Source organism: Amia ocellicauda, chromosome 15, assembly GCF_036373705.1.
Source record: "Amia ocellicauda isolate fAmiCal2 chromosome 15, fAmiCal2.hap1, whole genome shotgun sequence".
Classification (NCBI taxonomy): domain Eukaryota; kingdom Metazoa; phylum Chordata; class Actinopteri; order Amiiformes; family Amiidae; genus Amia; species Amia ocellicauda.
This window is the reverse complement of record NC_089864.1, coordinates 25518680-25581899: the sequence shown is the minus strand read 5'-3', so window position 1 is coordinate 25581899 and position 63220 is coordinate 25518680. Positions and strand designations below refer to the sequence as shown.

Here is a 63220-nt window from a genome sequence, read left to right as displayed (position 1 = left end):
CACAAATGGCAGGAGCTTCAGTCACAAAGACTGCTCAACTAGCTAGTGTTTCAATAAGATCAGTGACAAAAGTTACATCTGCATTTAGATCTATGGGAAAGACATCAGTAAATAGGGTTGGAAATTGTGGTAGAAAGTGCACATTCGATGACTGTGATGCTCGTGCATTACTGCGATATGTAAAGAAAATGAAAAACAGAGGCGCAACTCTTTCTCAGGTGACTGAGAAGTTCAATGCAGGATGTGATCAGACTGATGTGTCAATAAGAACAGTCCGTCGAGAACCACACAGAGAGGGATATTATATAGGAGGTGATTCGGGCATCTGGTAAGGATTCCCCCTGGGAGGCTGCCTGTGCAGCTCTACTGGGCACGCCCCACTGGGCGGAGACCCCGAGGGTGACCCAGGGCACGCTGGAGGGATTGTATCTACTGGCTGGCCTGGGAACACCTGGGAATCCCCCATGAAGAGCCATGGAATCTGTTGCTGGGGAAAGGGAGGTCTGGTCTGCCCAGCTTAGTATGCTGCCACCGCGACCCTCACCAGGACAAGCGGTGTAGAAAATAGATGGATGGATGGATGGATGGATGTAAAAGGAAGGTGCATAAAGAAGCCATGTAGCTGATGGCAGGGGGTGGCCAAAGCAATTCTAGGAAGGTAGATTTTATTGTCCTATACAGCTATGGCTAGTATATGTGTAACAATACTTGTACACCACCTGAAACCTCAGCTGTCTCCCTGTCTCCTTACACAGTGTGAAAACAATCACACAGCTGAAACCATGTTTGTCATTGGTTGTCATTGGTTGTCCACGGTCTGTCGAGGACCTGTAAACTGATACTAAGCCCCAGAAATGAGATGATGCAAGTAGGCTACACAGAATCTGTTCAATCTTAATAATGAACAGTATAACTTCCTTTAGTCCATTTTAAATGTTTTTTTAGGATTCAGTTCCCAGTAAGTTTAGGCAAGAGGATTGCTTGTCAATTTTCAAAAGCTTTCAAAAGTTTTATTTTAGCTGCATTGTCATCCTACATCCCATTGTCATATCCTGTACAAATAGCCTACATGCAAAATAAATAAACGTTATTTGTTTATTTTTTTGTAATAAATAAATATCTGTATTATACTAAAAAGGTATACGATATCTTAATTCCAGGGAAAGGACAGAGAAAAAAGTCCTATCTCTATGTCTGATACATACAATGCTTTCCCTATTATTGTCATGTTAGCAGCCCTTGAGTTATGTGTGTCACTTAAGATTCTTAAAGCTGCCAACTATGCCAAACTAAGAATATAAGAACTAAGAACAGCTCAAGCTGGGCTAAGGAGCATTATTATGAATGACTGATTAATAGTTGGGCTTTACTCCACTCTACCTCACACACAACCACACATGCAAACCTTATCAAGTAATGTAAACAGGAGGTATCCCTGCTTACATAGAAACATGCTTGATCTGCGTGTTTTTCTATAAACTTGGGTGTACCATGAAATGCCTTAATTCAGTCAAATATATTTTGATATTTTGAATACTACAGACACTATAGGACACATATCATGACATTTTACTAATCTGATTAGAAATTCATTTCATTTTTGTTTATCTGCATCTTAATTTGCTTATGAAAATCACTGGTTCACTATTGTGTAACAGAAGTATTTAACAAACTGAAAATGGTACAGTGTTACTAGAGTAGGGTAAGCCTTCTCAACCTGACATAAGTTTCCAAAACAGATATTGACCTTCAAATGAAGATGTGCACTGGTTTCAACTGGTTTTTCCACTCCAAAATAAACTTTGATATATATGTGCAACGTAAAACCACAGCCAGGTTCAAAAGTAACAGGGTCCAGAAAGCTAGCTAGTGAAAATCTTACACCCAGCGTCCCCTTAATCAGGCTTTGTGACATCCACAAACTATAAAAACTTTTGTTTATAAATTCACATTAATTAGGAAGATACATGAATGGATAGATTAATAGATTATACACTGACTAGATATAAAAGTAACAAAGAACCAAATATTTATCCTGATGCATTGCTGAAGGAGCCTACTGATTTTTTTTATGTTAATGTAACTGTTATATCCATAATGATGATACTTATGAGGGCAGGACAATAGTGCTATGTCTGCTTACGTGCACCTGCATCCGGTGATGTAACTCAGTTATTAAATATGTACATCACTTCAGCCTTCAACATTGATACAAGAGCTAAAGAAAGAGACTGACTCAGAAGAATCTGATTGAAAAAGCTGTTATGCAACAGCCGAGCGTTACAGCAATCAGCCACGGCTGCAAGATTATGTCCTCCCATCAGTGTGCTTGTTCAACACAATGAGTGGCTTTATATTGGTTTGTTCGGTCCAATCAACCCAAGGCCGTAATGCGCTTTCCACAGTGCTCAAGTCTTCCTTGATTATGTGCTTACAAGACAGCTGATCAAGACTTCAGCTGATTAGAAAGGTGGGTCTCCAGGCCCCAGGTTACTGTCTAGCTGTTTCTCCATTCCATCCATGGTGGAGAATTTGTTAAATCAACCTTTAAGGCTTTAAATAGATTGGAGGTAATGTGCAATAAACAAACAGGTGACTCTCCGCTTGTGACATTTTTATGGTAAGATCACACTGTGACTATCTTGTTCCTCTTGATTTTGTAGCCTGACTTTGCTAAGTTCTCCTCTGTCTTTCCACGTGATACTAAGCTACACTGAGATTTACCAAAGAACATTTGAAAACCTAATAATGGTTGCATGACACTAACCTCATACATATGCTTGCTCTCAGAGTGGTTGCAGGTCTGTACATGTATATGTACATTTTGCAGACCAGCCATCAAAAATCAACAGATATGATCCCTGTGCTCTACCTTAATACATATTTATATATTATACTGGCAGGGCAGGCTTATTCTGTTTTGTTCTTTCCAAAACCAACCCTGTGAAATCATGGTACTAGCATACATCACTGCACACAAAAACAGTTTGCTTAAGCCCACAGGAGTGCATTGCAAAACAGACTTAAATCCATATACAATGTAAATGAAAGCATGATACAGGTATAAACTTCTGCAACAACTGAACCTTCACAGACTTCATTAAGGATTTACAGTAACATTATATAGGCTAACTCGTCATTTATAAATATAATACAAAATTAGGCTTCCATGCCAGTTCTTGTAATTCCAACTCTGCAAAGTGGCACAATGATTTCTTCCATACCCTGGACCCTTCCCTGACTCGTACTGTCCTAACTCACTTAGCTCTCTCTCTACATTTACTGAACTACAATGGAAAAATCAACTAGATTAATCATTTATTACTAGGATTTACTAATGAGTAAGAGCAGTAAGTATATTTGTTAGACTTAGGGTAACATACTTGCAGCTTATCTTCTCAAAATGGTTTAAAAAAGCCCCCATATATGGTGTAAATGTAATACACTGAATTCAAACTGCTGGTCTTTCTTTAGACAAATCAGGCCCACAGAGTGGTTGTTTTAGATTGACAGGACATGTACAGGTAAGATACAGTATGACAAAATGCAGCACATGAAGCTACATCATGGATAAGACAAGTCAAGAGATGGGTTCTAACATGACTTCCCATCCCAGCTGTAGTTCAGCCTCACTATTTGCCTACTTGAAAATTATTCGTGCTATCCTTATAAAGTCAGGTTCATGGACAGTGTTTTCTAGAGACAGAAACATATACCATAGTGCCATCACGGGTCCTGTATGCAGTCTTCCCTCAGTACTACACTGCTGCCTGACTGAAAAACACTAGAGGCTGCTAATCAAGCACAGATCACAACCGACTTGCCGCCTTCAAGTATCCCCTCCGCTGAGAGCCCCTGCCTGTTGACTACAGACACAGTAATCTCCCTAATGGCATAACTGATTGTGTGAGTCACCAAACTATAGAGAGTAAATAAAATGAAACAGGCAATTACCTGTGAGTTATTGATGCGATCGTTCCCTTTAGGGCTAATATACATATTCAGATTAGATTTTTTTGTTTATGTTTTTTTAAGAGCTCATAGAAATTAAGGCTTGTGTGAGCACTCAGAACATTCCGGCATGTGTACTAACATTCTCAGCATTCATTTCACACTTTATTTGTGAAGAGCCTTAACTATAGCACTTTGAACCTGATCCTTTAGTGTGTTGGGATACAAGTTCTACATCAGGAAAAACACAGTTAATGCATCCCTTTGTTGAAAATCTACTATGGTAATGGTGCACGATCATTTTGCACTTCTACTGTGTTTTTCTTCTTTATTTTACACTCATTTATCTTGTTTTTCCTTGGTTGGTCTATTGTCTTACACTATGGCATGTGATCATTTACCACTACACCTAAACCTTTCTTAGTTAACATTATTACACATTTATTATGTATCATCTTTATTGGCTGGCATGGCCACAAGTTGAGAATGCAGGAGTCAGGGCTCTACCCAGTACAGGTCCATGAGTGCACATCACTCCAGTACTGTGCTCCCTGCACTGGCTACCAGTTACTTTTCAAACTGATTTAAAAACAGTGCCAGAAACAAAGTATTCTGCATTACAAAATAATAATAAGGATTTCAAGACATAAATAGTTAATTATTCTTTCAAAACTCACTTCTATCTATCTAGCAGATGATTTAAAAACCTACATACGTTACAGAGACAAGAACATTAACTATACATCAAGAACTGCTTCTACAAATTCAGACAGGATACTAGTCCATCAAATAGAAAGAACACAAAAACGGATAATTCTACAGGATAATGTACAGTGAGTCAATGGTAGAACTGGATCCTGATGGTATCAAGTCCTTGGACCACCTGGTCACCTGCCTAACACCACACAGGCAAAGTTAATAACAGGGCATGCAACCGGCACAATCATGAAACAAACGTGAAAATCATGATTTAAACACGACACGACACACGAAACTCTGAAAACCTTTGTGAGAAATATTGCATCTCATAAGAGTCATGCTCATCAACCTCCAGCCATTCTAAAGCAGTCACATTTTGGTTAATAATTAAGCTCCCACTAAACAGACCTGCATTTGGTTTTCAAAAGCAGGGGGATTAATCTAGGGTCAGGCTGAGGTTGCAGGTGTCATTGTGTATTGTATGTCATGTTACTGCACTAATGGAGAAGTGAGATGCTGCTGAGTTTTATTGGTTACGGCACAAACATTGATTTCCTGACACTGGTGAAAAAGTAACAAACTTAATAAAATTTAAATGTATTACACTGGTCAGTATTTATTACAAGACACCAGTATTTATTGTTATTTTCTTCAGTGGTGTAGAAATACACATCTGCATATTCTACAGTTAAGTTAAAAATCACTTTATTAGTGTACTTTAAAGGGGTAGGGATGCTGAAAGAAATTAAAAAGACATACCTATCACCACCAGTTTGCTGTCTACTGCCTGTGAGAAAAGTGTTTCAAAATAACATTGAATTGGACTTTTCATTTTGGTTAGTACTGTGTCTTTAATTCTTGATGCTCTTAAAGTTGATACGCTTTATCGAATTTCAACAAAACATATTTGTGCCTGGAAAATTAGATGCATAACTGAGCATCATCTATTCAGAGCAGCACTGGAAACAATGCTTTTTGGTTGCAGTATCAAAGTATTAGGCAAAACATGCAAGCACTCTATTAATAAACCCTTTTTGTTTCCTGCATCTTTCGGTACATTTTGAATAGGTGGCCACGGAAACACAGTGAAATGCACTGGGAGTCATTAAAACAGGTAAAGCTGTCAAAACACCACAAGACGAAACAGACACAATTCTAGAGCCCGAAGGGTGTCTTTGTAGCAAGTCAAAAGGCTTGGGGGCACTTTCTAACACTGTGCCTTGCTCTGATAAGGGTCCCTTCTCTCAGGCTCACACTCTCCTGATTTTCTCTGCGCTGCTTCAGAACTCGCCTGAAGGAGTGGCGCAGTCGCAGGTTTCTAATTACCTCAGGCTGCACTCTCCTGTTTCTTCGCGTGTGCCTCCACCAGCAGCTGTAGAGGAAGCTAAATCCGCAGCAGCCTGATGTGGTCCCGTCTCCCCCCATCACAAGGTTGCTCCATGCTTCTCTCCTGGCCCAGCTGTAAATCCTCACATCTCAGCCCTGCACAGTAAACTTCCAGGACTTTTTTGCACCAGGCGACGAAATGAACCCTCCCTTGCGTGTGTGTGTTTGTGCATCTGTGTGTAGTTCCTCTCTTCCTTCTCTCTTCACCAGTACAAACGGAGAGAGTTCTGGCAGCTCCTAATAGATGCTTTCCCAGCTTTCAAATGATACTGCTCCTTCCCCGACGACTTGGAAAATTCTTGCACGGTTGGGAAACCATGTAGGGGGTGCTGGTAGGCTCCTGAGGCACACGAGGCAGTCTAGTGACGTGTGGTGGCAGTTCAGCAAGGGACCCATTTAAATGGGATGGAGCCCCAGTCAATTGGGCCTAAAGAGACCTGTTCACACTGTGGGAAATGAGATATGAGCTGTTGCTTCCTTTGAGGCGTACTTTGTAAACTTCACAGGTGTGCAGCCAGGGACCCAGAGCAGCAAAGGGCATGTTTAGAAGTTCTCCAGCAACAACACGGAATCACATTGCTGCTGCCACTGCCTCCGAAAGACAGAGATTGCTGCAATGCAATGCCTCTTCACCAATGGCTGCTCCATTTCAATCCCCAAGGGAAGCATTTCAAACTACACTGACAAACAGACACAATTAAAGAAGTGATTTCTGCCATGATTACCGAGTCCTCCTTATCCTGGTGGAACAGAACGGCTGCAGGCAGGCAGACTCAGAGGGATGGAGCCACCAGGGCTATTTACGTCCACACAGCAGGTGGATCTATACTCCTTTTAATGTCTCTTGATGTTGCCACCACACATACACGCGCACACACAAATAGACATAAAAGGCTACCTAATCCACATCTAAATCTGATATATGCATATATTTAATATGATCCTAACTCCAGCCCACCCCCTTCCCTGGTTCCCTCACTTCAGTAGAAAGACTGTCTAAGTAATGTCAATTTTAAACTGCGTGCCACAACAAACAAGACTGAGGTGCTTTAATGTTTGTTTGTTTTTCTGATACACCAGAGACTAGGGACTGTTACAGAGAAAGTGAGTGCCTGGGCCTTCACATAACAGATTTTGGATTGAAGGATATTATTATTTTCACCACGAAATGCTCTGAAAGACTTGTGACCTAATTATATAATTGACTGGCTTTATTATACCTTTCAAAAGATAATATTTAATAGCATTGCTTAGATGGCAAGATCCCCAATTGATTGCATATTATTTAATTGTTTTCTAAAACTTTGCATTCTGGAGGTTTATTTGAAATAATTTGTAACGGTAAACTTGCACATGTCATTTAAAGAGTTATTAAAGCTAGCTCTTCCTTATATTAAGGGGGTATCATTATAATAATGCAATCTTTGAGTCCTTAATGAAAATATACTTTCTCATTAGTATCTCATTAGCCATGCCCCTCTGCTCAGGAAGCCAGAGCCATGACCACTACCCCACACTCCTGTCTGTATACTTTACTTAGTCATTTCACAACATTATCACAATGTAGAGTAGAGTAGAGTAGAGGCCATGAATGCTGACAGAAGCATAGTGGTTATTGTGCATCAACATTCTAATGTCATTCTTACAACACTGAAAAACAATGTTGTACAGTATACATCTCTGGGAGACTACAAATTGATGTTGTCCAAATGCAGTGTGTTGCAACAATCTAGTCACCACATTAACTAGACAAATGTTTCATTGTGACAAAACAAGTGTCTGCAGGATCAGGGCATTACAGGGCTTCCCTAGTCAGACTTGTCACCAGATGACAAGTTTAACAGCTATGAGGCACATATGAATATTAACTACAACATCTACTATTGACCCTTCTTGTCTACTAACAGAACAGGAAGCTCAGTTATTCATGCACATGGGGTGCATTGACAACAAGTGTCTTGTGTGGACTGTGATTTTTGTCCCCGGTGTTTTGAGCTGAATCAGAGTAACAATAACTCTCTCTTGCATCACAATTGTCATGCCATTCACTGTGCAAGCACATCCCTGGGGCATTCTGTGGGGATGGAGACTAAAATCTACGAAATGTTTTCCATACCATAACTTGAACCATTGTTGTTTCACTCCCAGCTTATTTGACTTGCAGCATTATTGTGTTGCTACTGTATAAAGTCAATACAAAACAATACGCATACAGACTGTATGCTGATGTCCAAAATATCACAAGACAATTTGGCTGCCATCGTACCCTTCACAAAATACAGCCTCTACACAGGCTGCTAGCAAAAGTAAAGATCCATGTTCCTGCCAAGTGGCAAAAAACAGCTACTGTACTTCTAAACAACTGCCTGTCAACAAATTATTATATTAACAGAAATAAAGTGAGCCACTCGCACCTAATGTGTCAGTCTTGTGACATCTGCCAAGGGGGTGTGGGTTATGAGTTACCAAATCCTATTTTTAAGTGTTATTTTGGATTGATGTGACTATCTACAGGTGCCAAGGAAAATGTAGACTGCCAGTGTAGGTTACGTTAAGCTTGCTACTATACAACCTTAAATGCAATCAAGCTTACCTTTAGCTTTAATAAAATCTCAGCAAATATTTTCCTATGTTGTACATTGTACAAGAAAAAAAACATTCCTCAATTTTAACTAGAATAACAGCCAAAAATGTACTCTTCTGGTACACAACAATATTCTTTACTACAAAGTGTTATGAAACATCAAAAGCCACCAATGTATTTCTGCTCTGTATATCCTTTTCCCACTACAATAAAAAAGACTAGCCTATTTCCTTAAGCATGACAATCCCTTCAGTATTATTTTGCTAATGAGCTCCCAATAGTTACAGTTATTCGACAAGTTGAAAATAAACTCTGCAACTCTCCAACTCTACTGGTTCTCAACCACAAAAGTGAGTACAAATAGACTTGGGCAGTAGAGGTAAGCTACAGACACAGAGACTTGTGACATTTGATCTTACATCCAAACACAAGGAACCCCAAACAAGCAATGTAATTAGTAGGGCAAGGTTTCTAGCTGCCAATATATACACCGATCAGCCATAACATTATGACCACCTGCCTAATATTGTGTAGGTCCCCCTTTTGCCACCAAAACAGCCCTGACCCATCGAGGCATGGACTCCACTAGACCTCTGAAGGTGTGCTGTGGTATCTGGCACCAAGACGTTAGCAGCAGATCCTTTAAGTCCCGTAAGTTGCGAGGTGGGGCCTCCATGGATCGGACTTGTTTGTCCAGCACATTCCACAGATGCTCGATTGGATTGAGATCTGGGGAATTTGGAGTCCAAGTCAACACATTGAACTCGTGATTCATCAGACCAGGCCACCTTCTTCCATTGCTCTGTGGTCCAGTTCTGATGTTCACGTGCCCATTGTAGGCACTTTCGGCAGTGTACAGGGGTCAGCATGAGCACCATGACTGGTCTGCGGCTACGCAGCCCCATACGCAACAAACTGCGATGCACTGTGTGCTCTGACACCTTTCTATCAGAACCAGCATTCACTTTTTCAGCAATTTGAGCTACAGTAGCTTGTCTATTAGATCGGACCACACGGGCCAGCCTTCGCTCCCCACGTGCATCAATGTGCCTTGGCCGCCCATGACCCTGTCGCTGGTTCACCGCTTTTCCTTCCTTGGACCACTTTTGATAAGTACTGAACACTGCAGACTGGGAACACCCCACAAGAGCTGCAGGTTTGGAGATGCTCTGACCCAGTCGTCTAGCCATCACAATTTGGCTCTTGTCAAAGTCGCTCAGATCCTTACGCTTGCCCATTTTTCCTTCTTCTAACACATCAACTTTGAGGACAAAATGTTCACTTGCTGCCTAATATATCCCACCCACTGACAGGTGCCATGATAACGAGATTTTCAGTGTTATTCACTTCACCTATCAGCAGTGGTGTGCACAGACATTGTGGGAGGCATGGGCACAAGCCAAAAAATGGGCACCCTGTGTTAAGTGCAGTAGGGGAAGCCGCTGAATTGCGGTCCATTTGGGGGGGGGAAGGTGCTCAGGAAAAAGGGCACTTTGGAAGTCAGTGGTCATAGTGTAATGGCTGATCGGTGTATATAATGTGTGCAAACAGTGGGAATTTTATCACAGGACTCAGTGTATCGCAGGAGAGCCCAAAGTTGAATAAAAAAGGAAACCATTAATATATTAATAAAGAGTTCTTCTGAATAAAAAAATCATGTCAATTTCCTCAGGAAAACACAGAAATTGCTGGAAGTCAGCCTCCTTGGCAGAGACTTTAATTTTGTGTTAACATTTCCAAACTAAAAGCCTTTCAGTACAAGCTTTTGGAGAATTGCGACACAAATCCATTTTAAGTTGTTCTCACCAAAAACAAAAATGTGTATATTGATTGTAACAGATTTGTTTGCTGTGCTTTAAGTATTCAACAAGCCCATCGATCTTATCTTCTCTGCACTTTTTTCATGTATTTTTTGTATTTTAGACAGGCCCCTCTTTGTTTTTCCAGATCATGGGGATAAGTTTTATCCCACAAAAGCCCACAAAATAATTGGTGTGGAACGTCAGTTATCAAGGTCAGTTGTCTAGCCCAGCAGTTCCCAGACCCAGATAATCCCTTGGAAGTGTGTTACAGCAAGCTTAAATCAATAATATTCGTATAAATAGATGTCTGGATGATATCTATTGACAGCTACACTTGAGTCAGGAGATAAAATAAATAAAACATTATTCCGATGTTTGGAATATTGCCAGCAGACAACATGACCCAAAACTAAGGAAACTACCCGTTTGCCTCCTAGTACAGATTCATACAGTCTCTGCTTAGAAATCTGCCATCATGTTCTATAATCTTTTTATTAATTAATTAAAAAAATAAAAAAACTGTGAAGATAGTTTGACGCCAATGCAATTATGTGCCCTTCTAACATTAAAGCCACTATTCTAAAATGCAGACATAAGGCAAATAGAAATCTGTAAGCCTGATGGAAAACTTCTCACTTGAACTGCTGAAAAGACCAGCGTCTCAATCCTGCCAAACACCACATTCTGAAATCCCCAGGTTAACCCAGCTGAAAAATAACAGAAGGCCTAATGACTAAATAGAAATCCAAATAAATCACCTTAAATCAATTAAGGGAGAGAGATGGTGTTGGGTTTTATTTAAAATGTCCAGATTTATATACTCACACAATGGGGTTTGGCATATACCATTGAGGGAGGACAATACAATAGCAGTACAGATTAAGAAATTACCTCCTTGTGCTTCATTAAATCCCATGCACTATACAAAACTGTCCATCAGAAGAATCATTTGCAAAAAGTTATATACCTAAATAATACGCATGGTATTTTCACGGGAGATATCTAGGTTAGACAAAATCAATACTGACCTTTCAACTTTAATCAGGAAATGCCATGCACACATATGCAAAAATAGGGGCATGTTGTTTCTTTTATTTGTTTGTTGGATTGATTAATTACAGAAATTATCCTGAAAATATGCTTTGCTTTCTTTTCATCATTGGTTTCTTTTCTATTATATACAATTGTGGTCAGCTTTGTTTGGTTTAAAACAAAAATAAAATAAATTAAATCACAATGCAATGCCTGAATTAATGAATTTGACATACGGTGCATCCGGAAAGTATTCACAGCGCTTCACTTTTTCCACATTGTTATATTACAGCCTTATTCCAAAATGGATTAAATTCATTATTTTCCTCAAAATTCTACAAACAATACCCCATAAAAGATGTTTTTTTTTTAATCTTTGCAAATTTATAAAAAATTAAAAACAAAAAAAAGCACATGTACATAAGTATTCACAGCCTTTGCTCAATACTTTGTTGAAGCACCTTTGGCACCAATTACAGCCTCAAGTCTTTTTGAGTATGATGCTACAAGCTTGGCACACCTATTTTGGGGCAGTTTCTCCCATTCTTCTTTGCAGGACCTCTCAAGCTCCATCAGGTTGGATGGGGACCGTCGGTGCACAGCCATTTTCAGATCTCTCCAGAGATGTTCAATCGGGTTCAAGTCTGGGCTCTGGCTGGGCCACTCAAGGACATTCACAGAGCTGTCCTGTAGCCACTCCTTGTTATCTTGGCTGTGTGCTTAGGGTCGTTGTCCTGTTGGAAGATGAACCTTCACCCCAGTCTGAGGTCCAGAGTGCTCAGGTTTTCATCAAGGATGTCTCTGCACATTGCTGCATTCATCTTTCCCTCGATCCTGACTAGTCTCCCAGTTCCTGCCACTGAAAAACATCCCCACAGCATGATGCTACCACCACCATGCTATACTGTAGGGATGGTATTGGCCAGGTGCCTGGTTTCCTCCAGACATGAGTTCAATCTTTGTTTCATCAGACCAGAGAATTTTGTTTCTCATGGTCTGAGAGTCCTTCAGGTGCCTTTTGGCAAACTCCAGGCGGACGGTCATGTGCCTTTTACTGAGGAGCGGCTTCCGTCCGGCGACTCTACCATACAGGCCCGACTGGTGGAGTGCTGCAGAGATGGTTGTTCTTCTGGAAGGTTCTCCTCTCTCCACAGAGACACGCTGGAGCTCTGTCAGAGTGACCACCGGGTTCTTGGTCAACTCCCTGACTAAGGCCCTTCTCCCCCGATTGCTCAGTTTGGCCGGGCGGCCAGCTCTAGGAAGAGTCCTGGTGGTTCCAAACTTCTTCCATTTACGGGTGATGGAGGCCACTGTGCTCATTGGGACCTTCAATGCTGCAGACATTTTTCTGTACCCTTCCCCAGATCTGTGGCGATACAATCCTGTCTCGGCGGTCTACAGACAAGTTCTTGGACTTCATTGCTTGGTTTGTGCTCTGACATGCACTGTTAACTGTGGGACCTTCCAACCTTCCATTGCTTAACATCATATGCCACAACAGATATTTACTACCGTATTCATTTGTGTAGCCAGCAGATGGGGCTGGAAAAGACTGAACTTGCACTTTAATAGTTTTTGACCTGCTGACAGAAAGTTGTTGATTTCCTGAAGTGAAGACTAGTGAGAGTGAAATTCAGCCAGGGTGCATCCCACTCACTCAGTGTCCAGTGAGGGTGGGCACAGCCTGATCAAGCTCTACTTTCTCCCCCCGGATTCAGCAGCTACAAAATGTTTGCTGCTCAGTTTTGCCAGTCAAACACAGGGCTTACACTGGAATGTGAGTATGCTAAGTGATTGAGCAATGCTATTGGATGGTGAATTTGGCATCCCTGTCATAAATAAATAAATAAATAAATAATATGAATAGTAAGTAAGTTTCTTATTCCCACCAATAATAAAATGCCTTCAAATGTGAACAAATGGGGAATGGGAAATGTTTACAGATGTTTAACATAATAAATGTTCCCAAACTCCAGATGGGTCACATAAGGTGGCAGAATTTCCATGGTCTAGCATTTTCAGGTCCTGGTGATTGACAACCTGTCTACTCTTCCTGCAACAACAATACTGTCTGCTCTATCCTCAAGCAAGCAAGGCTCCGTGTTGTTTTGTAAGTCGAGAACACTTATTTCAGTCTGATCTCACCTTCACAAGAGCATTGTCACGTTGTGAAAACCGTCCCCTGAAAGCTTATCACATTAATCAGTGTGGCTTGGGTATCTCTCTATTCGCAGGGCAAGTAAATGCTTCCATTGTAATAGAAAACTCAATCCACACCTAAGGGGGATTAACCCCACACTTATAACAGGTGTACTCTTGTAAGAAAACAGACAAACAAACAAACAAACCAATACTTGACTTCAATGTCTGCAACAGCCCATAAACCCAAAGAACTTTCGGGGGGGAAAGCCAGGAAGAAACAGTTTCTACAATGATTGGTTTACCTGTACTCATGTGTTAGTAAGAGTGCTTACATAAAGTGTCTGTGATTTTTCGATTCAATTGTACCATTTAAGCAACTTTTAACACTCAAAAGGGTAACCTTCCCAAAATCATGGCTACTATAAAAACCCCAAAGGGGAGTTCTTCAGTGTTTTGAGGATGTAACGTTACATCACTTAGGATACTTAGGAAAAGATCACCCAATCCTCCCGATTCATGCATCGAAGTGCCCAGTAGAAGAAAATTGTACGCAATCAAGGCGAGGGGGGGCCGCCCCTGTAACTCCCAGAAACAAAGGCATATGCATTGAGCCTTAACGATATAGACCCCCATTGTAGTCTATGGAACAACTACCGCAAATCCCCACTAGTGGCATAAAAACACTGCTTTATCCTATGCTTTTCTGGCCCCCCAGAAGCTGGCATTCACTTGGTTCAGCTTTACATCTCGTAGCTTCCAGGTGCCGCACAAGGCATGCTTTAGCCCAAGGGCTCCATGCTTCCAGAAGCCACTATTCACTTGCTTCAGCCTTATTCTCTCAGTTCTGTACAGCGCTCAAGGAGAGGCAAATGGATAGGCTACATTTTAAACGTGATGTCTTGAAGGAGCCTTTATTTATACATTTGTGAATTTATTTCTGTATGTAGTGTATTTAAGACTATGTAGAATGAGGACAGGTTCACGCGCTCTGTATGGAAGTTATGCACCGCCTCCAGAAGCCGCAATACACCTGCTCCAGCCTTATTTCTCTCAGCTCCCAGGAGCCGAACACTGCATATTTTAACCCTCCGGCTCGGCACCTCCAGACACCCATATTGCTTTAGCCATACTGGTCTCAGTTTAGTTTCTTACAGTCTCCATTTCTCACATTTAATGTGATCCTATCGAGGGGAAAAAATGATAGTCTACATTTTAAACTTGTTGTGTTTTTAAGGTGCCTTTATGTGGCCTATATGTGTATATATTTATTTTAATAACCAAGACTACACAATAACAGGGCCGTGCAGAGACTCAAACAATTGGGGGGGGGGGGGGGGGGGTTGCAATTGATGATGCAAGTTGAATATTCTCACTGATAGATGCATCAGGCACTGTTTCCATGACAACAGCCAGTTCCTCGTCCATGTGCACGAGGACAGCGGGCTGGTTTTTGGGTCAGAACCACAGAACAGCCTCGTGCTTTGATTGGGCCGCATCTGTCAGAGATATGTGACGTCACACCCTGTTTATAGTCAGAGAGCGAGAGATGCAGGCACGGGCAGCTATTCCAATATTGCTAGCTAAATCAATAACATTACATAATACACGCATAATATAATTGGGTGAGGTGAAATAGATTCATACATAGTCATAGAGAAATATAGACATTTATCATTACATCGAGAGAGAGAGCCTCTACTGCGGTGTAAAGGGTTAATTTAACAGTGGGGGAGCACTACTTAGTTAAAGTTAATCACAAATGTAATTGGCTGATTTTAATGTTTTAATTATGCATTTGTGTAATTATTGGTATTTTAAAAATAATGTAATGTTTTATCTTATGTATTTTATTATGTAATTGTGGTGGGGTGGCCAGGAATGGAGGCTCAGAGACAGACCGCAGGTACAAAAACAAGACTTTTATTAATAAAACAAAAGGAAACAGGCATGAGGGCCAACCAAAGGATAAATAAACAATAACAACAAATAAACAAAACAAAAGACACAGCCTGGCCAGTAGACTTCACTGTCCAACACTCACACTCACACTCACTACTCACACTCACTACTCAGGGCCAGGAAAGCGTAGGATAAAGCAGCGTTTTTATGCCACTAGTGGGGATTTGCGGTAGTTGTTCCATAGACTACAATGGGGTCTATACCATGAAGGCTCAATGCATATGCCTTTGTTTCCGGGAGCTACAGGGGCGGCCCCCACTCGCCTTGATTGCATATAAATTTCTTCTACTGGGCACTTCGATCCATGAATCGCGAGGGTGAAAAGATATCTACAACAGCAAAGAATTTGTTTTTCCCTGTGGTAGGTCGAGTAATAATTACATTCAGTTTCACTTGAACGTTGCCTAAATTATAGACTTAAACCTAGAAATGCATTACTAATATATGATGCCACATTCAACAGGAGACTTAAAGGAAGAGAGAAGTGGGCCTACACTGCAGAACAGGGAGGACAAGTGAGAAAGGATTCACCTGATGGTGTCCACCTGACTCCAGTGAGCAAACCGAGCAACCAGGCCAGGTGGAGGAGGCGAGGCCTGAGCAGAGACCAGTTTTCCTAGGTTAAGCAGCTTAGTAACATCTGCTGGTTGGGTTCACTGGGGTTTAAAGCTTGAGCCACAGCTTACAGTCACTCAAACATGTCTGTCACTGTCAGCCTATTAATATTGCCCATGTTATGTGGTTATTCATTTACTTAACCATTACCCTACACTGTACAGGTTAGAGAGAGAAAGTCTGTCATGTCTACAATATACACTACCGGTCAAACATTTTAGAACACCCCAATTTTTCCAGTTTTTATTGAAATTTTATTGAAAGTCCAGTGAATAACATGAAATGGTACAAAAGTAAGCTGTAAACTGACAGAGATTAAAAAAAAGGTTTAGGTTACCATGAACTGAAAAATAATGTAAATTTCAGAGTTATATACTGTGTTGCTACACCCTCTTAAGCATTATTTGTCAGTGTTACGCACAGCTCCTGTGCATAGAAGTGACACTGTATTCCTACAATGCACACATCATTTGAAAGCTTATTCTCTTGGCTACCAGTGAGTTTCATTCTCAAACACATCCAATTTGGCAAACAACACAACAGTACATATGGGATTAAAGAGAATCTGTTGGTTAAAGCTGTTTGGATTGTTTTTTTTACTTATTATTACTTATTATTATTATTATTATTATTATTATTATTATTATTTTTGTATTATTATTATTATTATTATTATTATTATTATTAGCAGACGCCTTTATCCAGCGTGACTTACAATAGTGTACTGTATGCCGACTGCATTTCATGTATTTCTGGTTCACGTTTCAGATTAATATGTATGTGTACCATGTATGGACTTCCTTTAAAAAAAGAATTAATGTCTAAATTAGCAGGGATGATTGTATAGCTATGATGGATTCTTCTAAAATGTATATGGCTTATATCTGATTTCCAAATTGTTTGATTGACAGGATGAGTAAGTAATTATTTTTGAAGTTAATGCCCTACTGCTACTATACCCACTACTTCATCCACTACCCATATTTCAACTACAGTACTTATAATAACCTACATATTAGAATAAGCCAATCACTCTAACCTGGAGGTGAAGATTTTGTGACGATTTGATGCAGATTCTGGAAAAAAACTAAATAATCAGATATCTACAAAGTTCTCAAACAAGCAAGACAGTTTGAATGGCCTCCCCTTGTTTGTTACCTTTATGTTCATATTATAATAATGAATCCAAGAGAATACAAGGTAACTGACACCAAGAAGACTGCTAATTCTACCATGCGTGAAAAGTCTTTCCATGAACCAAAACCCAGTGACACTGATACAACAGTGTAACCCTGCAAAGGTGATGTCTAAATAAATTGCTTCGCTTTAATTTAGAGTCTCAAGTTTCAGTAATAACAAAGCTACATGAGAAACATTACCAGGTAAGAAGTTCATGACAAAGATTGGTTTATTGTCCTTTAATTTCCCCAGGTCAGCAGCAGAAAGGCATTGAACTGTGTTTGGCTTCAATGAACAACTGCAGGGATACCCACATTGCATTTCCATGGAACACGGGATGCTTGGATAATTTCATTTCAATTGTTTTTCCAAGGATTTAACAAAGTCATTTGTGTCACTTTGTAGATTACCATTTACTTTGAATATGTGTAGGAACACAACCCTGCGGCTGTAGGCACTTCCTGCCCAGGCACACACACAGATCATTAATCGTTCCTTTACCACATTTGTCACTGAATTCTTCCACTTTTTGGTGCCCTTAGGATTGCTTCACATTGGGACCATATCCCTCAATCAAACACTTACATCTGCATGTCTACCTATAATACATTTAAGGTGTGTTTTCTGCATCTCCTGATTCTTATTTTCTTGGCTGTGCATGAGTTTTCTCAAAAGCAAAAACTTTTGATAAACTTAAAGCTTCAGGAGATCCATGAGGTGCAAGTTGCTGTGATATCAAGTGCACCCACATACCTTCAATTGTGAGCAAAAAGTAGGGACCATTGTAACTTAATCACAGGGCAGTTTGCCCACAATTTGTGCAATGATATATGTATGTAAATGTCACGCACTATGGGTGCTATACAGCCCTACACTAAGGTCATGGGCGCAGGTGAAGGCGATCAGTGGAGATATGTGGGTGAGTCCAGGTGAAAACGTCTCTCAGGAAGTGCACTCAGCAAAGACAATAATCAAAACACACGTGCAAACAATGATAAGGCAATTAACAATAATCAGTTAAAAGCAATACAACAATCAGTGTAATAATTAATAAAGTAATGACAAAATAAAAAGGCAAACACAAAAACAATAGTATAATTAAGAGCCTAGTCAATACACCATCTGTGACATAAAGATTAATAAATAGATCACTGGTCACTGTAAAGGACTGGAAAAGCATAACAGCCTTTGTGTATGTTAGTAATAAGTTAATTTATAAGGGTTCTGACTCTGAAAAAATAACCACATTCCATGGGGTTTTTCAAGATCAAACTACCTCTCTTCTCCCTCAAAAAAATCCTAATTTTTGAGCAGTAATTCCATCTGAAACCACATACCAGGGACACAGCTTCGAAGGACAAAGGAACATTTGCTCACACTACCTGTATTGACCAGCCCTGGGGTGTCTTTGGATTGTAGTATCAATGAACTGCCACCCACTCAACATAAGAACCAATAGTCATTGTGGACTAGTTATCCCACGATGACCCTGCATTCCTGTATAAATATCACATAAATGCAAGTGTCACTTTTCACTTGCCACCAGATACTGCGTTTGTGCCTGCTCCAATTAATGTTTAGTGTTGAGTCACACATGATCTCTTTCTCAAGATTTTTCATGGCTTATCAAAAGTCTGCAGAGTTGGCAGTATAGACAGATACATTTGATACAGTCAATTCATTTTAATGAAGACTATAATGTGACGCTATTCGTTAGCTTTAACACACAGATATATTTTAAAATGTCCAAAATGATATATAAAAATAAACAAATAATAAATATAATGGAATCTAACTGCATTCAAAAACACATACATAATTCAGTCAAATTCTTCAAAGATTGTAATGCCAAGAGCTTTTAAAGTATACGTTAACATGGAGGTGAAATCGAATAATACAGTCTAATATTACTGCTGTGAGGAAATAACAGACAATGCCCAACCAATCCGTACTCCAGCCAAAGACTCTACCAACATTACTTCCATACACACAAAATAGTGCCACAATCCTCATATGTAAAGAAAGCAAATAAACCGTTAGCAATTAAGGTGTGGAGTGAGGCAATGATTTAAGCAAAGAAGACAGAATGAGCTTGTGTCCACCTCACAAGACAAACAGTCTCGCTGGGTATCATTTCATTGGCTACTGTTCAGTGGGGAGTTCCCAAGGCTCTGCCTGAGAATAGCAACAACACCTCTTGTTACAAGAGTGTGAAAGAAAATCAGCTTGTGCTTTGTGGCTCATAGTTTCCATAACAACTGCTCTTGTTGAATTTAACTGGTCCTCTCAGAAGTGCGAGACACATCACACGTGTTCCTGTTTCCATTTTGCTGCAGCACCTAGTTCTTGGACACAACGGTGCACCCAGTTCCTATGCCAAGTAAAACAATTATCCCAGCATGAGATTCAAATTCCATGGCAGAGCACAAAAGGGTTATGGATGCTGGAGTCAAAAATACTGGAGATATTTTTTGAAAAGTGAGACAATAAACTATTAGGATGCAGAAATGACTGATTGACAGACCTATAGTTTAATCACTCTAACAGTGGTAGGTCTAAATATAACCCCATTTATGGTTCCTGGTTGGGATTTTCCAATATTTCAAAGGTACATATTTTAGTTGTCATATCTTATAATCTCTGTAGCAATTTGTTAACCTCCACATTCACAGAGCTAACTAATATTCAGGGGTACCTGGTGTGATTGATACAGAAACCAGACAGCAAGACTCTACAAAGCACAATAAATGTCCAATAGCTTAGCATTTCAGAACATTGTATTTCAGTCATCAGTATAGGGACACTATTGTAACAAAGTCACAGTGTTCGGCAGTCATGCCTGCTTGCTTCTGTCAGCAGTTCAAAAACATTATTCGACAGGGAAGCGATTTTAATGTCATACATATTTTGCTCTGTCCGCAAGCAAGTTTTCACCAGGCTTTTAGCTAAACCTTTAACTGACCTCCACCTGTTTGTTATAGTACAAAATAGCTTTTCCTAGGAGTCTGTTGGGTTTAAACTCACTTATTTCCTTAAGAGTCAAAAGATATTAGTTGTCACATGAGCTCTCTATGAAAAACTTTGTATTATTATTATGTTTTAATAATCCTACAGTCATGATTTAGCCAGTGAAATTAAAGTTCAGAAACTTCTACTACTAACTACTGTTACCGACACTCAAATGACACCTCTAAAAAATAAATATGGGTATACTTTTTGACACACACACACACATAAACACATACACACACACACACACACACACACACACACACAGTTATATATACACCAATCAGCCATAACATTATGACCACCTGCCTAATATTGTGTAGGTCCCCCTTATGCCGCCAAAACAGCCCTGATCCGTCATGGCATGGACTCCACTAGACCTCTGAAGGTGTGCTGTGGTATCTGGCACCAAGACATTAGCAGCAGATCCTTTAAATCCTGTAAGTTGCGAGGTGGGGCCTCCATGGATCGGACTTGTTTGTCCAGCATATCCCACAGATGCTCGATTGGATTGAGATCTGGGGAATTTGGAGGCCAAGTCAACACATTGAACTCGTGATTCATCAGACCAGGCCACCTTCTTCCATTGCTCCGTGGTCCAGTTCTGATGCTCACGTGCCCATTGTAGGCGCTTTCAGTCAAAGTTGCTCTTCTATCAGCTTGAATCAGTCGGCCCATTCTCCTCTGACCTCTAGCATCAACAAGGCATTTTCGCCCACAGGACTGCCGCATACTGGATGTTTTTCCCTTTTCACACCATTCTTTGTAAACCCTAGAAATGGTTGTGCGTGAAAATCCCAGTAACTGAGCAGATTGTGAAATACTCAGACCGGCCCGTCTGGCACCAACAACCATGCCACGCTCAAAATTGCTTAAATCACCTTTCTTTCCCATTCAGACATTCAGTTTGGAGTTCAGGAGATTGTCTTGACCAGGACCACAGATTTATAAACATTTATTTCACCCTTTGATATTTCGATTAATCCAGCACCCAGTTTAAATGAACCTTCTATTCCACATTCTCTTCATGCTAAGTGCTTCGAAAACATACCCACTTCAGCTTTCCATGCAACCACAGCTATTAATAGACTCTCTCAGGTAGCGTGGTTTTATCCATCTGTCAGAGTAATTCTCTCTGCAGTTTCCCTTCAAAGCGATTTCATCTCCCTTCACTGTCAAGGAAATTTTGTATTCAAGCACCCGACATTAAAATTTAACAATTTCACCATCAATCCAATAATGCTCTGAAGGCTTTTGTATTAATCCTGCCTCCATTTAAAGAAATTTGACAATAACACAATCTTATTATAAAATAACAAGGCTAAGATTATATATTAAAACAATTATTGCAGGCATATTATTAACACAAAGCACTGGAGCTCCCTAAACAGCAAGCAACAAAAGCAAGAACCAGACATCTCAATATAACTACAGCAAATCATCTATTGGGATTAATCCCATTGCTTCTTAACGTTTCACTATTTTCATGATATCTTCCACACCTTTGCTTGCTCTGTGTATATGCTTTTGTTTTGCTAGTTCGTCTTGTCATTCCCTGCATGCAATGTTCCATGGGTCTCTTCATCTTGACTTGGAGCTTTTGTATCATATTTGTGTTTAATTACCAGATCAATGGTGGGATGCATTGGTTGATATTAAAATATAATAAAGACTTTTCCCAAGCATCTCAGAAATTGTGCTAAGGACCAATGTGCCAGTACACTATGAGATGCCTCTTTTTCATTTAAAGTACACAGGGCACAGAAACCAAGGACAGGCCAAAATGCCTAGGTTCTAAGGAAGAATGCAGTATAAAAGTAAATCAGCCCAAGGACAGACAATGGTAAGAAACGTCTGTTTAATAGCAAATAAATCCACGTGTAGCAGACAAACAACCGTAAACCAGCACTCCAGCCCTAATAATTGAATGCTGTAGAAAAAACTAAACATGAGTTATTTTATCTGTACATTTCACTGTTTTCATATTGGAATTACTTGCAAATGCAATACAAATTAGAGATGAGCAAACATTGAAGACAAATGTATATACTGCCAAATCACATATTAGCTTTGCTTCACTCCAGTATATAATATATTATGGAATATAGATTTGAAATGAGTCACATGCAAAGTTGTTTGTTCGTGGATCCAAATCAACAAACCATCATAACAGTAATTTAAACCAAATGTTTTATTTAATCAAGTTGGGGTATAATGTATTAATGATAATGTCATGATTTAAACATCAATACATGATGAACATCATCTGAGTTCTGATGTTGAGCACATGAACCCTAACCGTAACCCTAAAACCTAACCCTGTTATACATGTGATACATAAGAATATATGAACTCAGATGAAGTGCATGACATATTCATGTGTTTATCCTGGGGTATTCATATATTAAGTAATGAGGAATCACGTTACCTTATTGTAAAGTGTGACCAATGCACCTTCAATAAACCTAAACACAGCTCTTCATAAAACCTTTGTAAGTCTCAAATTTGCAGAAATCATCAGAGGCCTAAGTGTGGCTATACATTATTCAAAAACTCTCAGAAACTGCCGGTTCCCTCTATGCTGGGTTTTTCTGCTTAATTATAATGTGAAGATGTAATTAGGGATCTCTAAGCAGCTCAACCGGTTACGGTTTTGTTCTGACTTCAGGATGAGTCCCACAGCCTGCAGATTATATGAGGTTCAGATCAAGACTATGCCTGTTACCTTCATGTGGCACAACATATCTGACTAAATGCTACACAAGAATCAGCTTATTGTAAGACTGTGCAATATCAGTTTGGCCGAGTACACCCACAGTCTAAATGCAAGGGCAAGCACACTTTCTGCTCCCTCTTGAAAACACACAAAGTTCAATTACAAAAGGTAGCGAAAACTATAATAGTTAATCCCATTTGTACACATGTACAATGAGTTTGGTTATTCGTTATGTACATTCATTCTGAGTGGGTATAAAAGCTTCACTGAAAACACATTCAATTTATGTAGAACCAAACATTGTCATTTCTCTGTAGAATAAAAATGGGTACAGTACATGTACAGTAAATTGATATTGATATAATCTGAGGAAGCCTTACTGGCAAGACTAGATGTTAGAAATATATATTTGGTTCCCTTCTGTAGCCTATAGTTTGTAATCTGATTTGGATTTAGCCAAAAAATGTCCCTTCCCATTGACATAAAATATTAATTACCAAAAATAATTCTTCCAGTTAATTTCCAGTTCCTCCTGGTCCTTTATCTCCAAATGATCGATCCTAAAGTGTGCATCCTAGCAACACTAGGCAGTTCACTGTTTATCTCCTGTGGAAATACTAAAAGAACTAAGTACATTGTTCCTTCCTCAAAGTTTAAGTGCAACCAGCAGTGGTTGCTTGTTTAAAGAGGACGTTTACTGATGTCAGCAGGTGGGTTCTAACATCCAACTGCATTTGGTCAAAGAGTTGTACTGCTAACTGCATCCTGATTGGCCCTTAAGCGCTTATGATTATATTACAAAATCATAGTCCAGGGGACTCCCAAAAGTGGCTGATCCTGTAATATCCTCTGGTTGGGTATGTCCCATAATCTGGAAATAACTAGTTCAAATCTATTCTATTTAATCAGCCCAGCATCAAAAGGTTTGGGGAGTGGGTCTAGACTGGGGTTCCAGTGCTCCCTCTGGCTGCTCAGATATTTACAAACTTGTGGTGAGTGCAGAGTGAGACCTGTGTAAAGCAGCTGTCTTATATAGGAGTTAATAATAATGATCAATTTCAAATTAGTGAATATATAAGGGAAACAATCATTAGTGATTTGAAAAGTAAGAATCAGAGTGCAGGAAAAAAAAGCAACATATGGTTTCTTTTGTCCCAGACTGGTATGGGGATTTGTTTTTCCCAAGGTGGGAGGATTGCAAAAGGGATACATTTAAAATGGATTCTAAATGATAATGAAACAATCAGACATAACTGAAAAGCAATGGGGTTTGCTCTGTTAGCTGGTTTCTACAGTCTTGACTGATACAGTGATGGTTTGCTTTTCTATTAAAATGGAAATTGTTATCCTTTAGCGGGCTGCTATATACTTCAGTCTAGTACATAAGAAATAACAGTCTTGCCTGACCCTTGAACAAGCTCTTTGTTGTTGCTTCGTTTTGTCTGCTGCCATAAATCTAATGTTATGTATTGTTCTTTGTTCTTTGTACTGCTAGTGTGTTTTGAAATTTCAATATAAAAAAATCAAATGAGTACAAAACTAATTACACTTTTTAATAAGAAAGGTGTATAATTTCAAGCAATGTGCTAATCCTGCAAACATATTTTGCCAATAAATAAATTGGCATCTTAAGACATTGGACAAGCTTAATTACCACCCCCCACCCTTCAATTTTCATAATTTTCATTGCCTGCTCACAAGTTGGAAAAAAAGGTTGTTGTTTACTTATATGGGAGGATTAAAATTTAAGAAACCCCAACAGAATTTTATGAGCAGTGGGAACTGATAGTAAAAGATTCACCTGGATGAGACAACAGCCTCAAGCTCAAGTAACCATTAAGTTGACTTACCCACACTTCTACACATATGCTCACCTAGGCCGTCAGCAAAAGAATACAAAAATTCTCCGTACCTCTTGAATGAAAGTGTGCTTCTGTCGCCTGGCCCTAATAATAGCTGGTAGCCCAGATTCCTTTTCCTGTATCAATTTCTCAAGCTTGGCTTTCATTGCCTTCCTGCAGAAACACACACAAGAACTGCTTTCAGTCACAGTTCCAGGGCGATATAATCAGATTTGCTGTATTTTACTATACTTTTCAGAGATCAATTCTACTGCATGCCAAGCGCTGGCAGGGGCAGCCCACACAGCTCCAGTATCCAGACACCCAGAGAACGAGCCTTTTGTATCTCCTCCGTTTCTATGACAGCCTCCACCACAGAGTCCATGATAATCTCCACTTCTCCCAGTCCAGTTTAACGGAGTGGCCTTTGCAGCATTGAGAGAAATACAGATGATGACAAGACCAGTACAGCCAGTTATCTTTACTGCAATTAAACAGTGCATTTGCACATTTGTGAAAAGAGTCTACATTATTTTATTGTGGCCTGTTTTTGTAATTATTTGCAAAACAAAACAAAAAAGGCAAATAAAAACATATTTGTATTGCTAAATATATTATTATTATTATTATTATTATTATTATTATTATTATTATTATTATGTATTTATTAGACATAGCAGACACCCTTATCTAGGGTGACTTACAAAATATAAGAGCATTACAAAGTTCAATAATATAGTGCAATTCAAAACATGATGCAATTTACAAATTCCAATTACAGTAACAATTTAGATTAAAGCCAAGGTGAGTATTCTTAGAGAGTATTGAAAAGTTAGGACTAATCAGCATTTTTGGAGTGGATATTTTTAAAGGAAGTAATATGTATTGCATTTTTGTCATACATTTTACTGTTGGTGAAATGTGAAAGGATTGTGAAAGCAAAGTGCAAGTGCAGATCCACAATGAGAATCACTCCTCCCACCATGTTAGCGTAATGTACTTCAGCTCCAAACTGCTAGAGACTCTCCTCTGGAGGGATGAGACAGATGCATCTCTAAGCGCACTCTTTGGCCCCTCTTCTGAATTCTGTCTGAACACGTGTGCTAATAATAGCCTTACTGCTGCTCTGTTCTCATGTGCACTGCTACAGAACACGGGACCATGAGGCAAAAGTTTTGCTTCCACTGGCTGGAAATGCCAGTTTCTGACACTCTTCTTTAGCTGGCTAATTGGTCTCCAACCTCAAAGTTGGAGACCTGCATGAACTATTATTATTATTATTATTATTATTATTATTATTATTATTATTATTATTAAAGCTTAATTATCATTATTATAACTATAGGTTTCATGATTATGAGACACTCAAGCAAAACTGGTAGAAAAAGTGATATTTGGTCTGTGGCATATGTATAAAAAGACATGGAAAAACACATTTACTTTTGCTGCTAACCTGAAGTGATAATAGAATTTTTGAACACAGCCTGATTTGCCCAGAGAACAATTCCCACCTAGTAACAGCACAGTCATCCCTTTGGGGGAAGACAGCTTTAGATTTAACATTGTTACACAATTCCCATTTCCACAAGCTTCCTTTAACAGCTGCACCTCCCTGAAGAAATACTAGTAGCTTTTAATGCTGCAGGTTAAAGAATTGTTTTTAACAGTGTGCTGAATAATCTAAACCAGAAACCTGTAAGTACAACTTGACAAATGATCATTGATAATCACTGAAACATTTTAAACTACTTTGGAGCTGAATAGTTTTTCACTGTTTTATTAATCCATAACACACTTCTGCACTTTTTATAAATTATGCTTATGGTGTATTTCCACTGAAAACATTTTTGACCTACATCTCTGGCCTTCATATCAGGTGATCGAGGATGTCTTTTAACTTTTTTTTTCTGTGATATGGAGAATTTTGATATGAAATTGCAATCAGCAGCAAGTGGACTGACTGCTGTGATTAGTTTAACAGACTTTCAATAATAACGACCAGCCTTCTATTTTTGTGTTTTTTATTTTTCTGCCTTGAATATTTGATTTATTTTTTACTTGTTTAAACACATATATATATATATATATATATATATATATATATTGTACTTTCGTTATCTAATTTCTCACAGATTTGCTGATGGTCCCATAATTCTGCCCAGATGGCTGATGTTGCTTTTTTTTTATTATTATTATTTTTTTTACAGTCTAAGAAAAACTAAAATAAATAATTTATTTTAAAATATATAAAAAGTAAGTCAAAAAGTCTGAAGTACACAGCTACTGTCTAATACCTGTATAAACAATTACACGTTCATGATATATAAATATAATGCATGAGCTAAAAGCTTGTCACCTAAAGGGGTTACAATAATAATATACAATGATAATAATAATGGTCACACTTTACAATAAGGTACCGGTATTACTAATTAATTGATATATGAATACCACAATATATGTCATGCACTTCATCTGAGTTCTTATGTTAATCACATGTTAGGGAAAGTGCAGGTCCATGTGCTCAACATCAGAACTCAGATGATGTTCATGATGTATCGATGTTTAAATCCTATGGTGTTCATATAATAATACCGGTACCTTATTGTAAAGTGTTACCATAATAATAATAATAATAATAATAATAATAATAATAATAATAATAATTTGTGTGCATAATATTTAAAATAAAGTAAAGAGAAGACCTGTTATACTTCCTTCCTTTTTTCATTTTTCAAATACATTATGTATTTATTATATTTCTTAGAGCTTCTTTAAGTGATGCTTCTTACAAAAAATCTATTCACTCGATTATGACTTCAAAGTTTTTCAATACTGTGCTACAAATCAGCACAACCAGCAGTGCAATGAACGGGGATTTCTATAAGAAGTTGTATGTATTTATTTTGTACTTACTTCCTGTAATTTGTATTACCCGATGGGCTCATCTTTGCCCCTGCTGGGTTACAGAGTGAAGGCTACCTGAGTCCGCCCTGTTCGTGCCCGGCTCCCTCTCCCTGGCACACGAGTACGCGGCAGTGCTGTGCCACTAGAGTTGGCGGCGTTGCGACAGCCCCTCCCGGACGGCGACGTTCCAGTAACCACAACAACCGAGCTGGACGCCGAAACAGTCGCAGGACCCCCACGACCCCCACGACCCCCCCATTCCCAACCTGCGCCATACGCTGGTGCTATAAAGCCGGCGAAATCCCTGATCGTATTAGCGGGAGGTGCCAACGTGTATTCCCTGTACAGGATGATACGACGCTGTATTTCCATCTCAGTGCAACACATACACTGTGCCAGTGGTTTGGCAATGCGTGGTGCTCTTTCTGTGATACATTGGATACTGCAGTAGACCAAAGAGCTTTCATTACCACATCAGATCAGAAGTAACTGTTTTCTTTTTCTTTTCTTTTCTTTTTTTTCAGTTCTGCATGTCTACTCCTGTATGTCATTGACTATATTGTTGTGTCTTGTAGTGTATTTCCTTATAATGCTTTGAGTTTACACTGGCTTAAACTTGGAAGACTATTGGGTGCTGCAATGGTAAAATGTAATATATGTGATATCTGCATCTATAATCTGTATTTATATCTATATAAGTATACATCTACCTGTCTGTCATTAAATGTCTAAATCTGGTAGTAGGCTAAACCAGGCTAGGGGCCAACTTGTACAGTACATAGCACACATAGCACACAGTTTGGGATGTTGCCAATATAAATCCTCAAATATGGCTATTATACACTATATATGACCATATTTAACAATTTGCTACTGTATTTCAGTGCTCTATGAGGCATATATAAGGTGTACAATAGACATCTTTAATCTCTCTGATAAATTAATAAATTTGTGTTTAGGTCTATCAATTTTTTTCTTGGAATCTTTCCACTGTTCTGAATTATCATTACTGCGAATTCAGACAGGCATTTTACGCTTTGCTTAAATCTTTGCACTAAGCACTCCAATTATAGCTCATTACTACTAGAGTTAATTGCCATTAAATGGGCAGATACAGACATGTTCAAATACTATTTATGTGGATTAAAGCGCTGGGCAGCCCATCTTACTATCAGTATGAGATAAAGTACCATCCAGGAAAAGTTAATGTGGATGTCGAAGAGCTGTCTCATCTATCCCTGTAGGATACTGAACAGGTGATATGTGCAGAACCAGAATTCAATGTTCATGCTCTGGCGGGAGCCTCCAATTTAGATACACCCTCTCCTCTTGGGACCCTGATAGTTGGGAGAACCCTCCAGATGAAGGACCCAAGGTTGAACTGGGTGGATGGTATGTGCAACACGAGCAAGTGTCCAGTACCTAAGACACCTGGGCTATGCTTGGGCTATTAAAGCTAGGTTAAAAAGAACCCATCCCTCCTTCATCTCTTTTCAGGTGGTTTAACTTTTAGTCACCTATAGCATTATATCAGGTATGAGAGCAGACAAATACACAATACATCTTATATACAATCATGTGCATGAAAATATGGAAATGGTTTAGAACTGGAAATCCAAAAGATGTTTATTTTAATTCTCAAATGTTCAAATATCTTTAAAATGTATCTTCCATTTAAAAATGGGCTTGAGACTCTTCTCTAATCATTTTTTTAAAACTTGTTAGCTAATCAGTTTTTCACCATGCAATAAATTCTTCAGGTCTATTGGAAAATGCAGGGTTTCTCAAACTATTTTAATCCAATTTCCTTAATTCTTTAGAAAACAAGGTTCCAGGTCATGCCTACATTTATCTTTTAATAATTACCATAGTAAACAATCACATTCCTTCATTACAGTCCGTGTGAAAGCGGGACACATAACAAAGTTAGGCAAAGCGATCTGGTGAATGTTTCAGATTCCAGTCCTGAAAACTATTTTTACATAATGAACTAGTTGATCAGTTTTGTTGTTTATGAACTTGTATCAACCAGTATAAAAATATATTTTCCAGGACTATGAACACAAGCAGCTAACACTTCAGCAAATAAACTGGATTAAAAATCATTGAAGTTGGTTTAGAACTTGGTTCTCACAAAATGAAAGTCATCAAACTTGTTTTCTACCTTTTGATTTAATGCTGATTTTCAGATTCAGTCTGTAAAACCTTAAATGCATTTACATTTTGTACCGATTGTATTTACTTTTTATTTTGAAAATGAAAGTCACTCTGGGTCTGTTAATAAATAAATAATAGATCATTAATTATTGTCTTTATTATTCAATGTGATTTACTTGCTGAGTATTTTCAATATATTTTCAATCTCACTGTTTAGTGTGATTGTAAAGAACCTTAAGACAGTTGTTATATACGTTAACTGAATAATTGATTGATTGATATATAGATCACACAAACTCCATGCCCAAGGAGCAACTATTAGGCAGAATTGATTGAGAAACTGCCCAGATGGAAAAGCCAGTGGCATTGCTCATGTATCAATTTATTTATGTAAGTAATAAAGATCACAGTATTTCTCCCTAATTTTTGCTAACAGGTTAAACTAAGATGTCAGTTTATTCATATGCATGGAATGTTTTGCATGGGAAAGCAGACTAAGGATTTTGTAAATGCTAAAAGTAATAACATAGAAATCACATCAATCTCAACTGAGACACCTCAGGATGTTTATTCATATTTTATTTTTGTACAAAAATACAAATTTGTTTTGCAAAGGCTTAAAATCTGTACACATCTAAATCCACAAAGCATGAAAACATTTCAATTTTTTGCTAAAATATGACATTCATTTCAAGGATGAAATTACGGTGATTGAATAAAGGCATAGTTCACTGTTTCTGGCATTCCTGGAAGTGAACTCCACATACAGTGTCAGAGAAGGCCACCTGATGTCCTCATGCAGCAAGTTACTGGTCAGAAATTATTAGTATTTGCTCCAAAAGGAAGGATATAAAGACTTCTGCCTGGCATTTCACATGTTTATAAAAGTATAAATATCCAATGAATAGATTTATAAAATCTTGTAGTTCTTTGTTTTAATCATACCCTGGATAAGATAACATAACATGACCAGATACATAGTTGTTCATTTATACTGCTTTAGTCGTAATACATTTCTTACTTCCCAGAGTATTGGGTAAATATATATAAAAGGCTCATCTGAAATGACTGAATAGGTCACAGATAAGTATGTTACCTAGAATACCTGCTGACGTTTTATCATCATGGGGCGATGCTAATGTGCTTCCTGCCAATCAGCAATGCAACATCTGTACAGAAGTTATTTTAAACTATCTAGAAGTGGTTCATAGAAATTTGGAAAGAAAGAAAAAAAAAACTCTGCTAACACAAAGTATAGCATATTAAAGAAACATAACAGAACGAAAATAACAAGCAGGTTGCTTTGTTAGAAATTATTCAATGATGAACATACTAAAATGCTGATGTATTCTGTAGAAGGTTGCACATATTAAAGGCTGAAAAAACCTATTGAATAAAATCCTGACTGTCCCTAGACTTTCAACATAGTTGTATGTGTTAAAAGATTCCTTTGGTTCAGTGCTCTTCAAGGATTTGATGACAGAATGAATCTTTTGCTTTTGTTATCAGAATCCATTGTGGTCTACGTGAAGCATAAATAAGGAACAAAACAACCTAAAACGCTGTCACTGAATAAACTCCTGGATCGAACTGCACCAGCACACAACCCTTGTATGTAACAGCCAATACACTTACTGGTGGTGTTAAGCCACTCCTAAAAAATATTTGTAAATTATACTATTAATCAGGTTTAAATCTGTACAATCTTCATCTATCCCTACCCTGCAATGTACTGCCCTGTTGACAAAACTATTACTGGGAGCATGAAAAGCATCAATTTCATAAAAGCGAAAGCGAAAATACTCTCGAAAATGAAAAGAAGTACTAGAATAGTTTAAACATTAACAAGTATATAAGAGGTATGGGGGAAATAATGTATCATGCAGGTCATTAAGAACATTAAGAGAAATTTGCATCCAAAGCCAAAATATTGTTTAAAGACAGAAAGTAAGACATGCTTTTAAGGAATTCACAATTAATGTTTTAAAGTGCTATTTTCTTCAAGGATTACTGTGTTGTGCTGTGGTTCACAAACACCCACAATTCTTGATATCGTAAAGGCAGAAAAAAATGCTCCCAATATCATGCTTTTTAAAATTAGCAAACGCACAATAAATAAACACTTAACCAAAATAACTAAAAGCTTGACAGCAATATGCACTGCGACAGGAAGTGGAAGGAATCGCTGCAATATTTTGTTTCTGAGAGAACACAGCAAACCACTATACACACATACAGAGAGGATCCTTGGGAGGATGGACTGGAGCTCAGTTCCCTGCAGCAGTCGGATGTAGAGGCTTCACTCTGGCAAACCGGGAGAGCCCTAATCGCAGTCCCTGTCCCGGAGACTTCACTGAGACGGCCTTGCTTGCGTTTGGGCTTTTTCCAAGCTGACCTACAACAAACACATATTGAAAATCACGTTTCTGTAAAGCTTCATTTCCTAGCTAAAGTGACTTCATGCTAATGAAGACCCCATGTAGTTAGCTCAGAAAATCCCTCAAGCAGCTCTTCTGAACCCTTTATCATATTTAAAATTATCTTATTACAGTCAAGGTTCAACTTTTGCGTTTACTGACAAGTTTAACGTCATTGACAAATTACCATCTAATTAATTCCAAAGAGATTGTAATAAAGCCACAATCAACTACACGTTTATAATAAATGAATAACAGGCACACTGAATGAAAAACAAGTTTTCACTTGCCTCACATGTTCCTAATACTTTGTGTGACTTTTTCACTGAGCTGATTTAGAGCACGTCTTCAACAGCAAGCGTTGTGTCTGTGAGCACACCTTAGCAAATGAGCATGTAGCCTTAGCTCAAAGCAGGTCATTTAAAGTTTTGGAGGAGCTAATAACAGCCCCCACACTGACCTGGTGGGGTCCACTTTGGTATCTTCACCCCAGCTGGACTCTGGGCAGTCAGCGGTTTGGAGGCAGTCAGAGGAGGGGTAGAGGGCTTCTTCGGGACGGGGCTAGGTCTGCTGGCGGCTGGCCTGGGGCTCCCCACTGTAGGGGTCACTTCAAGGGAGGCAGAGAAGAAGAGAAAACTGAATTATGTTTTATACAAAAAGGCAACATAACAAATGACACCCTTGATATGGTTATTAGCCAGTACTTGTCCAATACTAGAGTACTTCCAATGTAAGCTGAAGACACTTTTACGTTTTAAATCAATAGCAGCCACCTGCTACAGAAACAGGAAACAAACCAAAAACATGTACCTGTTGCATGAAGTCTTGACTTCGAGGGCTTCTTTTCTTTCTTTGATCTCGGGGGTTGTGTTTTTCTCTCCTTGGCCTTTGCCTTCTTTCTGTCTGTCTTCGACACAGTGAATTCTTCATCCTCTTCTTCTTCATTGCTGAAATCTGCATCGCTCCCTGAGTACATATCTGAAAAGCACAATACTGAATGCTTGCACTGTCTCTCTCTCGGCAGCAATCATGTATGCGAGAGCAACATTTTTAAATAACACAAACTTTAGCGCTAACATGACAGGACTACTGGAAAGGCAACATAAAAATCCAAAATAGTATTTTCACTTTTAAAAATGTGTGTGTTAAACATGTTCCTACAGCACTTGATGAAGGTAAGCAGTAAGTAATGCATCACATTTATGTCTAGAAGAGGTTTTCGGTCCTTTCAGTGCCCCTTGGTGGTGGTAATAGGAAACTGCAGCCAATGATTTAAGATACTCTAATAAACAGCTGGCCAGAAACTCATATTAAATGGGTCACACAGTACAATGATTTCTTAAAATACAAAGTGCTTCATAATAAGACAAAGAAGCAGCTTTGCTATTGAAAATAGACACCAAAATAAGAAGCAGGTTGGAGGCAGCGAGAGAAGCAGGAGGAACACGTATGAACTATGCTGATATTTGCAGGGTGTCTACAGAAGGCAGGGCATAGGTATCTGCCGTGCATGTCGGTTACCTGGTGTGCAGGTGGGCTCATACGCCTCATCGGGCTCAGCCTCGGCATCACTGCCCCTTTCATCCAGCAGGATCCGTCTCTGCTGCTCTGTGGCCTTCGAGGCGGCCTGCCTCTGCCGAACTGGGCAGACAGGAGAGTCCTGCTCATCTGTAATCTTATCCAAGCCTAGAGAGGGAGAGAACACACCCGATCAACACTACAACTGGCATTAGTGTATTATAATAGAGCCTTTGGTAACACTATACATCTCAGTGTGTACGAGTCAGTTTTGTATTTCTATTTTTAACTAAAAACATCAAAACAAAGACTTACCCAGACTTATTTAGTACTTACCCTCTGCTAGGGCATCAGAAGCAGTTTAATATTGTGCTATTTATTGAATGGTTAACTGTGTTTGTTAGCTGTTCAACAGTTACATTTAGCAAGTAATTCCAATTTCGCAGTAATAATGAGAAATAAGTCTAGGAAGCCATACTGCTTACTCAGCATAGGACTTGACCCGAATACGTACATTATGATGCTGTCCCACTTAAAAAATATTATACCAAATTTGACCTGTTCATATTTCTGGTTCACAAACAATTAAAGTATACCATGCGCCATGATAGATTTTTGTCAACACTACTGTCTAATTGGACATTTAATTGTGTTTTTTATTCACTCAATTTAACAATATCATACTGCTGATAATCTGTCATTAAAAAAGGATGATTAAGATTTATTCATTTTGGGGATGGTAATTTTCATCTTATGTAAGCTTGAAATACCACACTGCACACATAAGATTACAATATGGCACATATTCACCACAATTATTCCTTTTGAACATGCTGTGTACTGTTTTCATCAATCATGTCAAAGATTACAGAGCAACTGTCAAACAGAAATTAAGTATTTATTCATACATTTGTCAACTGAGTGGGTGGTCTGACCAAACTGCAGCATTAAAAACAATTCTGGTCCAGCAAATGAAACCCATTGTTTAATACTAATATCTCTTCTCCTTCTGCTCTGTTGGCTCATACAAGTGCTGACTTGGTTATATAATTCAATAAATAAAATGATTGCACTGCATTCCAGATATCACAAAAATATTATTTTGTGTAATATTTAATTAATTCAGATTGTATTATTTTAAAAAGTGTTCTTGAATTTCAATAATAATAAAAATAATAATTTATTTAAAATGTTAATGAGCACAACTGCATGATTTAATGAACAGAGTAAGGATTATTTTATTCCATTTACCCAAAAGGTTGATATCCACGCTACAGTTGGAGAGCAATCTACACCCATCCATCTTTTCAACGTCGATGGTTGGCTGAATCTTGCCACCTGGGAAAGACACATGCATGTATACAGTTAGTTGAGTTTCTGCAATCATTTATCCAATCATCTGTGATATGAAAGTTACTTTTGTTTTAATTAAATTATTCACTTCCAATATTACCACGGATGATGGTTAAAACTGTTAATGCAACTGCAACATAACAAAATGAGAATTAGTGGCATTGGTACTGTAAAGGGATCTTTTATCCTCTATTTACATTTTCCAAGTAATAACTGATACCAGGCTAGTGAAGATAGATTAAAAGCTGATGTGAGCCAGTTTTCCAACTACCTATGCTGACATACAATCTAAAGATTAAGTATGTATTCAGAAAATGAGATTAAATCAGTAATTTAGGCTGACCAAATCAAAAATGTAATCTGTCCACAAATTGCAATTTACAAAGTTGTACCCTATCACAGTTTATTGTATTGCCATTAAGTGTTCAAGTATTGTAAAGGCTACAGAGCTTTCTTACACAATTGAACTGGAAGTGATTGGAACTCTGAAAGGCTATGAAATAACAGAGTACTTAGTTAATGCTGACCCCTTCCTGCCCTGTCGATCAGTGCTTACCGTTTTCATTCAGTGAAAATACTTCACCATTGTCTTCGGCTGTCTGTAGCATTGACAATGTAAGAGCAGCTTCTAAGTCCCTTTGATACAGTTTGTCATCCAGAGGTAATCTGAAAGAGATGGAAAAATTTGAATGTCTACATTCAAATTCAGGATCAACAAATCACAGCAGTTTACTACTGATTTCACCTTGCAGTCCTGTGTTGAAGCTGGTTGTGCCATACTTCACTTCACAAGTGTTTACAATAGTGTGTCCTGGCTGTATTTAGGGGTTAGAACCAACAACATGTGAAGCAGCTCAGTGAATTTTCATATAAATCATATAATCACAAGGGCTCTGCTACATGCTGAACAGTTTCACAAAATTATTTGTAAAAGTACTGGTAGATGAATCCAGATTAATGGCTAGCAGGTTCGGGTATATCATGTAATCAGTGCAGATTCAACAGGATGTGATGACTCATTTCATCTAACTATACTCAATTGTTACACAGGACCACTTACAAACATACAGAACTAAGTGCCAGGCCCTTGCTGACATATTACTTTGATTTGTTGATTTTTATGCTCGACAAATCATAGACAAAAGTGCTGCAGTTAAAGACTAATTTAGATTAGGGCTGTCAGTAAAATCGTGTCCTGATGATATAGTGCTCTAGTCTGCTAATCCCTTCAAATGTAAAATGTCTTTCGCATTGCAGCATGCCTGTGCAGGACTCAAACACTGCTGTCTGTTCCCTCTGCCTTCGAATACATTTGATGAGCTTGGGACGTGTCAGATATAAGAAAAAATTAAATCCTAAAACTTGACCGATGGTGGTCAAAACTGTAAAAATGGCTCCATGAGAAGGAATTAAAGGAATTTACTGTGTTGTATTATTTTTTTTGTTATAACACTAGACCTATATTCGTACAATGTAATGTTTTATAGATCCTTGCTGAATGTAATTTGTCTTGAATAAAGACATCAGCAGGTACTACTAATAGTACTACTAATAATAATAACAAAACACATTAAAGCAAGTGGAAAAGAGCTTCTGCTTACAGAATGGATCAGGGCTTCATAACTCAATACTTGTGAAAAATTGTGTTCTTCTGGTTTTTAACCCAACTGAGCTCTCAAATTCTCTAAGCCTTTTTAAAATGGTTTTATGCAGAAGTGAATGTTTCCCAGGATTCTAAAGCCTCGTCACAAAGGATATTCCTGCAAAACTGAGTTATGTTTATATTACCTTTCTTTGCTAGGTTTGGGCTGTGAAAAAGACTCTTGGCTTGAGGCTTTGACAGTTTTCGGCCTTCTCTCTGACTCCTCTGGATTCGATGTCACTCGCGGCTTCTTCGTTGGTGGTGCTTTCACACAGGCAAAGTCCTCATCTAATTCAATTACAAACGAATACACTTCTATTAGCACTGGCTTCTTCTGGGATAACTGTCACTTATGCACTCTTAGTCCCAGGAAGAATCAAGTCATCCTTTCGGCCCGTGTCAGACAGGCTTGAATAGAGATCCACCCATTACCCTGAGAAACCCCATGCAGCCACAGAGAGAACATGCAAACTCTCCATGGGCAGACACCCAAGGCCAGAATCGAACCTGGGTCCCAGGAACTGCGAGGCAGCAGCACTAACCACTGTCACATGTCACCCATATTTTAAATTATGATAGCTATATCTCTATTTATACAAAAGCACCTACCGTCATCAAGATCTCCAAACTGTGAATAATCTACAGTTTTTGTGTTCCTGTAAACAGAGAAAAAAACTAAAACAGATGCAGTTGATAGGTTATGATAATCAAGCTATACAGAAAAGTCATATAGTATAATGGAGAGTTGTTGTCTACAACCCTGATTTTATAAAAGTTTTCAAGCAATGGCTAAAATTGACAAGAATCTGGACTCATTGTTCCAATTATTTCCTCTAGTAACTGAGAGCTCGCTGGAACCAAACACAGATTTCTCTTGGGGACCAGGGATGAGGACAACTAACAGATGATGACTGATGAGCACTCTTGGTTTTTATTTGTCACATGGCACGTATGTAAAACAAATCAACACACACACATGTATTGCCTTATCTCCCTCCCTTCATTAATCAGCATTACAAAGCTATAACCTGACCACTTTTTGCGGTCTTTTGTAAACGTTTGCTTTTCTTGTTTGTAATCATGAACACATTAGTATTACTAGAACATTCTGTCCTGCCCTGCATGTATGCTGTAATGAAAACTAATTTTGATGCCACTGTTATAGTAGTAATAATCATAATAATACAGTTTATGATGTATAGTTTCCCCAATAAGTGTACTTACGAACCTTGAGGGTCTTGCCATGACTGGTTATGGAGATCGTGCAAGTATGGGTCATAAAAAGATCAACGACACAACATGCAATGCAACACGAAAATAAACAAATGCCAACCCACACGAATGATACCAACACAAATACCCAGTACCGCAAACTAGTACATTGTGTTACAAGAATAATGCAAAATATAATGTTAAAAATATTTAAGAATGAAGACAAAATATTGCTTTCGGCTTTACCCCTGACCTATGCTTCAATTGTAATTCTGGATAACATCTTACAAGTCAACCCGCCTGAAAAATGAATTGAAAAGTACTTAACTGTACATTCATTCTTACGATTCGTAACATTGGTCTATGACTTTTAAGAATTCACTCACAAATAAAACATATAAATCAGAGAACACATTTATGGTATTTTTTAATCCAAGAACTACCATAGCTTTTAAAATAACTGCAATCATTGATTAGTAACTACAGCCGTGTCGAATGTGCTATTCAGAAACTACAGGTTCATCAGCTGATGAAGTCACAGGTTTGATGATATTGTTGTATCTGCATTTTTTCCCCCAATTTTTGCGCTTGTTAAAAATTATGTGACAGAAACAAATTGTTTGAATTAAAATACAAACGTAAGTATTCTGTGTAATAAGTTGCGATAAGATTTGTGTCGAATGATACTGCTGTTTTATCAAATAATACCTGAGGCAGAGGAGTGTTCGTATCTTCCTGTCTATATTTGTCATTTTACGTTGTCAGGGTGCGTTTCTATTTTTAATATTGTATGTCAGCTACTACATGTATTGACCTACTTTTGAACCTTTACTTTGCATCGATGTACATAAGATTAGACACCCAGGGCGTTACTGTAGTGTTGTATTTGTATTGCATGAACGCAACAAATAAATAATTGATACTTGACAAGACCAGATTCTGTACGTTACACTATCCCTTCCTGCACTTTTATATTGTCATTATAACCTCAGTCGATGCTGATGTATTTAATCTGCGCAGAAAAATATCCGACGTGCAAACTTCTAACCTGGATGCATTCGCTCGAAAGCGGAAATAAATCTTGCCAGACTACAGTAATGTCCGTGTTTGATTCGCATGTCTGTTGCGCTTCGTGGTTGTAGGTCCGCAGCCCGCAATGAAGAAGAACAAGGCCAAAGTGTCGAGCACAGAAAAGCAGTTCGAGTTCCACTTCCACGCCGGGCGCCAGGCGTGCGCTCTCACCGTGCCTGTGAGGTTCCCCATGGAGGAAAACGTCAGTGATCTGCATGGGAGGCTGATGCTGCTGCACAGACTACCTTGTTTCGTCGAAAATGGTGAGATATTTTAACAAATACACACAGATATGCTGATAGTCTTATGTGACTAATACGTATGTATGTAACTTTCAAGACCAAAAAAGAAAACAAAAAAAAAGCTACATCATAAAACACTAATACTAATAATGTATGTCTTGTCTGACGCCTTTATCCAGGGTGACTTACAGTTTACACTGCATTAAAAAAAAAAAAAAAAAACGTGCAGAAGTACAAATCAATACACAATTCAGTTTTAGCATTGCAAAGGTGTAGTGGTATCATCAATACGGAGTACAATTTATGAATTGCAGAAGTGCAATTCATTTCAAGTACAAATATACATCCTAGTTCAAAGAGGCGACGAGTGTGGACATGATGCAATTAAGTCCCAGGTACAGTGAGGGAAAAAAGTATTTGATCCCCTGCTGATTTTATACATTTGCCCACTGACAAAGAAATGATCAGTCTATAATTTTAATGGTAGGTGTATTTTAACAGTGAGAGACAGAATAACAACAAAAGAATCCAGAAAAACGCATTTCAAAAAAGTTATACATTGATTTGCATGTTAATGAGGGAAATAAGTATTTGGTCCCCTATCAATCAGCAAGATTTCTGGCTCCAAGGTGTCTTTTATACAGGTAACGAGCTGAGATTAGGAGCACTCTCTTAAAGGGAGTGCTCCTAATCTCAGCTCGTTACCTGTATAAAAGACACCTGTCCACAGAAGCAATCAATCAATCAGATTCCAAACTCTCCACCATGGCCAAGACCGAAGAGCTGTCCAAGGATGTCAGGGACAAGATTGTAGACCTACACATGGCTGGAATGGGCTACAAGACCATCGCCAAGCAGCTTGGTGAGAAGGTGACAACAGTTGGAAGATGGAAGAAACACAAAATAACTGTCAGTCTCCCTTGGTCTGCGGCTCCATGCAAGATCTCACCTCGTGGAGTTTCAATGATCATGAGAACGGTGAGGAATCAGCCTGGAACTACACGGGAGGATCTTGTTAATGATCTCAAGGCAGCTGGGACCATAGTCACCAAGAAAACAATTGGTAACACACCAGTGAACATCTGAATGATTCAGAGGAGAACTGGGTGAAAGTGTTGTGGTCAGATGAGACCAAAATTGAGCTCTTTGGCATCAACTCAACTCGCCGTGTTTGGAGGAGGAGGAATGACCCCAAGAACACCATCCCCACCGTCAAACATGGAGGTGGAAACATTTTGCTTTGGGGGTGTTTTTCTGCTAAGGGGACAGGACAACTGGACCGCATCAAAGGGACGGTGGACGGGGCCATGTACCGTCAAATCTTGGGTGAGAACCTCCTTCCCTCAGCCAGGGCATTGAAAATGGGTCGTGGATGGGTATTCCAGCATGACAGTGACCCAAAACACACAGCCAAGGCAACAAAGGAGTGGCTCAAGAAGAAGCACATTAAGGTCCTGGAGTGGCCTAGCCAGTCTCCAGACCTTAATCCCATAGAAAATGTGTGGAAGGAGCTGAAGGTTCGAGTTGCCAAACGTCAGCCTCGAAACCTTAATGACTTGGAGAGGATCTGCAAAGAGGAGTGGGACAAAATCCCTCCTGAGATGTGTGCAAACCTGTTGGCCAACTACAAGAAACGTCTGACCTCTGTGATTGCCAACATGGGTTTTGCCACCAAGTACTAAGTCGAAGAGGTCAAATACTTATTTCCCTCAATAACATGCAAATCAATTTATAACTTTTCTGAAATGCGTTTTTCTGGATTTTTTTGTTGTTATTCTGTCTCTCACTGTTAAAATACACCTACCATTACAATTATAGACTGATCATTTCTTTGTCAGTGGGCAAACATACAAAATCAGCAGGGGATCAAATACTTTTTTCCCTCACTGTATGTGCTCAAGTGAGGGGCCATAGGAGAAATTACAGTAGAACAACAGGAGTTCTAGCACTTATAAATGTATAAGTAAGCAGGAGCATGAGGAAGCATAGTTATACACCGATCAGCCATAACATTATGACCACCTGCCTAATATTGTGTAGGTCCCCCTTATGCCACCAAAACAGCCCAGACGCGTCAAGGAATGGACTCCACTAGACCTCTGAAGGTGCTGTGGTATCTGGCACCAAGACGTTAGCAGCAGATCCTTTAAGTCCTGTAAGTTACGAGGTGGGGCCTCCATGGATCGGACTTGTTTGTCCAGCACATCCCACAGATGCTCGATTGGATTGAGATCTGTGGAATGTGGAGGCCAAGTCAACACCTTAAACTTATGATTCATCAGACCAGGCCACCTTCTTCCATTGCTCCGTGGTCCAGTTCTGATGCTCACGTGCCCATTGTAGGCGCTTTCGGCAGTGGACAGGGGTCAGCATGGGCACCCTGACTTTTCTGCGGCTACACAGCCCCATACGCAACAAACTGCAATGCACTGTGTGTTCTGATACCTTTCTATCAGAACCAGCATTAACTTTTTCAGCAATTTGAGCTACAGTAGCTCGTCTGTTGGATCAGACCACACGGGCCAGCCTTCGCTCCCCACGTGCATCAGTGAGCCTTGGCTGCCCATGACCCTGTCGCCGGTTCACCGCTTTTCCTTCCTTGGACCACTTTTGATAGGTACTGACCACTGCAGACCGGGAACACCCCACAAGAGCTGCAGTTTTGGAGATGCTCTGACCCAGTCGTCTAGCCATCACAATTTGTCCCTTGTCAAAGTCGCTCAGATCCTTACGCTTGTCCATTTTTCCTGCTTCTAACACATCAACTTTGAGGACAAAATGTTCACTTGCTGCCTAATATATCCCACCCACTGACACGTGCCATGATAACGAGATTATCAGTGTTATTCACTTCACCTGTCAGTGGTCATAATGTTATGGCTGATTGGTGTAATTCTGTAGTAATAATTACATTAACAGTAAGGCCCAATCCAAATGCAGGACTTTTACTAATTTGCCAAACATCAATTCCAGTTATAATACTTGATAGTCATGTACAAACTAAACATGTCTAATGAAATAGTAAAATTTGGAATTGATTGTATTCTTATTTTTCCTTGCAAGATTTAAGGAGTGTCCTCTGCAAGTTTATCGATGAAGAATCCATTAAGGACTATGACCAAGAAGCTGTGTTATCCTTGGAAAGACTCAGGACGGGGGAAGTGGACATTGAACTACTAACTAGTGCTTGGTCAAAGGCGTATGCTGAAGTAAGTGCTCCAGCCAAAGAAGCAGCAGCCTGTAGCTGGCAGAATTATACTCACCATTCCCAGTTTTATCACACAGTCACAGTCAGATTTCTGCATACTGACTGACTGAACCTCCTAAATACACAACCGTTTTTCTTCGTTTAACAAATCTCAAAGCTTAAAAATACATTTGGTGGATCCCCTCAAGATAATCTGGTGTGCTTATAACCCTGGCGGTGCTCACAAGAAAATGGACTATGTTCTGTGCATACCGTATTATCAGAGCTGCAGTGCTTATATCTATAATCAGATAATTTCCTGCATATGTTTATTGTTGTTGTACATTTCAAAAATATAAATTCCAATAGAATAATACATCATCCTATGTGCTACTATAGTGCTTGTTTATAAGCAAACATTTTTTAGAATGGTCTTCACTCAGACTTGACTTTTTAGTGAGCACCAGGTTCTTGGTTGAGTTTGAAATTTGGTTAGTTTCTGGTCTGATTATTGTGAGTAGTTAATTGACCAATCATTGTTTCTTTTGTGTATTTGTAGAAACAGGAACAAGTTTAAGTATGAATCTCCTGTTCTGTTCATATTGAGCTGCTTCTTGCTAGGTGTATTTCTGCACAGATGCAGGAACTCAGAATGCTACTAGAAGTACAGTAGTTTTGTGTGTTTTTTTTCCCTTTGTAAACTGCAAAGTTTACATTAGTTGCATTATTGTCATCCAAAAAGTGTGCGCTCATAACTAAAACACATTTCTTCTGATTCTTAGGAGCAGATATGCCAGGTCATCTTGCTTTCCCATTTCTAAATGCTGTGGCCTAAATTCTGAAGTCACTGGCTCAGTCCTTTAAAAAGAAAGAAGGGTCTCATATTTTTATACAGGGCTGCTGGCTAGTTGCTACATACAGGATTGCTATTAACATTTTACTTCTGTTGCATATAAATATTATGGAAGCAATCCAGCTTATTTAAAGGCACTTAAAGTGATATAATATCCATCCTGATCCTCACAGTTAGGATTCCCCGGCTCAAATAAATGTGAATGATTGAAGATCACCAAGGTTTTAGAATTGCTCTGTAGGTGCGTTTCAGAATTAGCTTTCCAATTCCTCCCTGACTGTTTTAACTTTTGGTTCTCAGTAAAAACAAAAATTTGTAAGTCATATGTATGTGTAGCTTTTTATTAACCATGTTATTGGTTTACTTTTTCCTTCAGACAACTCTAGAGCATGCTAGGCCTGAGGAGCCCAACTGGGACGAAGATTTTGCTGATGTTTACCATGACCTGATCCACTCTCCAGCCTCAGAGACTCTGCTCAACCTGGAACACAATTATTTTGTCAGCATCTCAGAACTCATCAGCGAGAGAGACATGGAGTTAAAGAAATTACAGGAAAGGTTAGGCTATTTCATTTTAGAGCAGATGTTACTAACACTGCCAATCAAATAACACTGTGCTCCAAATTCCAGTTTAAATCTGTTATCTATTCATTTTGTCTTCTGCTGGAGGTGGTTTACAGAAGGTCACTAATATAAACTATTTTCCTTCCCTTTAAATGTGTTGATGTAAAGTATCTGATAGTTTGTCCCACATCAATTTGTCATCATATGTTTGTAATACTAAAAATGTACATTTGTAACTTGAAACACTCCCATTTTCCTTTCCACGAGCTTATCTTAAGTATTTATGTGAAAGTGAGCTGTTCATGTTAATTTGTTTTGGGATTTTCTCTTGTCTGTCTTGTGCTGAGCAGGCAATCAGTAGAAATGGATAAAGTGATGCAGGAGCTGGGGAAGACGATGAGTGACCAGGATGTGAATGCAGTTGCCTCTCAGCATTTTGATGCCCAACAGGTAGAGAGAGTGTAATGCAGTTTCTATATTATGAACAACAGACATGTCTCGAGTCACAGATCTCAAGGCTGTGTGAGAGCATCCAGTCAAACTTGGTCCTGCACTACACTTGTTGGATGTGTCCTAACATGTCATATGCTGGATTCATATTCATTAGTGTGCCAACATTCATCTTAATCAACAAGCTTACTTCCATTCCTGCATTTATGAGAAGCATGAGAAAAAAGTGGGAGACTTGAGTTTTCAAGCAGGATGGGAACAGATGATGTAGCCACAAAATGTTTCATCTTGGCTGTTTGATTTGTAGGTTTTAGAAAATAAATGGGCCAATGAGCTGAAACAGGTGACAACAATCCAGAAGCAAGAATACCAGGAATGGGTGATGAAACTGCATCAAGACTTGCAGAACCCCAACAACAGTGCCATTAAGTAAGTGCTGTTATGTTTTTTTAGTACATTGCGTGTGTATATGTTGATTTGTTCTATTCTGTTCAATTGTAGCTTGCACTGGCCTGGGACATATTACAAAAAAAGTAAAAAATGTCAAATGTTTGACCCATTCCAAAGTTGAGCTCTTCAGTTTACTTTATTTCTAACGATTGCATGTCATAATTGTATTCCATGTATGAAAATCTTGTTTAAAATATGGTCATCATACTGTCTACTCCTCTTATATGTGGTTGTAAGATCACAATAGCCATCCAGGGAGGACTTAATTTACCTGTCTTCCTAGTTATAGTTATCTTAGGCTTACACCAAATCAATACTTTGACCTTCCTGCAAATCACAAAGTCAAAACCTGTACCCTATTACATTTTAATTTCTGGTGAAAAGCCACTTTAAACTACTTGATGTTAAGAGAGGGATCAGGAAAGTAAAGAGAGACATAGAGCTTTTTTCAATACTACAACAGCAAGAGGTCAATAAAGGAGGAAGTGAAACAGAGTATCTTAGAAAATGAACAAGATGTGGCAAATCTTCTAAATAAGTATTTTACAGAGGTGTTTACAAAACAGATAACATGCCACAGGTTAACAACCAGTCCAGTCAAACCCTAAGAGAGAGCAGGATAAATGAGGAGGAGGTAGTAAAGGGACTAGCAGAATTAAAAACAAACAAATCACCTGAGCCAGATGGGATATTTTCAGCAGTACTTCAAGAAATGAGGGAAATTATTTATAGGCCACTAACTAAAATATTCCAAATGACACTTAGAAAAGGGGATGTGCCAACTGAGTGGAAGATGGCAAATGTCACACCAGTCCTCAAGAAAGGGGACAAAACTGAGCTAGGAAATTACAGACCAATCAGTCTCACCTGCATTTTGGAAGTAATTATTAGACAGAAAATCGAGGAGCATCTTAATGAAAACCGTATTCTTGGAGATAGTCAACATGGTTTAGACGAGCCAGATCATTTCTTACTAATTTATTAGTTTTTTTGAACATGCAACTGCAGCTGTAGATCATGTGAAAGTATATGAGATGATATACTTAGATTTTCAAAAAGCTTTTGATAAGGTTTCACACCAAAGACTGATCCTCAAATTGGAAGTTGTAGGCATTCAGGGTAATGTAAGTAGATGGATTATGAACTGGTTGAAGTATAGGAAACACAGGGTGTCGATTAGAGGAGTCGCTTCTAACTGGAGTGAGGTTGTTAGTGGAGTTCCACAGGGATCAGTACTAGGGCCTTTGCTTTTTCTAAACTATATTAATGATCTAGACTCTGGGATAGGATAGTTAGCTAACTTGTAAAATTTGCAGATGATACTAATGATGATATAAGATGATATAAGTGGCTCAGAAGATACAATCTCGGCAGCACAGGTTGTTCAAAGGGATTTAGATAATATTCAGTTGTGGGTCGACACCTGGCAGATAAAATTCAATGTGGACAAGTGCAAGGTATTACATGCAGGTAACAAAAATGTCCACTATAATTACACTATGGGAGGAATAGAACTATTACAAATATTGGAGTGAATTAAATCAAAATGAAGAATGTTATCATTGTTGTATGAGACTCGAAGCACTGTGTTTGTTCCCACTTTTCAAGTGAGGAAATTAAAGTGCAACCGAGCCAGCTGCGGGAATCTCAGGAAGCCAGTGACCGACTGTTTGAAGAGCAGAGACAACTAGAAGAGAGCTTCACCATCCACTTAGGTACTGTTAACTGATTCCTCAAGTAAAGGGAGCCACCAGGGATCCCAGTCTGATAAAGATCCATACAATTAATGTTCTATAACCAGCTCCAGCAAAGGATTTCTATGCAAAATACTATTTATGAAATGTATATGGTCTAGTCTAGAAATGCCACAGTTAAAAACAAAAATCACCATGTTCTCAAGCAGGTGCCAGGAAAGATTGTCTGCTTCCAATTAATATTTTTAACTGCAAATAAATCATAGATCATGTAAAAGATCCAGATTACTCATCAATTCAATTCAGCATTCGTGTTTTGTTACCTGTAGGCGCCCAGTTAAAGACGATGCATAATCTCCGTCTCGTCCGGGCGGACGTGCTGGACTTCTGTCAGCACAAGCAGCACCAGCGCAGCGGGGTGAAGCTGCAGCGGCTGCAGACAGCACTCTCGCTCTACTCGTCCTCTCTGTGCGGCCTGGTGCTGCTGGTGGACAACCGCATCAACTCCTACAGTGGAATCAAGAGAGGTGAGATTGCGGAGCAGGGTGCAGGCTTGGGGCTCTCGCATGTTGAAGATCTGGTTAGTTTGTTATTGAATAACAAAACAGGGTTTATTTGTATATGTATTACTATTCAGGGTTGCAAAGTATGACCTCCTCAAGCGACAGGCTGGGCACAGCAGTACTAAAGCTCTTCCTGTTTGGATTTGTTTCCCCTTGAGATTTTGCCACTGTGTCTCAAGAGTGCACTGACTTCCACTTCCCTCGCTTGGAGGAGCAGCTGGAGGTGGTCCAGCAGGTGGTGCTGTATGCCCGAGCACAGAGGAACAGCAAGTTGAAGGACCAGCCTGGTGAGTTCCTTGCACTACCCACTCTTCACAGCTCAGGACACAGCCTCATTACAGAATCCCCCAACAGGCAACCGTGGAGCACATCCTGTACCTCTTCTGTGCGCAGGCAGTCAGTGGCTCCTGCTGTACCTCCTCACTCTGCTGTGGCCTCGATGTGGCTCGCGGGCCGCCAGCTAAAGAGGCCTGACTTTTCACAAGAAACATCTTCAAAAACTGCAGTAAATGCAATTAGTATAAAATACAATATATAATAAACAAACACCCTAGTACAGATGAGCTAACAAAGTGCAGACAATGCAATTCAGTTCCAGTTATGTGCTACAGGGTGGGGTGGGCATAGGAGAAGTTATAGTGAAATTACAGAATTCTAATAGAAACTCTAATACAGCTCTGATATTTATTTTTATTTCCATGTGGATTAAATGGTTCAGGACTATCTAGAGAATGTAAAAACTACAGTCTGAATATTGAATGCTATGCCATATGTTTAAAAACATATTTTGTAGGGTGCCGTTTTTAGCAATAAACCCAATACTTTAATACAAAGTAATTGAATTATAAATGGAAAATATATTTTGACCTTTCTTCTGGAATTCCATTAAAAACTATAACATTAAGATATAACACTAAGAAGCAACTGATCACAAACAAGATCGCATTGATGCATTAAAAGTATTGATCGTTTTATAGATAATAGGCTACAGTGTCTGTTGTCAGTAGTTTTGGCTATCATGATACTTAACTATAATCGAACTGTGCCAATTGGAAAATAGAAACATCATAACATCCAGAGGCTTGAGAAAGCTATACTGCAGTCAATCAAAGGCTTCCAAGCAGGGATAAACAGTCAACCACATACAGTGAGGGAAAAAAGTATTTGATCCCCTGCTGATTTTGTACGTTTGCCCACTGACAAAGAAATGATCGGTCTATAATTTTAATGGTAGGTGTATTTTAACACTGAGAGACAGAATAACAACAACAAAATCCAGAAAAACGAATTTCAAAAAAGTTATAAATTGATATGCATGTTAATGAGGGAAATAAGTATTTGACCCCTTCGACTTAGTACTTGTTGGCAAAACCCTTGTTGGCGATCACAGAGGTCAGACGTTTCTTGTAGTTGGCCAACAGGTTTTGCACACATCTCAGGAGGGATTTTGTCCCACTCCTCTTTGCAGATCCTATCCAAGTCATTAAGGTTTCGAGGCTGACGTTTGGCAACTCGAACCTTCAGCTCCCTCCACACATTTTCTATGGGATTAAGGTCTGGAGACTGGCTAGGCCACTCCAGGACCTTAATGTGCTTCTTCTTGAGCCACTCCTTTGTTGCCTTGGCTGTGTGTTTTGGGTCATTGTCATGCTGGAATACCCATCCACGACCCATTTTCAATGCCCTGGCTGAGGGAAGGAGGTTCTCACCCAAGATTTGACGGTACATGGCCCTGTCCATCGTCCCTTTGATGCTGTGCAGTTGTCCTGTCCCCTTAGCAGAAAAACACCCCCAAAGCATAATGTTTCCACCTCCATGTTTGACGGTGGGGATGGTGTTCTTGGGGTCATTCCTCCTCCTCCAAACATGGCGAGTTGAGTTGATGCCGAAGAGCTCGATTTTGGTCTCATCTGACCACAACACTTTCATCCAGTTCTCCTCTGAATCATTCAGATGTTCATTGGCAAACTTCAGATGGGCCTGTACATGTGCTTTCTTGAGCAGGGGGACCTTGCGGGCGCTGCAGGATTTCAGTCCTTCACGGCATAGTGTGTTACCAATTGTTTTCTTGGGGACTATGGTCCCAGCTGCCTTGAGATCATTAACAAGATCCTCCCATGTAGTTCTGGGCTGATTCCTCACCGTTCTCATGATCATTGAAACTCCACGAGGTGAGATCTTGCATGGAGCCCCAGACCGAGGGAGACTGACAGTTATTTTGTGTTTCTTCCATTTGCGAATAATCCCACCAACTGTTGTCACCTTCTCACCAAGCTGCTTGGCGATGGTTTTGTAGCCCATTCCAGCCTTGTGTAGGTCTACAATCTTGTCCCTGACATCCTTGGACAGCTCTTTGGTCTTGGCCATGGTGGAGAGTTTGGAATCTGATTGATTGATTGCTTCTGTGGACAGGTGTCTTTTATACAGGTAACGAGCTGAGATTAGGAGCACTCCCTTTAAGAGACTGCTCCTAATCTCAGCTCGTTACCTGTATAAAAGACACCTGGGAGCCAGAAATCTTGCTGATTGATAGGGGATCAAATACTTATTTCCTTCATTAACATGCAAATCAATGTATAACTTTTTTGAAATGCGTTTTTTTGGATTTATTTGTTGTTATTCTGTCTCTCAGTGTTAAAATACACCTAACATTAAAATTATAGACTGATCATTTCTTTGTCAGTGGGCAAACGTACAAAATCAGCAGGGGATCAAATACTTTTTTCCCTCACTGTATTGCATCAGTATTTATTTATCAAACAACAAATCACCAGAGAAGTGATTTGTTGAAAAAGGGAAATTTGGAAGTGCGGATGTGGTCAGGATTGATGAGGTTTGTCTGGGTAATTAGTTGAGGGCAATTTTAACCACTAACATAATTCTTACTTCATATTACACAACTTGAACTTAAGTGACTTTTTGGGGTTTTGTTTCTGCTGCATGTTGACGCATTTGCCTCATTGGAAATTTTAATCACAGTAATCTTCAGTACTGTCAGTTTTCATAAAGGACCCTATAATATTTGTTTGGCAATACATTGTGTTCGGAGCAAGTTGCTAAAGTACATTAAATATCAAAAATAAAATTAAATGTATAATAATTCTATATAATTTACACTTCTAAGCATTCTGAATGACATTTTTCAATTATACTTACATTTGTAATTCAGTTAGTGTAAAGCTGTCCTTGCAAGCAGGCTGTAATATAATTTTGAGAATCATTTGATTTTTGTATGATTATTTTCACATTTACATTTTACTGCTGATTACAATTCTACTTTTCTTCTTTTTTATTTTTTTATTTTTATCTCAGATGTTCCCAGAAATGGTAGCTGTGAGGATAAGTCCAAAAACCTTGAAAGAAATCCTTCAAATATTCTCCCAGGTTTGAAAATACATTTATATATTTTGAAAATGAGTAGGTAATTCCTCCCTTCTGTCCAGCAGTTTGGATTAATTAATTGAACAGTATTAAACAGAATTTAGCCTCTAAAATATCCTCAATTGTTATGGTTATTAACACACCTACTGAAGACTAGTATAATAGTAATAGTATCTCATTCTATTTAATGCCTGAGATGCATTAGGTGTTTCTGGAGTTCAGTGAACTGAGGATTCCCCTGCCCAATTGTAGGTAATAGCAAATACAAATGCACAGTTAGCTATTGACTTATTTTACCCCCAGCAGCTTATAAGCTTTTGGCCTTGTATTTAGACTATCCATTTATCATTTTACTGTCAGTTTCTAATTTTGATGTTGTTTTCCACTGAAACAGATTTACTACTGAACTTTCTATACAACTCTTAAGAGGACAGCTGTGATATAAAAATGTCACTTAGCAATTCAAACTCCAAAGCATCTGTACTAAGCTGTATAACTATGCACAACACTTAGTTGTTGTATTTTGAGGGGTGGGGGGGGACTATTAAGTTGCAGTGAGTTCCTGTTGTGCAAGAATCCCAAAAGGAACCCCCTGTCCAGGTCTATATCACCATTGGGCAGGGTAAGACAGAACAGGAAAACCACTCTAGATATGACGTATTGAATCAGGGCTGGGACACATGGCACTGAAGCGTCAGATGTGCCTTGATAATTTCGACATGGCTGCCTAACTTGGTGTTACCACAGAATTAGCGCTGTCCAGGGTGCTGAACGCAGACGACGTTTACTTTGCTCATATTGCAATGCAAGTCAGTAGGATAGCACCCTATTGATACAGGTCACAAATGACAGTATTAGGAAAATGACTAGTCTGTCTCACATGTATAGTAATGTCTAAGCTCTAGACTACTTTTTCACCTCTTAAAGTTTAGAGGATTTTACTAAGATAAATAAATTGGCTAACATAATGCTCAAATGGTCCATCTGTATTAGAATGAATGCCACCCGATTTATATCTAAACCTGAAGAAATACAGTTGTTTATTAAAACATTTCTGTGCTATTCTCCAGAGAAACAGGAGTTAAAAAAAAGACTCTTTGAAACATGCTCCTTTATTGTAAATCATAACAATTGCTTGGCTGTCATTCATCTTAACATATCATCTCTTTCCAGGTGAATTCTACATCTCCCGCCACTCCAATCTCTCTGAGGTGCACATTGTCTTCCATCTTTGTGTGGATGACAACGTGAGGTCTGGGAATATCACTGCTCGAGACCCTGCTATAATGGGCCTCAGAAATATACTCAAAGTCTGCTGTACCCACGATATCACAACCATTACCATCCCACTGCTGCTTGTGCACGATATGTCTGAGGTAAGTAAGCACTTCGTTTTACACAGTGTGTAGTGCAACTGTAGCTCTCACTGGCCACACAACACACTCTCTCTGGTGCCCAGGGTCACTGTTTCACTGTGTTACTGTTACGTTGGAAACTCTGGACAACTCAGTTTTACCCAACCCTGGCAGGATAGTCCATTTATGTGCCACCTCTTGGGGAATCTGTTGGTAAGAAAAAACAGATTCAGAACCATCAATGGCTGGACTGTAGGTTCCATCTGCACTGTGGAATCTAGGAGCATCATGGGAAAATTCTACATTAGAATTAACCTCTTACTAAGTGATTAAGTGATAAAGTTTAACTGCTGAACAACAGGGTATCTCACAGATAGACTGATCACATGGGGTCAACACAAATAACTTTTGTGTTTTTTCCTAAATCATGTCTGTCATCTTGCAGTGCCAAAATACTGGAGGTTTGAGTGGCACATGATTGCAGCTCTGGTTTAGGTTTGTTTTAAAAAGTTCTAATACATTTGTTTAAAAAAATAATGAGATTTTAATCTGAAGTTTCAGGGGTTGAATTCTGTTCTTTGAGTCTTGTTTATCCCAGCAGGATAAAAAAATATATAAAATTAAGCAAATATAGGATTATTTATTACTTTATGGTGTTCATTGTTATAGCAGTGTTACGAGTAGCAGTATTTCTGCTTTATATTTACCCTTATAGTGTAAGACTTACAGTGAGGGGGAAAAAGTATTTGATCCCCTGCTGATTTTGTACGTTTACCCACTGACAAAGAAATGATCAGTCTATAATTTTAATGGTAGGTGTATTTTAACAGTGAGAGACAGAATAACAACAAAAAAATCCAGAAAAACACATTTCAAAAAAGTTATAAATTGATTTGCATGTTATTGAGGGAAATAAGTATTTGACCTCTTCGACTTAGTACTTGGTGGCAAAACCCTTGTTGGCAATCACAGAGGTCAGACGTTTCTTGTAGTTGGCCACCAGGTTTGCACACATCTCAGGAGGGATTTTGTCCCACTCCTCTTTGCAGATCCTCTCCAAGTCATTAAGGTTTCGAGGCTGACGTTTGGCAACTCGAACCTTCAGCTCCCTCCACAGATTTTCTATGGGATTAAGGTCTGGAGACTGGCTAGGCCACTCCAGGACCTTAATGTGCTTCTTCTTGAGCCACTCCTTTGTTTCCTTGGCTGTGTGTTTTGGGTCATTGTCATGCTGGAATACCCATCCACGACCCATTTTCAATGCACTGGCTGAGGGAAGGAGGTTCTCACCCAAGATTTGATGGTACATGGCCCCGTCCATCGTCCCTTTGATGCGGTGCAGTTGTCCTGTCCCCTTAGCAGAAAAACACCCCCAAAGCATAATGTTTCCACCTCCATGTTTGACGGTGGGGATGGTGTTCTTGGGGTCATAGGCAGCATTCCTCCTCTTCCAAACATGGTGAGTTGAGTTGATGCCAAAGAGCTCGATTTTGGTCTCATCTGACCACAACACTTTCACCCAGTTCTCCTCTGAATCATTCAGATGTTCACTGGTGTGTTACCAATTGTTTTCTTGGTGACTATGGTCCCAGCTGCCTTGAGATCATTAACAAGATCCTCCCATGTAGTTCTGGGCTGATTCCTCACCGTTCTCATGATCATTGAAACTCCACGAGGTGAGATCTTGCATGGAGCCCCAGACCGAGGGAGACTGACAGTTATTTTGTGTTTCTTCCATTTGCGAATAATCCCACCAACTGTTGTCACCTTCTCACCAAGCTGCTTGGCGATGGTCTTGTAGCCCATTCCAGCCTTGTGTAGGTCTACAATCTTGTCCCTGACATCCTTGGACAGCTCTTTGGTCTTGGCCATGGTGGAGAGTTTGGAATCTGATTGATTGATTGCTTCTGTGGACAGGTGTCTTTTATACAGGTAACAAGCTGAGATTAGGAGCACTCCCTTTAAGAGACTGCTCCTAATCTCAGCTCGTTACCTGTATAAAAGACACCTGGGAGCCAGAAATCTTGCTGATTGATAGGGCATCAAATACTTATTACACTCATTAACATGCAAATCAATTTATAACTTTTTTGAAATGTGTTTTTCTGGATTTTTTTGTTGTTATTCTGTCTCTCACTGTTAAAATACACCTACCATTAAAATTATAGACGGATCATTTCTTTGTTAGTGGGCAAACGTACAAAATCATCAGGGGATCAAATACTTTTTTTCCTCACTGTACCTGCTCCATAATTATATTGGCTGCATGATTGAATTCAGTTAAATTCACATTAAACCTCTTGAACTCACAGTTCCTACCACCTTAGTTCCTTAATTGCTGAAAAAAAAAAAAGATAAATAAACAAAGAAACCCTTAATGTGTCTGAACTCTGACTCAACCAATACATCAGTTTCCGAGGCCCCACTTCTTGCCACCTACAGATAAACAATGGTTAACCAGCCAGCTGCAGGACGAACAGGAAGCTTTCTCCCTGCGGCAGATTCTCCGTGTGAATTTGTGTTTTCAGTTCATCTAAAGTTTCTAATTTTATCCCACTGCTCAAACTCACAGTTGTTTCAGTTACTCAACACCGGCAGTGAACTTTATGAAAAACATTTCATGCTGTGGAAAGCAAAAGCATTTCCTTCTAAGAGGAAAAAGCAAATGCCAGTCAGAGCTGTGAACAGTGGTTTATTTTAAGTAACTTTCCAAGAGTGCGAATATATAAAATAAATGACTAATATAAATGCTGGCACTCATAAAACCGTAAACCCTGTGAGATACACCTATATGTAGAACCCAGTATGGCAGGTCTGGTATTTTGGCCTCTGCTCAGGCTGAATTTCTGTGACAGATCAGCACCAACCAGCTGTGGAATATGTCAATGTGGCACTTAGAAGTTTAAAGCTCAGCTCAGATAACTGATCACACTTTGACTATATATATATTTTAATTATAGCACAATTTATGGTTTAATTACTGCCTAGCATAAAGTTTTAATGACTTTATTATCTGTCAAGATCAAGGTCGCTGCAGAAATATTTTTAACGTAAAACGAGACCTGCCTGATTAAGTTGAAAAATAAGTTGTGAAATTGCATTCGTTTCAAGGGCACAAATCCTTTAGTTACTAAACCAACTAAAGCTCGATTACATTAATTAAACCTTACAAAAGTTTATCTTGTTAACTTGCTGTGTCCTGCCTGTATAAAGGCTCACAGAGTTCACAAAGAATACCATAATCATTGTCATTGTGCAGCTCATATTTGCTTAGCTGCCTTTCAGGATTATTTAAGCAAGGTAAACGATTGGTACATGTTACAACTCGGTCTCTGAAAGTTGGAGAATGTGCACAGACTCATTAGGTTCAAACTAACACATTAGTCATTATAAACCGGGATTTAGTTAGAGATTTGGTTCTTATGTGTTTCTTCTACCTACAATGTCAGGTTTTGCCGATTCATAGAGCACTCTTTCCATACATTGTGGAGAAGGGCTGTGTAATTCTTGGGCTTGGGAAAAATGTTGCTTTTTAACTTACAGAGGAACATAAAATAGCTTACAGCTGGCTGAACACCTTTCTTGCTCTTCTCATAGCTTGTCATGTAATCATCCACGAGCCCAATTAAGACTATTCAGAATTTTCTCAGTTGACACAATTTTTTGTGTAAACACTTGGCTCCTGTTTTTAGCCAGGAATAATTTGCATGTCATGTCAATTTTAGTTCTCTTCTCCTGGTTTCTGTGTTGAGTTGACTATTGATCTGTTGGTCCCTTTTAGAAGTTTTACGACATTGATATCACTTTCTTGAAGTGCTCCATTTCCCTTCTATTCTCCTAACTCGTTCCAATGCCACAATATATATTTTTTTTTGCCATGACCAGTGTGCTTCTAGGAATGGCATAGATATGTTGCTGATTCATGCTCTGTGTGTAAGTAGTTATGACTGAATCATATAAAATTACGTTGTGATCTTGAATTTATTCCAATGTCAAAGCCGACAACTTTCTAAAGCAAACGACAGACCTTTGTCTTTTCTACAGGCAACATTCAATGATGCTAGTAGTCTAGTAAAAACAGTAGTCTCTGACCACACATTGACCACACCAAAGATTATAATTTCATCCTTATTTTACGGATGTTTTTCTTAAAATGGGATGTTGTTGAAAGATTTTTGTTGTCAGAAGATTTCAGATTTCTCCTGGTCCAAACCTGTTATTACTGGACTTAAACCACAAGCATCCCTGTCATTCATTATCACTTAAACTCTGAGTCAAGTGGATGTAGGCAGATGAATTATACAGGTAGGTGGTAAGTTCCGGGTTTTTTTTTTTCCAGCCTAACATACACACAGCTGTAGATGTGCAGTGCTGTTGATTGCTGTAGGATGTGATGCAACTACAAAATAAACAAACCGCGGAAGAGAAAAGTTTCACGTCTTAGAACTTGTGATCACTGAGCTTTGCACCCCCTTTGATACATATAATTTCTTCTTACAGGAAATGACCATACCTTGGTGCCTGAAACGTGCAGAATTAGTTTTCAAATGTGTGAAAGGTATGTATTACTTGAAACTGTTGTTGACAGAATCGTTGACAGAAAGCAACGCATTATTTCACCTTGTGAATAAATGTTTGCCCACCAGTGCATGTTAAACTTTACATTAACAGATTAAATCTGTAAGGTGGATCCTCCATAATTTTCAGTGCTATGCTTAATCTTGATTTTCTCTTATTGAGCAAACAGTGTGACATACTAATAATAGTCATTCTGTTTTTTTTCACTTATAGGTCTTTGACCTACAATGTAGAAATTACTGATAGCTGCTGTTTAATGCACACTGAAAACACCCTTACCAGCATGTCTTGCCTTATGTTTATTTAAGTGTTCTGCAGCATACAATACACAGTAATCCTAGATATTTTTCCACATAGTTTTCAGGAAATAAATTACACGGACAAACAAATTAGAATTTTCAGTATTGTATTGACAGTGGTATTTTGTGGAAATTGTTCGCCACTGTTTGAAGTCTTGCTCAGACAATTTTTTGTGAAAATTGCACCTGAATAATATATTATGCTCAATGGAAAGAATATAACTACATTCTGTTCAGACTTGAAATGATTATTTGAGTGAGTTATAGGACACATCCATCCCACATTTCAAAAGTATAATTATAACTATGCATCTTTCTGGTTGCTGATTTGTTAGTTCCTGCAGTCAGTTTAAACACTGTCAAAAAGATAAAATAAATGCTTTATGAATATGGTTGAAGTAATACTGAAGTGAAGTATCAATCACATTTTAATGTGGTGTCCAAACATTTACAATTTCAGGCTTTATGATGGAAATGGCATCCTGGGATGGGGGGATTTCACGAACAGTCCAGTTCCTTGTTCCACAGGTAGGGTGTCCCGTTGTCACTTATATTGGTTGAAGTGAAGGCTGCATATTACAGTAAACTTCAGTGAATGGTACTTTGACACCTAATAAAATTTGGTAAAAGCTGATTTTTTAAATGTTTTTTTGTCTGTTAGATTTTCTCTAAAGTGTACTATTTAAACATTTTTTGGACTGCTTCATTTATCAAGACTGAACAGTGATTTTATGGTCAAAATTCAGCTGCACTGTGTGATTATGATGTAATTTTCGCAGTATTATCAAAATAAATTAGGCCACCATATTCCATGCTTTGACTATTTTTAGGAAATGGACAACCCGCTTTCAAGTTCATATTCCAAGAATCATTTGGGATTATCATGTGCTCATGGCTGATAAAATTAAAATAAAGTTGCCATTTTCTGAAATATCATTTTCATTGTAAAAACCTACAAGGAGCAGTTTATTTGTACTGACCCATTTTAAAACAACATATGTAATTATTTACATGAAGCTATGAACTTGGATGTTAATGTGCAGTAATGTATTTGTGTTATTTTGCAGTTTATGAATAAAAGAGACCACACACTCATACTTTGAATGTAGCAAGAGGACTTGCCTGTATTTGTTACCTTGTTAACATTATTTAAACAATAATGAACTGAGATGAGAATACTATACCACTCGTATGGTTGTATAAAGTTTAATGTATTATATAAAAGTTGGTATCCTTTACTAATGTTGAACATAAGTGTTATCTGAAACATGGCAAATACTACATTCACCTAATGCACAGCAGCTGGTACATAACAAAGATTAGAGGCAAAGGTGTAATCTTCTTTTGGAGACCATACGTTTAAAATATTTGAGATCTATTTTAAATTAATATATTCAGTATTTACAATGTATCGGATTCTTATGTGTTGTAGGATATTATTCAAAGCGTAATCAACTGTAGACTAAATCCAATAGCCCGTCATTAAAACCCAGACATCAAAAGGTCCATTTACAAATGTGTCGCACATCCCTGCAACAACACATTTACACCAAGGTCAGTAGAAATTCAGAAGAACTTGGGTTCCCAGTATCCTTCCTCATGGGAGACAGGATAACTTGTACTCACTTGTGTTTGTGAAGCACATGGAACAATTTCCCACAAACTGTTCCTATTTTAGCTGCAGGCTGAGGAAACCCTCCTGTAAAAGGAAGCAAACCCCCTAAAGCTAATTAAGACATCAGTGAGGCGTTTTTTTGTACTTTCGGTTGTGAATGTGTTGTGAACCTTACCATAAATTACATCCTCATGATCTAGAGAGGGTTGGCCTGTTGGAAGTGGTGACGTCAAGAAGCCTGGGAAAGATAAGTGTGCCCCCTTTTCCTTGGCACAGCTGTGGCTGTTATTTTCATGATATCCCCTCTGTGAAAGTGGATGCAAACATCCTTACAGAAACAAATCTTTTGCTGAGCAGTCCAGGGTATATCTGCCACACAATTTAAGAGGCAAACAACGTCAATGTTCTGGTCTGATCGAGTTTCCATTCAGCTCAGTGGACTCCGGCAGTTTGTTTGGAGTAGAAAGGAAATTGGGCCATCTTTTCTTCTCATAAAATAGCATTTCAAAGAAAGGATAAAAGTACACAAAACATTTCCCTGGGATGTTTTGATTATTTAATCTCTTTACAGTGCCTAAAAAAGAACTGATTTTGTTGTTGAGTTTCATGCATTTAAATTATGATTTTTTTCCATTTATCTACACACCATACTCAGCGCTGTTAAGGGGAAGAAATATTTTATTGTGAAATACATTTTATATATTAAAAATACAAAACTGAAATATCTTAATTGGATAAATCTCCACCCCCGCTTGAGTTTCCTCTTGGTGGATACACTTTTGGCAGCAATTACAGCTGTGAGTCTGTTGGGATAGGTCTCTACCATAGATTTGGCAGTATTTGACCATTCTTCTTTACAGACTGTTCAAGCTCTGTCAAGTTCTTTGGGGAGCATTGATGAACAGCAATGATGGACAGTCATGCCATGAATTTTCCCTTGGATTTAGGTCAGGGCTCTGACTGAGCCACTCAAGAACATTTATCTTTTTGTTTCTTAGCCGCTGAAGTGTTGTTTTGTCTGTGTGCTTTGGGTCGTTGTCATTCTGAAAGGTGAACTTCAGTTTCAGCTTTTCAGTCTTGTAGAGGGCACCAGCTATTGATTACACCTGGGCTAATTTAGGATTGTTTTCACTTGGAAGTTGTGGGGTAGAATGTATAGATAGATAGAGAGATGGGAATATATATATATATATATATATATATATATATATATATATATACACACTACCGGTCAAAGGCTTTAGAACACCCCCATTTTTTCAGTTGTTATTGAAATTGAAGCAGTTCAAGTCCAGTGAATAACCTGAAATGTTACAAAGGTAAGCAGTAAACTGCCAGAGGTAAAAAAAAAAAGTTAGCTTACCAAAAACTGAAAAATAATGTACACTTCAGAGTTATATACTGTGTTGCTACACCCTGTTAAGCATTATTTGGCAGTGTGACGTGCAGCTCCTGTGCATAGAGGTTACACTGTATTCCTACAATGCACACATCATTTGAAAGCTTATTCTCTTATCTACCAGCGCGTTTCATTCACAAACACATCCGATTTACAGTTACCTGTTTGTAAAATCATTCTGTATTAGTACACTGTAAACAGAGTTTTCCATCTTGACTTTTTGAGCTCTCTACGGGTGTGTGTTGCTTCTATCAAAACGTGGATACTCTTGTTTTGATCAGTAGACTGTGGTTCCAGAATATGTCATAATTGTACATATTTTATGAGATTTCGTATTCCTACTCAGTTGGGGGGAGGGGTGTTGGTGTTCTAAAACTTTTGACCGGTAGTGTGTGTGTGTGTGTATGTATGTATGTATGTATGTATGTATGTGTGTGTGTGTGTGTATATATATATATATATATATATATATATATATATATATATATGTATATACACACTCACCTAAAGGATTATTAGGAACACCTGTTCAATTTCTCATTAATGCAATTATCTAACCAACCAATCACATGGCAGTTGCTTCAATGCATTTAGGGGTGTGGTCCTGGTCAAGACAATCTCCTGAACTCCAAACTGAATGTCTGAATGCGAAAGAAAGGTGATTTAAGCAATTTTGAGCGTGGCATGGTTGTTGGTGCCAGACGGGCCGGTCTGAGTATTTCACAATCTGCTCAGTTACTGGGATTTTCACGCCCAACATTCAACCATTTCTAGGGTTTACAAAGAATGGTGTGAAAAGGGAAAAACATCCAGTATGCGGCAGTCCTGTGGGCGAAAATGCCTTGTTGATGCTAGAGGTCAGAGGAGAATGGGCCGACTGATTCAAGCTGATAGAAGAGCAACTTTGACTGAAATAACCACTCGTTACAACCGAGGTATGCAGCAAAGCATTTGTGAAGCCACAACACGTACAACCTTGAGGCGGATGGGCTACAACAGCAGAAGACCCCACCGGGTACCACTCATCTCCACTACAAATAGGAAAAAGAGGCTACAATTTGCACAAGCTCACCAAAATTGGACAGTTGAAGACTGGAAAAATGTTGCCTGGTCTGATGAGTCTCGATTTCTGTGGAGACATTCAGATGGTAGAGTCAGAATTTGGCGTAAACAGAATGAGAACATGGATCCATCATGCCTTGTTACCAATGTGCAGGCTGGTGGTGGTGGTGTAATGGTGTGGGGGATGTTTTCTTGGCACACTTTAGGCCCCTTAGTGCCAATTGGGCATCGTTTAAATGCCACGGCCTACCTGAGCATTGTTTCTGACCATGTCCATCCCTTTATGACCACCATGTGCATCCCACAAATCTCCATCAACTGCAAGATGCTATCCTATCAATATGGGCCAACATTTCTAAAGAATGCTTTCAGCACCTTGTTGAATCAATGCCACGTAGAATCAAGGCAGTTCTGAAGGCGAAAGGGGGTCAAACACAGTATTAGTATGGTGTTCCTAATAATCCTTTAGGTGAGTGTATGTATGTATGTATGTATATATAAGTGTATTTAAATTCCAGGCTATAAGGCAACATAAGGTGAAAAATATGAATGTCTAAACAATAAAATTCAATGGCCAATTCCAATTTAGAAGCATTTCATAAAATAAATTGCATAACAATAGCAGCACAAGAGAAATATCTGGTTGCCTGTAAACATGTTCATTTAGTCAACTAAATGTTGGTACTTTACTGATGCAAAATGTATTTTGTGTGTGTTTGGATATTTTATGTATATGTTAATAGATTATTTTTGTATATATCGTTTCCTGTCCCATCTTCTGGGTGAAGTTTCTCACTGCTCAATAATGTAATAATGTTGCACCTCCATTGCAAGCTTTAAAAGTTTTATCTGAATCGTTATGCTTCATTATAGACGCATGTCAGAATTGCTTTCAGAATTCTTCTGATGTTTTTTAGTCAGGTTTTATAATCTTTTATTCCCAAACTTAAAGCGAGAGGTTTAAAACAAACACACATTACAATTAAAAAACTGTAATGTATTTTTTTTGTCATTCTCTAATTCAATATAACCTCTATATGATATGACATTACTTTTAAATATGTTTATTAACAGGTTGCATCATAGTAGAATATGAGGCTGTTATCGCAGTGTAATAAGTAGTGCTTTTTCTCTTCGACAGAGCATCTCTGAGGAAATGTTCTATCAGCTGAGCAACATGCTACCACAGATCTTCAGAGTGTCCTCCACATTGACCCTCACCTCTAAGAGATGAAATTGTGAAGATGGCTAATCAGGGTCCAGCAGCCTACATAGGCCACAGACAATCATGCAAGCACTCCCGACTGAAGGACTGCAGGGTAGTTGCAGTCACCTGCAGTATGTGCAATGTTTTTATTTATTTTGGGCAAAGATAGTTTACATATACTTTGATTAGAAACATAAGTTGGTTGAATAATTGCGGAACATAACAGGGTGGCAACAGCAACAGCTGAAACGGGTGTCTTCTTTAACAGGAGAAACTGAAAATGAGCATCGTGGATCCTGTCTCAAGGTTTATGTGTGCTGCTGCTGAGAAAATGTGTCTGGCACTATTGCATTGTTCATTTAATGGGATCAATGGTACAACAGTTCCAAATTGTTTAGTTTTTCCCCACCAGAGGGCAGTGTTCCTTTCAGATACTGGACGAGCATTCAGTCTGCTTTAGCCCGTAACCCTCATAATGTTTCCCTGTTGTAGGTTTTAACAATCTGATATTGCAAAACAGGACCATTTCAAATCTGATGATGTTGTATGCATGGAAATGCTCATAAAATGTATCCCATCCCTCTTATACTTAATGCACATGTATGTTAATATGCCAATTGCCAAACATTGTGAACAGGATGTACATACATGTTTATGGTTGTAATTCAAAATAAATCTACAGTAACCTTATGTTCCTCTTAAAGTTATGTGACTTCATATATGGACATCAATTCTTGATTTACCCTGTACAATACAGATAAATAAGTTTAAATCTTTGTGTATTCAAAAGTCATTTTTTGGTGTGTGTTTTTAAGTAATATCCCTCAACATTTTAAAATCCTCCTGTTGTGGGTTAACTTTAAATAACTGATCTGGGCAGAAAGAAATAGAATAAATGCTGTCTTAAGCTGGCATACTGTGTTCATATCCGAGGGTTAATTACCTTTTTGATTTGAGCGGCGGCAACACTATTGTCTAGTCTTTATTCTAGTCTTTTGATTTTGTCACAACTTGGTTGATGTAGGCCTAATATATGTGTGTAGTGTGTATCAAAGCAGAGCTAAGACAGAGGCCACTGTACTACTGACTTGCAGAACTTACATGTCATAGATAAATCCATGATCCAAAC

At 38.8% G+C, this 63220-nt stretch overlaps 2 protein-coding genes across 2 annotated transcripts; one reads left to right on the top strand and one right to left on the bottom strand.

Moving 5' to 3' along the window:
* Positions 1 to 30517: 30517 nt before the first annotated feature.
* rad51ap1 (RAD51 associated protein 1) lies at positions 30518 to 38525 on the bottom strand. Its single transcript, XM_066724463.1, has 9 exons — positions 38138 to 38525; positions 37519 to 37565; positions 37056 to 37197; positions 35824 to 35933; positions 35166 to 35252; positions 33918 to 34082; positions 33207 to 33374; positions 32857 to 33003; positions 30518 to 32374 (listed from the first exon to the last, which is right to left on the bottom strand). Exons 1-9 carry the CDS (start codon positions 38152 to 38154, stop codon positions 32247 to 32249), a joined length of 1011 nt encoding a protein of 336 aa, XP_066580560.1. The 5' UTR covers positions 38155 to 38525; the 3' UTR covers positions 30518 to 32246.
* A 112-nt stretch (positions 38526 to 38637) lies between these two features.
* ferry3 (FERRY endosomal RAB5 effector complex subunit 3) lies at positions 38638 to 62867 on the top strand. Its single transcript, XM_066724462.1, has 14 exons — positions 38638 to 38759; positions 39264 to 39455; positions 42498 to 42643; positions 43851 to 44032; positions 44389 to 44488; positions 44796 to 44917; positions 46547 to 46653; positions 46962 to 47159; positions 47354 to 47482; positions 50508 to 50579; positions 51750 to 51952; positions 56432 to 56489; positions 57269 to 57336; positions 62026 to 62867. Exons 2-14 carry the CDS (start codon positions 39278 to 39280, stop codon positions 62116 to 62118), a joined length of 1656 nt encoding a protein of 551 aa, XP_066580559.1. The 5' UTR covers positions 38638 to 38759; positions 39264 to 39277; the 3' UTR covers positions 62119 to 62867.
* Positions 62868 to 63220: the final 353 nt, after the last annotated feature.

Coding starts and splice junctions, on each gene's coding strand:
- rad51ap1 (XM_066724463.1), bottom strand. Junction 37,198..37,518: donor GTTTGGAGATCTTGATGACG/GTAGGTGCTTTT, acceptor TAATTGAATTAG/ATGAGGACTTTGCCTGTGTG. Junction 34,083..35,165: donor CGTGGATATCAACCTTTTGG/GTAAATGGAATA, acceptor CTCCCTCTCTAG/GCTTGGATAAGATTACAGAT.
- ferry3 (XM_066724462.1), top strand. CDS start 39,278: ATGAAGAAGAACAAGGCCAAAGTGTCGAGCACAGAAAAGCAGTTCGAG. Junction 47,483..50,507: donor CAAGTTGAAGGACCAGCCTG/GTGAGTTCCTTG, acceptor TTTTTATCTCAG/ATGTTCCCAGAAATGGTAGC. Junction 56,490..57,268: donor AGTTTTCAAATGTGTGAAAG/GTATGTATTACT, acceptor TTACAATTTCAG/GCTTTATGATGGAAATGGCA.